Source organism: Hyperolius riggenbachi, chromosome 7, assembly GCF_040937935.1.
Source record: "Hyperolius riggenbachi isolate aHypRig1 chromosome 7, aHypRig1.pri, whole genome shotgun sequence".
In the NCBI taxonomy this organism is placed as follows: Eukaryota; Metazoa; Chordata; class Amphibia; order Anura; family Hyperoliidae; genus Hyperolius; species Hyperolius riggenbachi.
This window is the reverse complement of record NC_090652.1, coordinates 125,943,659-126,005,029: the sequence shown is the minus strand read 5'-3', so window position 1 is coordinate 126,005,029 and position 61,371 is coordinate 125,943,659. Positions and strand designations below refer to the sequence as shown.

The 61,371-nt window shown below is 57.3% G+C and overlaps 1 long non-coding RNA gene across 1 annotated transcript; it reads left to right on the top strand.

The window, feature by feature from the left end:
• Positions 1-21,779: 21,779 nt before the first annotated feature.
• Positions 21,780-28,150, top strand: LOC137524583 (uncharacterized). Its single transcript, XR_011022728.1, has 2 exons — positions 21,780-23,572; positions 27,724-28,150. It is a non-coding gene; the product is annotated as an uncharacterized lncRNA (long non-coding RNA).
• The last annotated feature ends 33,221 nt before the right edge of the window (positions 28,151-61,371 follow it).

Sequence of the window (61,371 nt, the reverse complement as noted above, 5' to 3'; positions counted from 1 at the left end):
CGGCTGTCCCTTCTTAAGCCCCCCTCCCGGGCGCCGGCTGTCCCTACTTAAACCCCCCTCCCGGTCGCCGGCTATCCCTACTTAAGCCCCCCTACGGGGCGCCGGCTGTACCTACTTAAGCCCCGCTACAGGGCGCCGGCTGTCCCTACTTAAGCCCCCCTACTGGGCGCCGGCTGTCCCTACTTAAGCCCCCCTCCCGGGCGCCGGCTGTCCCTACTTAAGCCCCCCTACAGGGCGCCGGCTGTCCCTACTTAAGCCCCCCTAATGGGCGCCGGCTGTCCCTACGTAAGCCCCCCTACCGGGCGTCGGCTGTCCCTACTTAAGCCCCCCTACCGGGCGCCGGCTGTCCCTACTTAAGCCCCCCTCCCGGGCGCCGGCTGTCCCTACTTAAGCCCCCCTACCGGGCGCCGGCTGTCCCTGCATAAGCCCCCCTACAGGGCGCCGGCTGTCCCTGCATAAGCCCCCCTACAGGGCGCGTTGGCTGTCCCTGCATAAGCCCCCTTACCGGGCGCCGGTTGTCCCTACTTAAGCCCCCCTACCGGGCGCCGGCTGTCCCTACTTAAGCCCCCCTACCGGGCGCCGGCTGTCTCTACTTAAGCCCCCCTACCGGGCGCCGGCTGTCCCTACTTGTGCCCCCATACCGGGCGCCGGCTGTCCCTACTTAAGCCCCCCTACCGGGCGCCGGCTGTCCCTACTTAAGCCCCCCCTCCCGGGCGCCGGCTGTCCCTACTTAAGCTCCCCTCCCGGGCGCCGGCTGTCCCTACTTAAGCTCCCCTCCCGGGCGCCGGCTGTCCCTACTTAAGCTCCCCTTCCGGGCGCCGGCTGTCCCTACATAAGCCCCCCTAAAGGGCGCCGGCTGTCCCTACTTAAGCCCCCCTCCCGGGCGCCGGCTGTCCCTACGTAAGCCCCCCTACCGGGCGCCGGCTGTCCCTACTTAAGCCCCCCTCCCGGGCGCCGGCTGTCCCTACTTAAGCTCCCCTCCCGGGCGCCGGCTGTCCCTACTTAAGCCCCCCTACCGGGCGCCGGCTGTCCCTACTTAAGCCCCCCTAATGGGCGCCGGCTGTCCCTACGTAAGCCTGCCTACCGGGCGCCGACTGTCCCTACTTAAGCCCCCCTACCGGGCGCCGGCTGTCCCTACTTAAGCCCCCCTCTCCGGGCGCCGGCTGTCCCTACTTAAGCTCCCGGGCGCCTGCTGTCCCTACTTAAGCCCCCCTTCCGGGCGCCGGCTGTCCTTCTTAAGCCCCCCCTACCGGGCGCCGGCTATCCCTACTTAAGCCCCCCTACCGGGCGCCGGCTGTCCCTACTTAAGCCCCCCTGCCGGGCGCCGGCTGTCCCTACTTAAGCCCCCCTCCCGGGCGCCGGCTGTCCCTACTTAAGCCCCCTACCGGGCGCCGGCTATCCCTACTTAAGCCCCCCTCCCGGGCGCCGGCTGTCCCTACTTAAGCCCCCTAATGGGCGCCGGCTGTCCCTACTTAAGCCCCCCTAATGGGCGCCGGCTGTCCCTACGTAAGCCCCCCTACCGGGCGCCGGCTGTCCCTACTTAAGCCCCCCTCCCGGGCGCCGGCTGTCCCTACTTAAGCTCCCCTCCGGGCGCCGGCTGTCCCTACTTAAGCCTCCCTTCCGGGCGCCGGCTGTCCCTACATAAGCCCCCTAAAGGGCGCCGGCTGTCCCTACTTAAGCCCCCCTCCCGGGCGCCGGCTGTCCCTACTTAAGCCCCCCTACCGGGCGCCGGCTGTCCCTACTTAAGCCCCCCTACCGGGCGCGCGCTGTCCCTACTTAAGCCCCCCTTCTGGGCGCCGGCTGTCCCTACTTAAGCCCCCCTCCCGGGCGCCGGCTGTCCCTATTTAAGCCCTCCTACCGGGCGCCGGCTGTCCCTACTTAAGCCCCCCTCCCGGGCGCCGGCTGTCCCTACTTAAGCCCCCCTACAGGGCGCCGGCTGTCCCTACTTAAGCCTCCTACCGGGCGCAGGCTGTCCCTACTTAAGCCCCCCTCCCGGGCGCCGGCTGTCCCTACTGTCTGTCCCTGCATAAGCCCCTACCGGGCGCCGGCTGTCCCTTCTTAAGCCCCCCCTACCGGGCGCCGGCTGTCCCTACTTAAGCCCCCCTACCGGGCGCCGGCTGTCCCTTCTTTAGCCCCCCCATTCCGGGCGCCGGCTGTCCCTACTTAAGCCCCCCTACCGGGCACCGGCTGTCCCTTCTTTAGCCCCCCATTCCGGGCGCCGGCTGTTGCTACTTAAGCCCCCCTACCGGGCGCCGGCTGTCCCTACTTAAGCCCCCTACCGGGGCGCCGGCTGTCCCTACTTAAGCCCCCCTACCGGGCGCCGGCTGTCCCTACTTAAGCCCCCCTACCGGGCGCCGGCTTTCCCTACTTAAGCCCCCTAAAGGGCGCCGGCTGTCCCTACTTAAGCCCCCCTCCCGGGCGCCGGCTGTCCCTTCTTAAGCCCCCCCTCCCGGGCGCCGGCTGTCCCTACTTAAGCCCCCCCTCCCCGGTCGCCGGCTTATCCCTACTTAAGCCCCCCTACGGGGCGCCGGCTGTACCTACTTAAGCCCCCGCTACAGGGCGCGGCTGTCCCTACTTAAGCCCCCCTACTGGGCGCCCGTCTGTCCCTACTTAAGCCCCCCCTCCCGGGCGCCGGCTGTCCCTACTTAAGCCCCCCCTCCCGGGCGCCGGCTGTCCCTACTTAAGCCCCCCCTAATGGGCGCGCGGCTGTCCCTACTTAAGCCCCCCCTAATGGGCGCCGGCTGTCCCTACGTAAGCCCCCCCTACCGGCGCCGGCTGTCCCTACTTAAGCCCCCCCTACCGGGCGCCGGCTGTCCCTACTTAAGCCCCCCTCCCGGGGCGCCGGCTGTCCCTACTTAAGCTCCCCTCCGGGCGCCTGCTGTCCCTACTTAAGCCCCCCTTCCGGGCGCCGGCTGTCCCTTCTTAAGCCCCCCCCTAACCGGGCGCCGCTGTCCCTACTTAAGCCCCCCCTACCGGGCGCCGGCTGTCCCTACTTAAGCCCCCCCCTACCGGGCGCCGGCTGTCCCTACTTAAGCCCCCCTGCCGGGCGCCGGCTGTCCCTACTTAAGCCCCCCTCCCGGGCGCCGGCTGTCCCTCGTTAAGCCCCCCTCCGGGCGCCGGCTGTCCCTACTTAAGCCCCTCTCCCGGGCGCCGGCTGTCCCTACTTAAGCCCCCCCTCCCGGGCGCCGGCTGTCCCTACTTAAGCCCACCTACCGGGCGCCGGCTGTCCCTATTTAAGCCTCCCTCCCGGGTCGCTGGCTGTCCCTACTTAAGCCTCCCTCCCGGGTCGCCGGCTGTCCCTACTTAAGCCTCCCTACCGGGCGCCGGCTATCCCTACTTGAGCCCCACTACCGGGCGCCGGCTGGTCCCTACTTGAGCCCCCCTACCCGGGCGCCGGCTGTCCCTACTTGAGCCCCACTACCGGGCGCCGCTGTCCCTACTTGAGCCCCCCCTACCGGGCGCCGGCTGTCCCTACTTGAGCCCCCCTACCGGGCGCCGGCTGTCCCTACTTGAGCCCCCCTACCGGGGCGCCGGCTGTCCCTACTTGAGCCCCCCTACCGGGCGCCCGGCTGTCCCTACTTGAGCCCCCCTACCCGGGCGCCCGGCTGTCCCTACTTGAGCCCCCCTACTGGGCGCCGGCTGTCCCTACTTGAGCCCCCCTACCGGGCGCCTGGCTATCCCTACTTGAGCCCCCCCTCCCGGGCGCCGGCTGTCCCTACTTGTGCCCCCCTCCCGGCGCGCCGGCTGTCCCTACTTGTGCCCCCCTCCCGGGCGCCGGCTGTCCCTACTTAAGCCCCCCCTACCGGGCGCCGGCTGTCCCTGCATAAGCCCCCTTACCGGGCACCGGCTGTCCCTACTTAAGCCCCCCCTACCGGGCGCCGGCTGTCCTTACTTAAGCCCCCTTACCGATCGCCGGCTGTTCCCTACTTAAGCCCCCCTACCGGGCGCCGGCTGTCCCTACTTAAGCCCCCCTACCGGGCGCCGGCTGTGCCTACTTAAGTCCCCCTACCGGGTGCCGGCTGTCCCTTCTTTAGCCCCCCATTCCGGGGCGCCGGCTGTCCCTACTTAAGCCCCCCTACAGGGCGCCGGCTGTCCCTTCTTAAGCCCCCCTAATGGGCGCCGGCTGTCCCTACGTAAGCCCCCCTACCGGGTGCCGGCTGTCCCTACTTAAGCCCCCCTAAATGGGCGCCGGCTGTCCCTACGTAAGCCCCCCTACCGGGCGCCGACTGTCCCTACTTAAGCCCCCCCTACCGGGCGCCGGCTGTCCCTACTTAAGACCCCCTCCCCCCGGGGCGCCGGCTGTCCCTACTTAAGCTCCCCTCCCGGGCGCCTGCTGTCCCTACTTAAGCCCCCCTCCGGGCGCCGGCTGTCCCTTCTTAAGCCCCCCCCTACCGGGCGCCGGCTATCCCTACTTAAGCTCCCCTACCGGCGCCGGCTGTCCCTACTTAAGCCCCCCTGCCGGGCGCCGGCTGTCCCTACTTAAGCCCCCCTCCCGGGCGCCGGCTGTCCCTACGTAAGCCCCCCCTACCGGGCGCCGGCTGTCCCTACTTAAGCCCCCCTACCGGGCGCCGGCTGTCCCTACTTAAGCCCCTCTCCCGGGCGCCGGCTGTCCCTACTTAAGCTCCCCTCCCGGGCGCCGGCTTGTCCCTACTTAAGCTCCCCTCCCGGGCGCCGGCTGTCCCTACTTAAGCCCCCCTTCCGGGCGCCGGCTGTCCCTACATAAGCCCCCCTAAAGGGCGCCGGCTGTCCCTACTTAAGCCCCCCTCCCGGGCGCCGGCTGTCCCTACTTAAGCCCCCCTACCGGGCGCCGGCTGTCCCTACTTAAGCCCCCCTACCGGGCGCCGGCTGTCCCTACTTAAGCCCCCCTTCTGGGCGCCGGCTGTCCCTACTTAAGCCCCCTCTCCCGGGCGCCGGCTGTCCCTATTTAAGCCCTCCTACCGGGCGCGCGGCTGTCCCTACTTAAGCCCCCCTCCCGGGCGCCGGCTGTCCCTACTTAAGCCCCCCTACAGGGCGCCGGCTGTCCCTACTTAAGCCTCCCTACCGGGCGCAGGCTGTCCTACTTAAGCCCCCCTCCCGGGCGCCGGCTGTCCCTACTTGAGCCCCCCTACCGGGCGCCGGCTGTCCCTACTTAAGCCCCCCTACAGGGCGCCGGCTGTCCCCTGCATAAGCCCCCTACCGGGCGCCGGCTGTCCCTTCTTAAGCCCCCCCTACCGGGCGCCGGCTGTCCCTACTTAAGCCCCCCTACCGGGCGCCGGCTGTCCCTTCTTTAGCCCCCCATTCCGGGCGCCGGCTGTCCCTACTTAAGCCCCCCTCCCGGGCGCCGGCTGTCCCTACTTGAGCCCCCCTACCGGCGCCGGCTGTCCCTACTTAAGCCCCCCTACAGGGCGCCGGCTGTCCCTGCATAAGCCCCCCTACCCGGGCGCCGGCTGTCCCTTCTTAAGCCCCCCCTACCGGGCGCCGGCTGTCCCTACTTAAGCCCCCCTACCGGGCGCCGGCTGTCCCTTCTTTAGCCCCCCATTCCGGGCGCCGGCTGTCCCTACTTAAGCCCCCCTACCGGGCACCGGCTGTCCCTTCTTTAGCCCCCCCATTCCGGGCGCCGGCTGTCGCTACTTAGGCCCCCCTACCGGGCGCCGGCTGTCCCTACTTAAGCCCCCCTACCGGGCGCCGGCTGTCCCTACTTAAGCCCCCCTACCGGGCCGCCGGCTGTCCCTACTTAAGCCCCCCCTACCGGGCGCCGGCTTTCCCTACTTAAGCCCCCCTAAAGGGCGCCGGCTGTCCCTACTTAAGCCCCCCTCCCGGGCGCCGGCTGTCCCTTCTTAAGCCCCCCTCCCGGGCGCCGGCTGTCCCTACTTAAGCCCCCCTACGGGGCGCCGGCTGTACCTACTTAAGCCCCGCTTCAGGGCGCCGGCTGTCCCCTACTTAAGCCCCCCTACTGGGCGCCGGCTGTCCCTGCATAAGCCCCCTACCGGGCGCCGGCTGTCCCTTCTTAAGCCCCCCCTACCGGGCGCCGGCTGTCCCTACTTAAGCCCCCCTACCGGGCGCCGGCTGTCCCTTCTTTAGCCCCCCATTCCGGGCGCCGGCTGTCCCTACTTAAGCCCCCCTACCGGGCACCGGCTGTCCCTTCTTTAGCCCCCCATTCCGGCGCCGGCTGTTGCTACTTAAGCCCCCCTACCGGGCGCCGGCTGTCCCTACTTAAGCCCCCCTACCGGGCGCCGGCTGTCCCTACTTAAGCCCCCCTACCGGGCGCCGGGCTTTCCCTACTTAAGCCCCCCTAAAGGGTGCCGGCTGTCCCTACTTAAGCCCCCCTCCCGGGCGCCGGCTGTCCCTTCTTAAGCCCCCCTCCCGGGCGCCGGCTGTCCCTACTTAAGCCCCCTACGGGGCGCCGGCTGTACCTACTTAAGCCCCCCTCCCGGGCGCCGGCTGTCCCTACTTAAGCCCCCCTAAAGGGCGCCGGCTGTCCCTACTTAAGCCCCCCCTCCCGGGCGCCGGCTGTCCCTACTTAAGCCCCCCTACCGGGCGCCGGCTGTCCCTGCATAAGCCCCCCTACAGGGCGCGTTGGCTGTCCCTGCATAAGCCCCCTTACCGGGCACCGGCTGTCCCTACTTAAGCCCCCCTACCGGGCGCCGCTGTCCTTACTTAAGCCCCCCTTACCGATCGCCGGCTGTCCTACTTAAGCCCCCTACCGATCGCCGGCTGTCCCCTACTTAAGCCCCCCTACCGGGCGCCGGCTGTCCCTACTTAAGCCCCCCTACCGGGCGCCGGCTGTCCCCTACTTAAGCCCCCCTACCGGGCGCCGGCTGTGCCTACTTAAGTCCCCCTACCGGGTGCCGCCTGTCCCTTCTTTAGCCCCCCATTCCGGGCGCCGGCTGTCCCTACTTAAGCCCCCCCTACCGGGCGCCGGCTGTCCCTACTTAAGCCCCCCTACCGGGCGCCGGCTTTCCCTACTTAAGCCCCCCTAAAGGGCGCCGGCTGTCCCTACTTAAGCCCCCCTCCCGGGCGCCGGCTGTCCCTTCTTAAGCCCCCTCCCGGGCGCCGGCTGTCCCTACTTAAGCCCCCTCCCGGGCGCCGGCTGTCCCTACTTAAGCCCCCCTACAGGGCGCCGGCTGTCCCTACTTAAGCCCCCCTAATGGGCGCCGGCTGTCCCTACGTAAGGCCCCCTACCGGGCGCCGGCTGTCCCTACTTAAGCCCCCCTACCGGGCGCCGGCTGTCCCTACTTAAGCCCCCCTCCCGGGCGCCGGCTGTCCCTACTTAAGCCCCCCCCTACCGGGCGCCGGCTGTCCCTGCATAAGCCCCCCTACAGGGCGCCGGCTGTCCCTGCATAAGCCCCCCTACAGGGCGCGTTGGCTGTCCCTGCATAAGCCCCCCTACAGGGCGCGTTGGCTGTCCCTGCATAAGCCCCCTTACCGGGCGCCGGCTGTCCCTACTTAAGCCCCCCTACCGGGCGCCGGCTGTCCTTACTTAAGCCCCCCTACCGATCGCCAGCTGTCCCTACTTAAGCCCCCCTACCGATCGCCGGCTGTGCCTACTTAAGTCCCCCTACCGGGTGCCGGCTGTCCCTTCTTTAGCCCCCCATTCCGGGCGCCGGCTGTCCCTACTTAAGCCCCCCTACCGGGCGCCGGCTGTCCCTACTTAAGCCCCCCTACCGGGCGCCGGCTGTGCCTACTTAAGCCCCCCCTCCCGGGCGCCGGCTGTCCCTACTTAAGCCCCCCTCCGGGCGCCGGCTGTCTCTACATAAGCCCCCCTACCGGGCGCCGGCTGTCTCTACTTAAGCCCCCCTAAAGGGCGCCGGCTTTCCCTACTTAATCCCCCCCTAAAGGGCGCCGGCTGTCCCTACTTAAGCCCCCCTCCCGGACGCCGGCTGTCCCTTCTTAAGCCCCCCTCCCGGGCGCCGGCTGTCCCTACTTAAGCCCCCCTCCCGGTCGCCGGCTATCCCTACTTAAGCCCCCCTACGGGGCGCCGGCTGTACCTACTTAAGCCCCGCTACAGGGCACCGGCTGTCCCTACTTAAGCCCCCCTACTGGGCGCCGGCTGTCCCTACTTAAGCCCCCCTCCCGGGCGCCGGCTGTCCCTACTTAAGCCCCCCTAATGGGCGCCGGCTGTCCCTACTTAAGCCCCCCTAATGGGCGCCGGCTGTCCCTACGTAAGCCCCCCTACCGGGCGCCGGCTGTCCCTACGTAAGCCCCCCTACCGGGCGCCGGCTGTCCCTACTTAAGCCCCCCTCCCGGGCGCCGGCTGTCCCTACTTAAGCTCCCCTCCCGGGCGCCTGCTGTCCCTACTTAAGCCCCCCTTCCGGGCGCCGGCTGTCCCTTCTTAAGCCCCCCCTACCGGGCGCCGGCTATCCCTACTTAAGCCCCCCTACCGGGCGCCGGCTGTCCCTACTTAAGCCCCCCCTACCGGGCGCCGGCTGTCCCTACTTAAGCCCCCCTGCCGGGCGCCGGCTGTCCCTACTTAAGCCCCCCTCCCGGGCGCCGGCTGTCCCTACTTAAGCCCCCCTCCCGGGCGCCGGCTGTCCCTACTTAAGCCCCTCTCCCCGGGCGCCGGCTGTCCCTACTTAAGCCCCCCTCCCGGGCGCCGGCTGTCCCTACTTAAGCCCACCTACCGGGCGCCGGCTGTCCCTATTTAAGCCTCCCTCCCGGGTCGCTGGCTGTCCCTACTTAAGCCTCCCTCCCGGGTCGCTGGCTGTCCCTACTTAAGCCTCCCTCCCGGGTCGCCGGCTGTCCCTACTTAAGCCTCCCTACCGGGCGCCGGCTATCCCTACTTGAGCCCCACTACCGGGCGCCGGCTGTCCCTACTTGAGCCCCCCTACCGGGCGCCGGCTATCCCTACTTGAGCCCCACTACCGGGCGCCGGCTGTCCCTACTTGAGCCCCCCTACCGGGCGCCGGCTGTCCCTACTTGAGCCCCCCTACCGGGCGCCGGCTGTCCCTACTTGAGCCCCCCTACCGGGCGCCGGCTGTCCCTACTTGAGCCCCCCTACCGGGCGCCGGCTGTCCCTACTTGAGCCCCCCTACCGGGCGCCGGCTGTCCCTACTTGAGCCCCCCTACTGGGCGCCGGCTGTCCCTACTTGAGCCCCCCTACCGGGCGCCGGCTATCCCTACTTGAGCCCCCCTACCGGGCGCCGGCTCTCCCTACTTGTGCCCCCCTCCCGGGCGCCGGCTGTCCCTACTTGTGCCCCCCTACCGGGCGCCGGCTGTCCCTACTTGTGCCCCCATACCGGGCGCCGGCTGTCCCTACTTAAGCCCCCCTACCGGGCGCCGGCTATCCCTACTTAAGCCCCCCTCTTGGGCGCCGGCTGTCCCTACTTAAGCTCCCCTCCCGGGCGCCGGCTGTCCCTACTTAAGCTCCCCTCCCGGGCGCCGGCTGTCCCTACTTAAGCCCCCCTTCCGGGCGCCGGCTGTCCCTACATAAGCCCCCCTAAAGGGCGCCGGCTGTCCCTACTTAAGCCCCCCTCCCGGGCGCCGGCTGTCCCTACGTAAGCCCCCCTACCGGGCGCCGGCTGTCCCTACGTAAGCCCCCCTACCGGGCGCCGGCTCTCCCTACTTAAGCCCCCCTACCGGGCGCCGGCTGTCCCTACTTAAGCCCCCCTCCCGGGCGCCGGCTGTCCCTACTTAAGCTCCCCTCCCGGGCGCCGGCTGTCCCTACTTAAGCTCCCCTCCCGGGCGCCGGCTGTCCCTACTTAAGCTCCCCTCCCGGGCGCCGGCTGTCCCTACTTAAGCTCCCCTCCCGGGCGCCGGCTGTCCCTACTTCAGCCCCCCTTCCGGGCGCCGGCTGTCCCTACATAAGCCCCCCTAAAGGGCGCCGGCTGTCCCTACTTAAGCCCCCCTCCCGGGCGCCAGCTGTCCCTACTTAAGCCCCCCTACCGGGCGCCGGCTGTCCCTACTTAAGCCCCCCTACCGGGCGCCGGCTGTCCCTACTTAAGCCCCCCTTCTGGGCGCCGGCTGTCCCTACTTAAGCCCCCCTCCCGGGCGCCGGCTGTCCCTATTTAAGCCCTCCTACCGGGCGCCGGCTGTCCCTATTTAAGCCCTCCTACCGGGCGCCGGCTGTCCCTACTTAAGCCCCCCTCCCGGGCGCCGGCTGTCCCTACTTAAGCCCCCCTACAGGGCGCCGGCTGTCCCTACTTAAGCCTCCCTACCGGGCGCAGGCTGTCCCTACTTAAGCCCCCCTCCCGGGCGCCGGCTGTCCCTACTTGAGCCCCCCTACCGGGCGCCGGCTGTCCCTGCATAAGCCCCCTACCGGGCGCCGGCTGTCCCTTCTTAAGCCCCCCCTACCGGGCGCCGGCTGTCCCTACTTAAGCCCCCCTACCGGGCGCCGGCTGTCCCTTCTTTAGCCCCCCATTCCGGGCGCCGGCTGTCCCTACTTAAGCCCCCCTACCGGGCACCGGCTGTCCCTTCTTTAGCCCCCCATTCCGGGCGCCGGCTGTCGCTACTTAAGCCCCCCTACCGGGCGCCGGCTGTCCCTACTTAAGCCCCCCTACCGGGCGCCGGCTGTCCCTACTTAAGCCCCCCTACCGGGTGCCGGCTGTCCCTACTTAAGCCCCCCTACCGGGCGCCGGCTTTCCCTACTTAAGCCCCCCTAAAGGGCGCCGGCTGTCCCTACTTAAGCCCCCCTCCCGGGCGCCGGCTGTCCCTTCTTAAGCCCCCCTCCCGGGCCCCGGCTGTCCCTACTTAAGCCCCCCTCCCGGTCGCCGGCTATCCCTACTTAAGCCCCCCTACGGGGCGCCGGCTGTACCTACTTAAGCCCCGCTACAGGGCGCCGGCTGTCCCTACTTAAGCCCCCATACTGGGCGCCGGCTGTCCCTACTTAAGCCCCCCTCCCCGGGCGCCGGCTGTCCCTACTTAAGCCCCCCTACAGGGCGCCGGCTGTCCCTACTTAAGCCCCCCTAATGGGCGCCGGCTGTCCCTACGTAAGCCCCCCTACCGGGCGCCGGCTGTCCCTACTTAAGCCCCCCTAATGGGCGCCGGCTGTCCCTACGTAAGCCCCCCTCCCGGGCGCCTGCTGTCCCTACTTAAGCCCCCCTTCCGGGCGCCGGCTGTCCCTTCTTAAGCCCCCCCTACCGGGCGCCGGCTATCCCTACTTAAGCCCCCCTACCGAGCGCCGGCTGTCCCTACTTAAGCCCCCCTGCCGGGCGCCGGCTGTCCCTACTTAAGCCCCCCTGCCGGGCGCCGGCTGTCCCTACTTAAGCCCCCCTCCCGGGCGCCGGCTGTCCCTACTTAAGCCCCCCTACCGGGCGCCGGCTGTCCCTACTTAAGCCCCCCTGCCGGGCGCCGGCTGTCCCTACTTAAGCCCCCCTCCCGGGCGCCGGCTGTCCCTACTTAAACCCCCCTCCCGGGCGCCGGCTGTCCCTACTTAAGCCCCCCTCCCGGGCGCCGGCTGTCCCTACTTAAGCCCCCCTCCCGGGCGCCGGCTGTCCCTACTTAAGCCCACCTACCGGGCGCCGGCTGTCCCTATTTAAGCCTCCCTCCCGGGTCGCTGGCTGTCCCTACTTAAGCCTCCCTCCCGGGTCGCCGGCTGTCCCTACTTAAGCCCCCCTCCCGGGCGCCGGCTGTCCCTACTTAAGCCCCCCTACGGGGCGCCGGCTGTACCTACTTAAGCCCCGCTACAGGGCGCCGGCTGTCCCTACTTAAGCCCCCCTCCCGGGCGCCGGCTGTCCCTACTTAAGCCCCCCTACAGGGCGCCGGCTGTCCCTACTTAAGCCCCCCTAATGGGCGCCGGCTGTCCCTACGTAAGCCCCCCTACCGGGCGCCGGCTGTCCCTACTTAAGCCCCCCTACCGGGCGCCGGCTGTCCCTACTTAAGCCCCCCTCCCGGGCGCCGGCTGTCCCTACTTAAGCCCCCCCTACCGGGCGCCGGCTGTCCCTGCATAAGCCCCCCTACAGGGCGCCGGCTGTCCCTGCATAAGCCCCCCTACAGGGCGCGTTGGCTGTCCCTGCATAAGCCCCCCTACAGGGCGCGTTGGCTGTCCCTGCATAAGCCCCCTTACCGGGCGCCGGCTGTCCCTACTTAAGCCCCCCTACCGGGCGCCGGCTGTCCTTACTTAAGCCCCCCTACCGATCGCCAGCTGTCCCTACTTAAGCCCCCCTACCGATCGCCGGCTGTGCCTACTTAAGTCCCCCTACCGGGTGCCGGCTGTCCCTTCTTTAGCCCCCCATTCCGGGCGCCGGCTGTCCCTACTTAAGCCCCCCTACCGGGCGCCGGCTGTCCCTACTTAAGCCCCCCTACCGGGCGCCGGCTGTGCCTACTTAAGCCCCCCTCCCGGGCGCCGGCTGTCCCTACTTAAGCCCCCCTCCCGGGCGCCGGCTGTCTCTACATAAGCCCCCCTACCGGGCGCCGGCTGTCTCTACTTAAGCCCCCCTAAAGGGCGCCGGCTTTCCCTACTTAATCCCCCCTAAAGGGCGCCGGCTGTCCCTACTTAAGCCCCCCTCCCGGACGCCGGCTGTCCCTTCTTAAGCCCCCCTCCCGGGCGCCGGCTGTCCCTACTTAAGCCCCCCTCCCGGGCGCCGGCTGTCCCTACTTAAGCCCCCCTAATGGGCGCCGGCTGTCCCTACGTAAGCCCCCCTACCGGGCGCCGGCTGTCCCTACGTAAGCCCCCCTACCGGGCGCCGGCTGTCCCTACTTAAGCCCCCCTCCCGGGCGCCGGCTGTCCCTACTTAAGCTCCCCTCCCGGGCGCCTGCTGTCCCTACTTAAGCCCCCCTTCCGGGCGCCGGCTGTCCCTTCTTAAGCCCCCCCTACCGGGCGCCGGCTGTCCCTTCTTAAGCCCCCCCTACCGGGCGCCGGCTATCCCTACTTAAGCCCCCCTACCGGGCGCCGGCTGTCCCTATTTAAGCCCCCCCTACCGGGCGCCGGCTGTCCCTACTTAAGCCCCCCTGCCGGGCGCCGGCTGTCCCTACTTAAGCCCCCCTCCCGGGCGCCGGCTGTCCCTACATAAGCCCCCCTAAAGGGCGCCGGCTGTCCCTACTTAAGCCCCCCTCCCGGGCGCCAGCTGTCCCTACTTAAGCCCCCCTACCGGGCGCCGGCTGTCCCTACTTAAGCCCCCCTACCGGGCGCCGGCTGTCCCTACTTAAGCCCCCCTTCTGGGCGCCGGCTGTCCCTACTTAAGCCCCCCTCCCGGGCGCCGGCTGTCCCTATTTAAGCCCTCCTACCGGGCGCCGGCTGTCCCTATTTAAGCCCCCCTCCCGGGCGCCGGCTGTCCCTACTTAAGCCCCCCTCCCGGGCGCCGGCTGTCCCTACTTAAGCCCCCCTACAGGGCGCCGGCTGTCCCTACTTAAGCCTCCCTACCGGGCGCAGGCTGTCCCTACTTAAGCCCCCCTCCCGGGCGCCGGCTGTCCCTACTTGAGCCCCCCTACCGGGCGCCGGCTGTCCCTGCATAAGCCCCCTACCGGGCGCCGGCTGTCCCTTCTTAAGCCCCCCCTACCGGGCGCCGGCTGTCCCTACTTAAGCCCCCCTACCGGGCACCGGCTGTCCCTTCTTTAGCCCCCCATTCCGGGCGCCGGCTGTCCCTACTTAAGCCCCCCTCCCGGGCGCCGGCTGTCCCTTCTTAAGCCCCCCTCCCGGGCGCCGGCTGTCCCTACTTAAGCCCCCCTCCCGGTCGCCGGCTATCCCTACTTAAGCCCCCCTACGGGGCGCCGGCTGTACCTACTTAAGCCCCGCTACAGGGCGCCGGCTGTCCCTACTTAAGCCCCCATACTGGGCGCCGGCTGTCCCTACTTAAGCCCCCCTCCCGGGCGCCGGCTGTCCCTACTTAAGCCCCCCTACAGGGCGCCGGCTGTCCCTACTTAAGCCCCCCTAATGGGCGCCGGCTGTCCCTACGTAAGCCCCCCTACCGGGCGCCGGCTGTCCCTACTTAAGCCCCCCTAATGGGCGCCGGCTGTCCCTACGTAAGCCCCCCTCCCGGGCGCCTGCTGTCCCTACTTAAGCCCCCCTTCCGGGCGCCGGCTGTCCCTTCTTAAGCCCCCCCTACCGGGCGCCGGCTATCCCTACTTAAGCCCCCCTACCGGGCGCCGGCTGTCCCTACTTAAGCCCCCCTGCCGGGCGCCAGCTGTCCCTACTTAAGCCCCCCTGCCGGGCGCCGGCTGTCCCTACTTAAGCCCCCCTCCCGGGCGCCGGCTGTCCCTACTTAAGCCCCCCTCCCGGGCGCCGGCTGTCCCTACTTAAGCCCCCCTGCCGGGCGCCGGCTGTCCCTACTTAAGCCCCCCTCCCGGGCGCCGGCTGTCCCTACTTAAGCCCCCCTCCCGGGCGCCGGCTGTCCCTACTTAAGCCCCTCTCCCGGGCGCCGGCTGTCCCTACTTAAGCCCCCCTCCCGGGCGCCGGCTGTCCCTACTTAAGCCCACCTACCGGGCGCCGGCTGTCCCTATTTAAGCCTCCCTCCCGGGTCGCTGGCTGTCCCTACTTAAGCCTCCCTCCCGGGTCGCCGGCTGTCCCTACTTAAGCCCCCCTCCCGGGCGCCGGCTGTCCCTACTTAAGCCCCCCTACCGGGCGCCGGCTGTCCCTGCATAAGCCCCCCTACAGGGCGCCGGCTGTCCCTACTTAAGCCCCCCTCCCGGGCGCCGGCTGTCCCTACTTAAGCCCCCCTACAGGGCGCCGGCTGTCCCTACTTAAGCCCCCCTAATGGGCGCCGGCTGTCCCTACGTAAGCCCCCCCTACCGGGCGCCGGCTGTCCCTACTTAAGCCCCCCTAATGGGCGCCGGCTGTCCCTAAGGAAGCCCCCCTACCGGGCGCCGGCTGTCCCTACTTAAGCCCCCCTACCGGGCGCCGGCTGTCCCTACTTAAGCCCCCCTCCCGGGCGCCGGCTGTCCCTACTTAAGCTCCCCTCCCGGGCGCCTGCTGTCCCTACTTAAGCCCCCCTTCCGGGCGCCGGCTGTCCCTTCTTAAGCCCCCCCTACCGGGCGCCGGCTATCCCTACTTAAGCCCCCCTACCGGGCGCCGGCTGTCCCTACTTAAGCCCCCCTGCCGGGCGCCGGCTGTCCCTACTTAAGCCCCCCTGCTGGGCGCCGGCTGTCCCTACTTAAGCCCCCCTCCCGGGCGCCGGCTGTCCCTACTTAAGCCCCCCTACCGGGCGCCGGCTGTCCCTACTTAAGCCCCCCTGCCGGGCGCCGGCTGTCCCTACTTAAGCCCCCCTCCCGGGCGCCGGCTGTCCCTACTTAAGCCCCCCTCCCGGGCGCCGGCTGTCCCTACTTAAGCCCCCCTCCCGGGCGCCGGCTGTCCCTACTTAAGCCCCTCTCCCGGGCGCCGGCTGTCCCTACTTAATCCCCCCTCCCGGGAGCCGGCTGTCCCTACTTAAGCCCACCTACCGGGCGCCGGCTGTCCCTATTTAAGCCTCCCTCCCGGGTCGCTGGCTGTCCCTACTTAAGCCTCCCTCCCGGGTCGCCGGCTGTCCCTACTTAAGCCCCCCTCCCGGGCGCCGGCTGTCCCTACTTAAGCCCCCCTACCGGGCGCCGGCTGTCCCTGCATAAGCCCCCCTACAGGGCGCCGGCTGTCCCTACTTAAGCCCCCCTCCCGGGCGCCGGCTGTCCCTACTTAAGCCCCCCTCCCGGGCGCCGGCTGTCCCTACTTAAGCCCCTCTCCCGGGTGCCGGCTGTCCCTACTTAAGCCCCCCTCCCGGGCGCCGGCTGTCCCTACTTAAGCCCACCTACCGGGCGCCGGCTGTCCCTATTTAAGCCCCCCTCCCGGGCGCCGGCTGTCCCTACTTAAGCCCCTCTCCCGGGCGCCGGCTGTCCCTACTTAAGCCCCCCTCCCGGGCGCCGGCTGTCCCTACTTAAGCCCTCCTACCGATCGCCGGCTGTCCCTACTTAAGCCCCCCTAAAGGGCGCCGGCTTTCCCTACTTAAGCCCCCCTAAAGGGCGCCGGCTGTCCCTACTTAAGCCCCCCTCCCAGCGCCGGCTGTCCCTTCTTAAGCCCCCCTCCCGGGCGCCGGCTGTCCCTACTTAAGCCCCCCTCCCGGTCGCCGGCTATCCCTACTTAAGCCCCCCTACGGGGCGCCGGGTGTACCTACTTAAGCCCCGCTACAGGGCGCCGGCTGTCCCTACTTAAGCCCCCCTCCCGGGCGCCGGCTGTCCCTACTTAAGCCCCCCTACAGGGCGCCGGCTGTCCCTACTTAAGCCCCCCTCCCGGGCGCCGGCTGTCCCTACTTAAGCCCCCCTACAGGGCGCCGGCTGTCCCTACTTAAGCCCCCCTAATGGGCGCCGGCTGTCCCTACGTAAGCCCCCCTACCGGGCGCCGGCTGTCCCTACTTAAGCCCCCCTACCGGGCGTCGGCTGTCCCTACTTAAGCCCCCCTCCCGGGCGCCGGCTGTCCCTACTTAAGCTCCCCCTCCTGGGCGCCGGCTGTCCCTACTTAAGCTCCCCTACCGGGCGCCGGCTGTCCCTACTTAAGCTCCCCTACCGGGCGCCGGCTGTCCCTACTTAAGCCCCCCTACCGGGCGCCGGCTGTCCCTAATTAAGCCCCCCTACCGGGCGCCGGCTGTCCCTACTTAAGCCCCCCTACCGGGCGCCGGCTGTCCCTTCTTAAGCCCCCTACCGGGCGCCGGCTGTGCCTACTTAAGCCCTCCTACCGATCGCCGGCTGTCCCTACTTAAGCCCCCCTACCGGGCGCCGGCTGTGCCTACTTATGCCCCCCTCCCGGGCGCCGGCTGTCCCTACTTATGCCCCCCTCCCGGGTGCCGGCTGTCCCTACTTAAGCCACCCTACCGGGCGCCGGCTGTCCCTACTTATGCCCCCCTCCCGGGTGCCGGCTGTCCCTACTTAAGCCCCCCTACCGGGCGTCGACTGTCCCTACTTAAGCCCCCCTACCGGGCGCCGGCTGTCCCTACTTAAGCCTCCCTACCGGGCGCCGCCTGTCCCTACTTAAGCCCCCCTACCGGGCGTCGGCTGTCCCTACTTAAGCCCCCCTACCGGGCGCCGGCTGTCCCTACTTAAGCCCCCCTACCGGCCGACGGATGTCCATACTTAAGCCCCCCTACCGGGCGCCGGCTGTCCCTACTTGAGCCCCCCTACCGGGCGCCGGCTGTCCCTACTTGAGCCCCCCTACCGTGTGCCAGCTGTCGCTACTTAAGCCCCCCTACCGGGTGCCGGCTGTCCCTATTTAAGCCCCCCTACCGGGCGCCGGCTGTCCCTACTTAAGCCCCCCTAACGGGCGCCGGCTCTCCCTACTTAAGCCCCCCTACCGGGCTCCGGCTGTCCCTACCTAAGCCCCCCTACCGGGCGCCGGCTGTCCCTACTTAAGCCCCCCTCCCGGGCGCCGGCTGTCCCTACTTAAGCCTCCCTACCGGGCGCCGGCTGTCCCTACTTATGCCCCCCTCCCGAGTGTCGGCTGTCCCTACTTACTCCCCCCTACTGGGAGCCGACTGTCCCTACTTACTCCCCCCTACTGGGCGCCAGCTGTCCCTTCTTAAGCCCCCCTACTGGGCGCCGGCTGTCCTTACTTACTCCCCCCTACTGGGAGCCGACTGTCCCTACTTACTCCCCCCTACTGGGCGCCGGCTGTCCCTACTTAAGCCCCCCTACAGGGCGCCGGCTGTCCCTACTTAAGCCCCCCTCCCGGGCGCCGGCTGTCCCTACTTAAGCCCCCCTACAGGGCGCCGGCTGTCCCTACTTAAGCCCCCCTAATGGGCGCCGGCTTTCCCTACGTAAGCCCCCCTACCGGGCGCCGGCTGTCCCTACTTAAGCCCCCCTACCGGGCGTCGGCTGTCCCTACTTAAGCCCCCCTCCCGGGCGCCGGCTGTCCCTACTTAAGCCCCCCTCCCGGGCGCCGGCTGTCCCTACTTAAGCTCCCCTCCTGGGCGCCGGCTGTCCCTACTTAAGCTCCCCTACCGGGCGCCGGCTGTCCCTACTTAAGCTCCCCTACCGGGCGCCGGCTGTCCCTACTTAAGCCCCCCTACCAGGCGCCGGCTGTCCCTACTTAAGCCCCCCTACCGGGCGCCGGCTGTCCCTACTTAAGCCCCCCTACCGATCGCCGGCTGTCCCTACTTAAGCCCCCCTACCGGGCGCCGGCTGTCCCTTCTTAAGCCCCCTACCGGGCGCCGGCTGTGCCTACTTAAGCCCCCCTACCGATCGCCGGCTGTCCCTACTTAAGCCCCCCTACCGGGCGCCGGCTGTGCCTACTTATGCCCCCCTCCCGGGCGCCGGCTGTCCCTACTTATGCCCCCCTCCCGGGTGCCGGCTGTCCCTACTTAAGCCACCCTACCGGGCGCCGGCTGTCCCTACTTATGCCCCCCTCCCGGGTGCCGGCTGTCCCTACTTAAGCCCCCCTACCGGGCGTCGACTGTCCCTACTTAAGCCCCCCTACCGGGCGCCGGCTGTCCCTACTTAAGCCCCCCTACCGGGCGCCGGCTGTCCCTACTTAAGCCCCCCTACCGGCCGACGGATGTCCATACTTAAGCCCCCCTACCGGGCGCCGGCTGTCCCTACTTGAGCCCCCCTACCGGGCGCCGGCTGTCCCTACTTGAGCCCCCCTACCGTGTGCCAGCTGTCGCTACTTAAGCCCCCCTACCGGGTGCCGGCTGTCCCTATTTAAGCCCCCCTACCGGGCGCCGGCTGTCCCTACTTAAGCCCCCCTACCGGGCGCCGGCTGTCCCTACTTAAGCCCCCCTAACGGGCGCCGGCTCTCCCTACTTAAGCCCCCCTACCGGGCTCCGGCTGTCCCTACCTAAGCCCCCCTACCGGGCGCCGGCTGTCCCTACTTAAGCCCCCCTCCCGGGCGCCGGCTGTCCCTACTTAAGCCTCCCTACCGGGCGCCGGCTGTCCCTACTTATGCCCCCCTCCCGAGTGTCGGCTGTCCCTACTTACTCCCCCCTACTGGGAGCCGACTGTCCCTACTTACTCCCCCCTACTGGGCGCCAGCTGTCCCTTCTTAAGCCCCCCTACTGGGCGCCGGCTGTCCTTACTTACTCCCCCCTACTGGGAGCCGACTGTCCCTACTTACTCCCCCCTACTGGGCGCCGGCTGTCCCTTCTTAAGCCCCCCTCCCGGGCGCCGGCTGTCCCTTCTTAAGCCCCCCTCCCGGGCGCCGGCTGTCCCTACTTAAGCCCCCCTCCCGGGCGCCGGCTGTCCCTACTTAAGCCCCCCTACCGGGCACCGGCTGTCCCTACTTAAGCCCCCCTAACGGGCGCCGGCTCTCCCTACTTAAGCCCCCCTACCGGGCTCCGGCTGTCCCTACCTAAGCCCCCCTACCGGGCGCCGGCTGTCCATACTTAAGCCCCCCTACCGGGCGTCGGCTGTCCCTTCTTAAGCCCCCCTTCTGGGCGCCGGCTGTCCCTACTTAAGTCCCCCTAACGGGCGCCGGCTCTCCCTACTTAAGCCCCCCTACCGGGCTCCGGCTGTCCCTACCTAAGCCCCCCTACCGGGCGCCGGCTGTCCCTACTTAAGCCCCCCTCCCGGGCGCCGGCTGTCCCTACTTAAGCCTCCCTACCGGGCGCCGGCTGTCCCTACTTAAGCCTCCCTACCGGGCGCCGGCTGTCCCTACTTATGCCCCCCTCCCGAGTGTCGGCTGTCCCTACTTACTCCCCCCTACTGGGAGCCGACTGTCCCTACTTACTCCCCCCTACTGGGCGCCAGCTGTCCCTTCTTAAGCCCCCCTACTGGGCGCCGGCTGTCCTTACTTACTCCCCCCTACTGGGAGCCGACTGTCCCTACTTACTCCCCCCTACTGGGCGCCAGCTGTCCCTTCTTAAGCCCCCCTCCCGGGCGCCGGCTGTCCCTTCTTAAGCCCCCCTCCCGGGCGCCGGCTGTCCCTACTTAAGCCCCCCTCCCGGGCGCCGGCTGTCCCTACTTAAGCCCCCCTACCGGGCACCGGCTGTCCCTACTTAAGCCCCCCTAACGGGCGCCGGCTCTCCCTACTTAAGCCCCCCTACCGGGCTCCGGCTGTCCCTACCTAAGCCCCCCTACCGGGCGCCGGCTGTCCATACTTAAGCCCCCCTACCGGGCGTCGGCTGTCCCTTCTTAAGCCCCCCTTCTGGGCGCCGGCTGTCCCTACTTAAGTCCCCCTAACGGGCGCCGGCTCTCCCTACTTAAGCCCTGCTACAGGGCGCCGGCTGTCCCTACCTAAACCCCCCTACCGGGCGCTGGCTGTCCCTACTTAAGCCCCCCTACTGGGCGCCGGCTGTCCCTACTTAAGCCACCCGCCCGGGCGCCGGCTGTCCCTACTTAAGCCCCCCTCCCGGGCGCCGGCTGTCCCTACTTAAGCCCCCCCTACTGGGCGCCGGCTGTCCCTTCTTAAGCCCCCCTCCCGGGCGCCGACTGTCCCTTCTTAAGCCCCCCTACCGGGCGCCGGCTGTCCCTACTGAAGCCCCCCTACCGGGCGCCGGCTGTCCCTACTTAAGCCCCCCTACCGGGCGCCGGCTGTCCCTACTTAAGCCCCCCTACCGGGCGCCGGCTGTCCCTACTTAAGCCCCCCTACCGATCGCCGGCTGTCCCTACTTAAGCCCCCCTACCGGGCGCCGGCTGTCCCTTCTTAAGCCCCCTACCGGGCGCCGGCTGTGCCTACTTAAGCCCCCCTACCGATCGCCGGCTGTCCCTACTTAAGCCCCCCTACCGGGCGCCGGCTGTGCCTACTTATGCCCCCCTCCCGGGCGCCGGCTGTGCCTACTTATGCCCCCCTCCCGGGCGCCGGCTGTCCCTACTTATGCCCCCCTCCCGGGTGCCGGCTGTCCCTACTTAAGCCCCCCTACCGGGCGTCGACTGTCCCTACTTAAGCCCCCCTACCGGGCGCCGGCTGTCCCTACTTAAGCCTCCCTACCGGGCGCCGCCTGTCCCTACTTAAGCCCCCCTCCCGGGCGTCGGCTGTCCCTACTTAAGCCCCCCTACCGGGCGTCGGCTGTTGTGGAAAGAATTTTATAATTAAATCTGTTGATCTTTATGTATACCCTGTATATCATGTATATCCTGTGTAACCTATGTGACTATACAGACCACATGCACAAGATTAGATTATTGTGTTAGAATGACACTTTAAGTTAACCGAGGAGTTATCACGATATCACTGAATATATATTCTGCATATGTTTTGAACCATTTACTGTGTACAGTTTTTTCCATATTCCTTCACAGTAAGCCAGAACAACCTTCAACCCCCCTTCAGTGTCATTCTGTACCAAGCACAGAGCCAGCAGGTTGAGAGGACCAGTTTTAACCAGTTCTCTGAAAGTATGGGTGATTCTGAAGGACATGAGACAAGAAACTGATGTCAGAAGATTTCTCTTTCATGTTCACTTTCATTTATTCATGAGGGACACAGAGGAAGAACAACCCCACCTAAAAGGAGGAACTGGACATGCTGATTGGACTTTTAACAGAAAGAACTGCCCAAAGGGAGGAATATTTTATTATATTCATTAGGTTTAAAAGCCTCTGCGCACAGGAAGAGCTTGCTTTTTCTTTGCTTAGCAGGATTTGTGTAGCTACAATCCATACTCATGCTGACTGAGAAAACGCCCTTGTACAAGAAATAAAGACTTCTATGATTTTGGCAAATGAATGAAGAGTGTCTCATAAGTGAGTTTATTTACTTTTAACATCTGGTTCATCGAACCGGAAAACCTATAGTCACAAAAACGTGAGGCCCAGGAGCGCGTTTGCGACTGGCGAATCTGATAACAAGCTGGTGAAAGCCCACCGGGACGACGTTTCCTTCAAAAGCAGGTGGCCAAACGCAACTGGAGCTCACCTCTTTTGTGACGTACGGTTTATTTCGAACCGTGAGACTTCTTCAGCCAAGGTCGGTGAAATCGCCTACTTAGGATTCTAAAACAAACTTCTCGGGTGTCCTGAAAGCTTCTTAAATTGTAAGTACTACCTTTTTATTTCTGTAACTTCTCATACGCAGGGCTGCGCAAAATTAGAGTGTAAGTTGTTGATGTGTTGTTATGATGTTTGAAGTATGTTTAAAGGTTTAACTCCCTAAGTCCTAAGTCCCAAGTAACGGTTTATTACACTGAGCATTGTCAGGTCTCTGCTGCAGCCCCCGAGGTGCCTTAGCAGGAAAGTTTTTATCTTAATGCAGGCACTCTGCCTCAGCGGGAATTGTAAGATCTTTGCACTGTAAATACATCTTTGTGCATAAAGGGCAGTACGCTTTCCGGGAGGGGACCCACGGAACATTGTGAAGAGGTGTGTAAACAAGGGGGGGGGCGAGTTAAACAGTAAAAGAATTGTTCGATTGTTGTGAGAGAATGGGCCAAAATACAGGAAAGATCAAGGCTACTGATGATGAATGTGTTATGCGCAAGAAAAATAAAAACTGGGTAAAATATTGCAGCCTGTGGAAAAATAAATATGATTTTTCAGGACATTTGCATTTTGAGGAGTGCAGAAATCTTGTTTCTCGAATTAAATGTGATGCTCAGGGAAATGTGGTTTTAGAGAAGCAATATGGTTTACCAGAAGCTCAAAGATGGCTACTAGAAGCATGTACAAGGAGGGGCCAAGTCTTAGCACATTGGTTAGGGATAGAGAACAAAGACTTGGAGGAGGTACCATCTACTGTATGCCAAGTTCCCCGGGACTTTCCCCAAAACCAAACTCAGCCCCTCCCACAAAAGGTGGATGGGACCTCCCAGACATATGAGGCGGAATATAGTATTAATGCATCAGATATAGATGAGCTATTGGATACAGTGATGAAGGTTTTTAGTAAATATAGAGGTATAGCTCCCCCTGCTGTTGAAACGACAGATTCCCCTTATGAACGGTGTAGGATTGCTATACGTGAGGTTTTGACTGAAGGATTGTGCAAGTGTGTCACACAATATATTGTGGATCATAGAGTCTGCAGACCGAGTGATTTTCTAGAAAGCACCCGGCACCCTGTATGTGTGAAAGGGAAGAAAGTTGCTACATATGTTTCTGATGGCAACAAGGAAAGTAATTGTTATGAGAATGGTGGTAACAGCCACACACGCCCACAAAAGCGCAGATTTAAGGACTATGAAGGTCGCAAACAACGCAGAGAATGTTTTGAATGTGGGTTGAAAGATCACCAGGCCCGGAATTGCCCCCAGAGGGCCAGAGGGGCCACAGTGACAGAGTGTAGTTTAGGGTACTAATTTGTGCCCTAAGTTGAAGGTAAATGTGTAAGTGTATTACTGAAAAGCGAATGTCAAGATGGAATGTTACGTTGTGGTGTGTAAGATGTGAAGCTGGGAATTCTGAGCTCTGAAATCTAAATCACCAGAGCTCCCTAGGGAGTGTGCAGCAGAGGGGGAGAAGGGGGGCCTATAGGAGAAATCCACAAGTTATGAGCTGCTGTTTGTCTGTTCGTTGTTTGTGTAGTTTGTACAGTATATAAATGTCTGTACAAGTATTATACTCTGTCTGTTTGATGTTTGTCTGAAGATTGAAAATTTAAAAGTGATTCTTACTGTTTGTCTGTAAATGTCGGTTATTTGAAATGTGTTTGTACTGTTGAATTCTGTGAAATTTGAGTGGAGTTTCTGTCTGGAATCTGTGAGAAGGTATGAGTTACACCCACATTTCTGAGGAGGGGGCAAGAGGCTTTATGGACTATTAGTCCCAGCCTAGATGTGTGTATGTGTATTGGAGCAGAACGGAGTGATTTGAGAAAATGCATGCAGCAAGATGAAAGGTTTGTTTGCAAGAAATTAATGTATATATTTTGTGAAACCCAAAGTGCGGGATAAATAAAAAAAAAGAGAGAGAGAAACCCCGCAAATATTATTTTCAATTATAAGAGTAAAAAAAAAAAAAAAAAAATGATGATTTTTGTTTTTTGTTTCTGGGAACAATTGATTGCTGTATTGCTGTAGTATGTGGGTCATTGTCATCGACTGATTGACTGTTTTGATTGACATCTGATTAAATTTTTATAAATTGTGGGTATGTTAGAAGAAGTTCAGTAAAATGACTTTGATAGAGATATTTTGACCACAATGCCTTGTCAAATGGCGGACTGCAGAGAGGGATGCATGATTGTAGTTCTCTGCCAAGAGCCCAACCCCACCCCCACCAGCCCCACCCCCCCCCCCCCCCCCCTGCCCCCACCCGCACCCCCACCAGCCCAATCCCACCAGCTCCATCCATCCATTCCCCCACCACCCCCCCCCCCCCCCCCGCCTATGCTGCACAGCCAGTTTGCTTGGGCATTTACGTCTTCATTGTCCAAAAAGGCTGCACCACCCTAGCCCCTGTACTTTTGTTTTCTGTGTTGTTTATTGACCAGAGGATGTTTTTCCCGTCCGCATCTGCGCGCAGTGACTTGTCCGCAAGGCAATTAACAAATCTTTGTGGATCAGTTCTATGTGCATAGGAGGGAATACACCAATGATTGTCCTGGTCTTACAGTAGTGAGCTGAAGAACATCGTGGAATAGATAAGCTTCTTTCTGCGTCTCTGCTCAAGCTGTGTGTTTATTACTTACCCTGTTATATGGGATTCCGTCCCCCACTGTTTTCACTACCAGCCTGTATGCTTTCCCATCATGCATATGTTTGCGGCTTAGTGGTGTCCACAGGGTTAGGTGCCAGCAACTGACGAGCCCACCTGTCCTCCGTACCATGGATGTTATGTGGGTTCCCGCAGCACTGGCCATCCACTTGTGTGCAACTTCCCCGTCCCCTCATCTCCCGTGGCAAAGAAATGGCAGTTCTAACGTCTACAACTACAGCTCCCTCTGCAGCTTTGCTGTCTCAGGCTTCAGGTCACCCTTTTAGGTCACCCTGTATACTGCTGACCTACTAATTTTTTTTATTGACTGATGTGATGTTCACACTGACTTGCAGTAATGACACATGGTTTTCTTTTTTTTTGCACATGTGTCAACAGGAGGGATGGTGCGGTAACTAAGGGTGTGGTAACTAAACTAGAAAAACACCACATGGAAAAATTGTGATGCTTTGAGATGTTGTCCGCAGTTGTGAAACAAACAGGTGTCCTCTTTTTCAATACACAGGAATAGCTCCAGAGGAGGGGTGACTGACAGATAACCTGAGACATACCCGCAAGCACCAAACATTTACCCAGGCCCAATACCCACAGAAAAGGACAGGACAAGGTAACAAAGAAGGAGCATTGTCCTTTACCAGGGTGGGAGGGCCCTTACCAAGTTCCTGAAGCCTGGGTCCATCTGGTTCACTATAAAAGGGTGCCCCCTACCTGTCTCCAGGGAAGGAACATTTGCCTGAACTGGTCAAGAGGGGCCGAGGGTGAGAAATATATTAGCAGGTTGCTTCTCACCTATACGGCTGTTCTTGTTTAAAGCAGGATGAAGGAGGTAGAGGAGGGAAAGAGGGCACCCCCGCATATGAGTATAATGGATGTGGGTTTCTTTAAAACTCCAGTGGGAAAAGGAACCATAGTTGCTATGGTAACATTGGCCCTGATTGTGATCATAGTTGAAGGAATCACCTGGTTACAACTCCCTACCGACGAGACTTTAACTAGACAAGTTAGAAAATTAATCACACAAAGAACGTCCAAATATACAAACCACGGGTATGGGACAGGGGTGATCGACTTGAATGCAACCATCTCACCTGGTATGGACAATGTAGTGTTTAGACTAAAGCCCGCTGAAATATTTGTGGATAAGTATGGAACTAACTACAACTTTTACTTGGGAGCAAGGGACAGGCTACCCATATTGAGCTGGAAAGATGTGTGGAAGACTACTGATCCATCTGGGTGGGAGACATCGAGTACAAAGTTAGATCCCAAAGATATAAACCTGTACGACAGAATAAGTATCCAGAAAGTCGCAAATGAAGTTTGGATAATATTAAAAAGACCTGAGGCGACAGATACTGGCACATACGTGCTTGGGGTTACGATCCCAGGGACAGATCCCTATGTTATTATGACAATGACAATAACTGTTCGACCCGAACAAACCACTGAACGACCTCCATTGAACAGAAATGGCAGGCCAGACAAAAAGACTACTGACCCATCCCCATTGAACAGTGTTAACAGGATGGATGTGACTAGTAACAAGGTTTTAGTAAAGGGAGAGCAGCTACCCCCTAAGCTACTCCATCTATTAAACGAGGTAGAATACAGGGGGAATCTTTGGACCACTTTGGCAACTTTTACTGCAAATCAAATGAATGTGTCTGACTGTATTGTGTGTGCAGCGGCTAGACCGCAGATTGCTCTGGTACCAGTAGTGGCGAGTGGGTCTGAATTAGAATGTATGATACAAAGTATGATAAGTGTGAATCAACCACGGAACTGTACTACAGAGAGAGTCCGTATGAAGGTACCAGGCACGCCGCAGCGTGCATTTGCTACAGCCAGCAATCTTACGTGCTATAATAGATCTGCCCCCAGTAACCATCCAATGATCAAGTATTGTGGAGAAATAGTGGAGATAACCAATGATAAAGGGTTGAGCCTAGGAACAAAATGGCAGTTAGAAGATACTTGGTGGACTTGTGAACCCAACAAAGCAGAATCATCATTGCCACCAGAATGGAAAGGGTTGTGTGCCCCTGTCTGGATGATAGAACATGTCACTATATTGCCCTATGAGTCCTTTAAAATTTTGGTGGATAAAAAGGTACACCGGAGTAAAAGGGAGGCACCAAAAGGGAGTTTGGACCCATATGTATATATTGATGCAATAGGGGTCCCCAGAGGGGTGCCAGACGAGTTCAAGGCTAGGAACCAAATTGCTGCAGGGTTTGAGTCCATTTTCCTATGGCCAACAGTTAACAAAAATGTAGATTGGATTAATTACATTTATTACAATCAGCAAAGATTTGTTAATTATACTAGAGATGCTATCGAAGGTTTGGCAGAGCAACTGAAAGCAACATCATTAACAGCACTGCAGAATAGAATTGCATTAGATATGCTGTTGGCAGAGAAAGGGGGTGTATGTGAATTTTTTGGGGAACAATGTTGTACCTACATTCCAGATAATACATCCCCTGATGGAAAAGTGACAGTGGCTCTTCAGCAGTTAAAAGACCTATCCGAAGAGCTGAAACGAAACTCAGGTGTTTCAAACCCAATAACAGACTGGTTACAGAACTGGTTTGGAAGCTGGACTTCATTTTTTCAGAGTTTTGGTATCGCATTCCTAACTGTTCTTATGGTTCTGTTCCTACTAGCCTGCTGTATTTTTCCAATGCTGAGGACATTTTTTGCAAGGTTGATAGATAAGCATATGAGTACTACTATGTATGCAGCCTTAGCACAGCATGATGAAGAAGCATACGGTGATTTGGGAGGAGATTATGATGGTATGCTGGAGGGAGATGGCCAGGCCAACGTGTGAGGCAGTAATTCCAGCTCACGGCCAGAGCCTGATTTTTGTTTTTGATCATTTCACTTCTATGCCCTGACTTGCTGTAGTGCATACCCATTTGCAGCAAAGGGGAGTAGAAGGCTGTGTTTGCTTGAATCTCTAACCCCTGTAGTGGAGACACATTTGCAGATACCTGAGGTTTAAGTAAACATAAGCACAGAAATGTGAATGTAAATATTCCTTTTATACACATATGTAATCAAGCCACAACCCACAGTATTAATTATAAACAGGAGGGAAATGTGGAAAGAATTTTATAATTAAATCTGTTGATCTTTATGTATACCCTGTATATCATGTATATCCTGTGTAACCTATGTGACTATACAGACCACATGCACAAGATTAGATTATTGTGTTAGAATGACACTTTAAGTTAACCGAGGAGTTATCACGATATCACTGAATATATATTCTGCATATGTTTTGAACCATTTACTGTGTACAGTTTTTTCCATATTCCTTCACAGTAAGCCAGAACAACCTTCAACCCCCCTTCAGTGTCATTCTGTACCAAGCACAGAGCCAGCAGGTTGAGAGGACCAGTTTTAACCAGTTCTCTGAAAGTATGGGTGATTCTGAAGGACATGAGACAAGAAACTGATGTCAGAAGATTTCTCTTTCATGTTCACTTTCATTTATTCATGAGGGACACAGAGGAAGAACAACCCCACCTAAAAGGAGGAACTGGACATGCTGATTGGACTTTTAACAGAAAGAACTGCCCAAAGGGAGGAATATTTTATTATATTCATTAGGTTTAAAAGCCTCTGCGCACAGGAAGAGCTTGCTTTTTCTTTGCTTAGCAGGATTTGTGTAGCTACAATCCATACTCATGCTGACTGAGAAAACGCCCTTGTACAAGAAATAAAGACTTCTATGATTTTGGCAAATGAATGAAGAGTGTCTCATAAGTGAGTTTATTTACTTTTAACACTGTCCCTACTTAAGCCCCCCTACCGGCCGACGGATGTCCATACTTAAGCCCCCCTACCGGGCGCCGGCTGTCCCTACTTGAGCCCCCCTACCGGGCGCCGGCTGTCCCTACTTGAGCCCCCCTACCGTGTGCCAGCTGTCGCTACTTAAGCCCCCCTACCGGGTGCCGGCTGTCCCTATTTAAGCCCCCCTACCGGGCGCCGGCTGTCCCTACTTAAGCCCCCCTACCGGGCGCCGGCTGTCCCTACTTAAGCCCCCCTCCCGGGTGTCGGCTGTCCCTACTTAAGCCCCCCTACTGGGCGCCGGCTGTCCCTACTTAAGCCCCCCTCCCGGGCGCCGGTTGTCCCTACTTAAGCCCCCCTCCCGGGCGCCGGCTGTCCCTACTTATGCCCCGCTCCCGAGTGTCGGCTGTCCCTACTTACTACCCCCTACTGGGAGCCGACTGTCCCTACTTACTCCCCCCTACTGGGCGCCGGCTGTCCCTACTTAAGCTCCTCTACCGGGCGCCGGCTGTCCCTACTAAAGCCCCCCTACCGGGTGCGGGCTGTCCCTACATATGCCCCCCTACCGGGCGCCGGCTGTCCCTACTTAAGCCCCCCTCCCGGGCGCCGGCTGTCCCTACTTAAGCCCCCCTAACGGGCACCGGCTGTCCCTACTTAAGCCCCCTAACGGGCGCCGGCTCTCCCTACTTAAGCCCCACTACCGGGCGCCGGCTGTCCCTACCTAAACCCCCCTACCGGGCGCCGGCTGTCCCTACCTAAGCCACCCTACCGGGCGCCGGCTGTCCCTACCTAAGCCCCCCTACCGGGCGTCGGCTGTCCCTTCTTAAGCCCCCCTACCGGGCGCCGGCTGTCCCTACTTAAGCCCCTCTACCGGGCGCCGGCTGTCCCTACTTAAGCCCCCCTCCCGGGTGTCGGCTGTCCCTACTTAAGCCCCCCTACTGGGCGCCGGCTGTCCCTACTTAAGCCCCCCTCCCGGGCGCCGGTTGTCCCTACTTAAGCCCCCCTCCCGGGCGCCGGCTGTCCCTACTTATGCCCCCCTCCCGAGTGTCGGCTGTCCCTACTTACTACCCCCTACTGGGAGCCGACTGTCCCTACTTACTCCCCCCTACTGGGCGCCGGCTGTCCCTACTTAAGCCCCCCTACTGGGCGCCGGCTGTCCCTACTTAAGCCCCCCTCCCGGGCGCCGGTTGTCCCTACTTAAGCCCCCCCCCCCGGGCACCGGCTGTCCCTACTTATGCCCCCCTCCCGGGCGCCGGCTCTCCCTACTTATGCCCCCCTCCCGGGTGCCGGCTGTCCCTACTTACTCCCCCCTACTGGGTGCCAGCTGTCCCTACTTACTCCCCCCTACTGGGCACCGGCTGTCCCTACTTAAGCCCCTCTACTGGGCGCCGGCTGTCCCTACTTAAGCCCCCCTCCCGGCGTCGGCTGTCCCTACTTAAGCCCCCCTACTTGGCGCCGGCTGTCCCTACTTAAGCCTCCCTCCCGGGCGTTGGCTGTCCCTACTTAAGCCCCCCTCCCGGGCGTCGGCTGTCCCTACTTAAGCCCCCCTAACGGGCGCCGGCTGTCCCTACTTAAGCCCCCCTCCAGGGCTCCGGCTGTCCCTACTTAAGCCCCCCTACCGGGCGTCGGCTGTCCCTACTTAAGCCCCCCTACTGGGCGCCGGCTGTCCCTTCTTAAGCCCCCCTACTGGGCGCCAGCTGTCCCTACTTAAGCACCCCTACCGGGCACCGGCTGTCCCTTCATAAGCCCACCTACCGGGCCCCGGCTATCCCTACTTATGCCCCCCTCCCGGGCGCCGGCTGTCCCTACTTATGCCCCCCTCCCGGGTGCCGGCTGTCCCTACTTAAGCCCCCCTACCGGGCGTCGACTGTCCCTACTTAAGCCCCCCTACCGGGCACCGGCTGTCCCTACTTAAGCCCCCCTCCCGGGCGCCGGCTGTCCCTACTTATGCCCCGCTCCCGAGTGTCGGCTGTCCCTACTTACTACCCCCTACTGGGAGCCGACTGTCCCTACTTACTCCCCCCTACTGGGCGCCGGCTGTCCCTACTTAAGCTCCTCTACCGGGCGCCGGCTGTCCCTACTAAAGCCCCCCTACCGGGTGCGGGCTGTCCCTACATATGCCCCCCTCCCGGGCGCCGGCTGTCCCTACTTAAGCCCCCCTCCCTGGCGCCGGCTGTCCCTACTTAAGCCCCCTAACGGGCGCCGGCTCTCCCTACTTAAGCCCCACTACCGGGCGCCGGCTGTCCCTACCTAAACCCCCCTACCGGGCGCCGGCTGTCCCTACCTAAGCCCCCCTACCGGGCGCCGGCTGTCCCTACCTAAGCCCCCCTACCGGGCGCCGGCTGTCCATACTTAAGCCCCCCTACCGGGCGTCGGCTGTCCCTTCTTAAGCCCCCCTACCGGGCGCCGGCTGTCCCTACTTAAGCCCCACTACCGGGCGCCGGCTGTCCCTACTTAAGCCTCCCTACCGGGCGCCGGGTGTCCCAACTTAAGCCCCCCTACTGGGCGCCGGCTGTCCCTACTTAAGCCCCCCTACTGGGCGCCGGCTGTCCCTACTTAAGCCCCCCTACTGGGCGCTGGCTGTCCCTACTTAAGCCCCCCTATTGGGCGCCGGCTGTCTCTACTTAAGCCCCCCTACAGGGCACCGGCTGTCCCTACTTAAGACCACCTACCGGGCGCCGGCTGTCCCTTATTACGCCCCCCTACAGGGCGCCGGCTGTCACTACATAAGCCCCCCTACCGGGCGCCGGCTGTCCCTACATAAGCTCCAGTAGCAGGCGCCGGCTGTCCCTACTTAAGCCCCCCCTACCGGGCGCCAGCTGTCCCTACTTAAGCCCTCCTACCGGGCGCTGACTGTCCCTTTTTAAGCCCCCCTCATGGGCGCCGGCTGTCCCTACTTAAGCCCCTCTCCCGGACGCCGGCAGTCCCTACTTAAGCCCCCCTCGCGGGCGCCGGCTGTCCTTACTTAAGCCCCCCTCATGGGCGCCGGCTGTCCCTACTTAAGCCCCCCTCCCGGGCGCCGGCTGTCCCTACTTAAGCCCCCCTCGCGGGCGCCGGCTGTCCCTACTTAAGCCCCCCTCGCGGGCGCTGGCTGTCTCTACTTAAGCCCACCTCCTGGGAGCCGGCTGTCCCTACTTAAGCCCCCCTCCCGGGCGCCGACTTTCCCTACTTAAGCCCCCCTCCCGGGCGCCGGCTGTCCCTATTTAAGCCCCCCTCCTGGGCGCCGGCTGTCCCTACTTAAGCCCCGCTCCCGGGCGCCGGCTGTCCCTACCTAAACCCCCCTACCGGGCGCTGGCTGTCCCTACTTAAGCCCCCCTACTGGGCGCCGGCTGTCCCTACTTAAGCCACCCGCCCGGGCGCCGGCTGTCCCTACTTAAGCCCCCCTCCCGGGCGCCGGCTGTCCCTACTTAAGCCCCCCCTACTGGGCGCCGGCTGTCCCTTCTTAAGCCCCCCTCCCGGGCGCCGACTGTCCCTTCTTAAGCCCCCCTACCGGGCGCCGGCTGTCCCTACTGAAGCCCCCCTACCGGGCGCCGGCTGTCCCTACTTAAGCCCCCCTACCGGGCGCCGGCTGTCCCTTCTTAAGCCCCCCCTACCGGGCGCCGGCTGTCCCTTCTTAAGCCCCCCCCTGCCGGGCGCCGGCTGTCCCTTCTTAAGCCCCCATACCGGGCGCCGGCTGTCCCTGCTTAAGCCCCCATACCGGGTGCCGGCTGTCCCTACTTAAGCCCCCATTCCGGGCGCCGCCTGTCCCTACTTAAGCCCCCATTCCGGGCGCCGCCTGTCCCTACTTAAGCCCCCATTCCGGGCGCCGGCTGTCCCTACTTAAGCCCCCATTCCGGGCGCCGGCTGTCCCTACTTAAGCCCCCATACCGGGCGCCGGCTGTCCCTACTTAAGCCCGCCTACCGGGCGCCAGCTATCCCTACTTAAGCCCCCCTACCGGGCGCCGGCTGTCCCTACATAAGCCCTCTACTGGGCGCCAGCAGTCCCTACATAAGCCCTCTACCGGGCGCCAGCTGTCCCTACATAAGCCCTCGACCGGGCGCCGGCTGTCCCTACTTAAGCCCCCCCTACCGGGTGCCGGCTGTCCCTACTTAAGCCCCCCTACTGGGCGCCGGGTGTCCCTACTTAAGCCCTCTACTGGGCGCCGGCTGTCCCTACTTAAGCCCCCCTACTGGGCGCCGGCTTCCCTACTTAAGCCCCCCTATTGGGCGCAGGCTGTCCCTATTTAAGCCCCCCTCCCGGGCACCGGCTGTCCCTTCTTAAGCCCCCCTACCGGGCGCCGGCTGTCCCTACATAAGCCCTCTACCGGGCGCCAGCTGTCCCTACATAAGCCCTCTACCGGGCGCCAGCTGTCCCTACATAAGCCCTCGACCGGGCGCCGGCTGTCCCTACTTAAGCCCCACTACCGGGCGCCGGCTATCCCTACTTAAGCCCCACTACCGGGCGCCGGCTGTCCCTACTTAAGCCCCCCTACTGGGCGCCGGCTGTCCCTACTTAAGCCCCCCTACTGGGCGCCGGCTGTCCCTACTTAAGCCCCCCTATTGGGCGCCGGCTGTCCCTACTTAAGCCCCCCTACAGGGCACCGGCTGTCCCTACTTAAGCCAACCTACCGGGCGCCGGCTGTCCCTAATTACGCCCCCCTACAGGGCGCCGGCTGTCCCTTCTTAAGCCCCCCTACAGGGCGTCGGCTGTCACTACATAAGCCCCCCTACCGGGCGCCGGCTGTCCCTACATAAGCTCCAGTACCATTCGCCGGCTGTCCCTACTTAAGCCCTCCTACCGGTCGCTGGCTGTCCCTTCTTAAGCCCCCCTCATGGGCGCCGGCTGTCCCTACTTAAGCCCCCCTCATGGGCGCCGGCTGTCCCTACTTAAGCCCCCCTCGCGGGCGCCGGCTGTCCCTACTTAAGCCCCCCTCGCGGGCGCCGGCTGTCCCTACTTAAGCCCCCCTCGCGGGCGCTGGCTGTCTTTACTTAAGCCCACCTCCTGGGAGCCGGCTGTCCCTACTTAAGCCCCCCTCCCGGGTGCCGGCTGTCCCTACTTAAGCCCCTCTCCCAGGCGCCGGCTGTCCCCATTTCAGCCCCCCTCCCGGGCGCCGGCTGTCCCCATTTAAGCCCCCCTCATGGGTGCCGGCTGTCCCCATTTAAGCCCCCCTCATGGGCGCCGGCTGTCCCTATTTAAGCCCCCCTCCTAGGCGCCGGCTTTCCCTACTTAAGCCCCCCTCCTGGGCGCCGGCTGTCCCTACTTAAGCCCCGCTCCCGGGCGTCGGCTATCTCTACATAAGCCCCCCTACAGGGCGCCGGCTGTCCCTACTTAAGCCCCCCTACTGGGCGCCGGCTGTCCCTACTTAAGCCCCCCTACTGGGCGCCGGCTGTCCCTACTTAAGCCCCCCTACTGGGCGCCGGCTGTCCCTACTTAAGCCCCCCTACTGGGCGCCGGCTGTCCCTACTTAAGCCCCCCTACCAGGCGCCGGCTGTCCCTACTTAAGCCTCTCTCCCGGGCGCCGGCTGTCCCTATTTAAGCCCCCCTCATGGGCGCCGGCTGTCCCTACTTAAGCCCCCCTCCTGGGAGCCGGCTGTCCCTACTTAAGTCCCCCTCCCGGGCGCCGACTGTCTCTACTTAAGCCACCCTCCTGGGTGCCGGCTGTCCCTACTTAATCCCCCCTCTCCGGCGCCGGCTGTCCCTACTTAAGCCCCCCTCCTGGGCGCCGGCTGTCCCTACTTAAGCCCCCCTCATTGGCGCCGGCTGTCCCTACTTAAGCCCCCCTCATGGGCGCTGGCTGTCCCAATTTAAGCCCCCCTCATTGGCGCCGGCTATCCCTATTTAAGCCTCCTTCATGGGCGCCGGTTGTCCCTTCTTAAGCCCCCCTCCTGGGCACCGGCTGTCCCTACTTAAGCCCCCTCCTTGTCGCCGGCTGTCCCTACTTAAGCCACCCTCCCAGGCACCGGCTGTCCCTCCTTAAGCCCCCCTCCCGGGCGCCGGCTGTCCCTCCTTAAGCCCCCCTCCCGGGCGCCGGCTGTCCCTACTTAAGCCCCCCTCCCGGGCACCGGCTGTCCCTACTTAAGCCACCCCTACCGGGCGCCGGCTGTCCCTACTTAAGCCTTCCTCATGGGTGCCGGCTGTCCCTACTTAAGCCCCCCTCCCGGGCGCTGGCTGTCCTTACTTAAGCCCCCCTCAAGGGCGCCAGCTATCCCTACTTAAGCCCCCCTCCTGGGCGCCGGCTGTCCCTACTTAAGCCCCCCTCCTGGGCGCCGGCTGTCCCTATTTAAGCCCCCCTCCTGGGCGCCGGCTGTCCCTATGTAAGCCCCCCTCCCGGGCGCCAGCTGTCCCTACTTAAGCCCCCCTCAAGGGCGCCAGCTGTCCCTACTTAAGCCCCCCTCCCGGGCGCCGGCTGTCCATACTTAAGCCCCCCTCAAGGGCGCCAGCTGTCCCTACTTAAGCCTCCCTCCCGGGCGCCGGCTGTCCCTACTTAAGCCCCCCTCATGGGCACCGGCTGTCCCTACTTAAGCCCCCCTAATGGGCGCTGGCTGTCCCTATTTAAGCCCCCCTCATGGGCGCCGGCTGTCCCTATTTAAGCCCCCCTCATGGGTGCCAGCTGTCCCGACTTAAGCCCCCCTCCCGGGCGCAATCTGTCCCTACTTAAGCCCCCCTCCCGGGCGCCAGCTGTCCCTACGTAAGCCCCCCTCCCGGGCGCCGGCTGTCCTTACTTAAGCCCCCCTCATGGGCGCCGGCTGTCCCTATTTAAGCCGAACTCATGGGCGCCAGCTATCCCTTCTTAAGCCCCCCTACTGGGTGCCGGCTGTCCCTACTTAAGCCCCCCTCCTGGGCGCCGGCTGTCCCTATTGAAGCCCCCCTCCTGGGCGCCATCTGTCCCTATTTAAGCCCCCCTCCTGGGCGCCGGCTGTCCCTATTTAAGCCCCCCTCCTGGGCGCCGACTGTCCCTAGTTAAGCCCCCGTCCCGGGCGCCGGGTGTCCCTACTTAAGCCCCCCTCAAGGGTGCCGGCTGTTGCTATTTAAGCCCCTCTCCCGGGCGCCTGCTGTCCCCATTTAAGCCCCCCTCATGGGCGCCTATTTAAGCCCCCTTCATGGGCTCCGGCTGTCTCTATTTAAGCCCCCCTTATGGGCACCGGCTGTCCCTACTTAAGCCCCCATCCTGGGAGCCGGCTGTCGCTACTTAAGCCCCTCTCCCGGGCGCCGGCTGTCCCTACTTAAGCCCCCCTCCCGGGCGCCGGCTGTCCCTATTTAAGCCCCCCTCATGGGCGCTGGCTGTCCCTACTTAAGCCCCCCTCATGGGCGCCGGCTGTCCCTACTTAAGCCCCCCTCATGGGCGCCGGCTGTCCCTACTTAAGCCCCCCTCATGGGCGCCGGCTGTCCCTATTTAAGCCCCCCTCATGGGCGCCGGCTGTCCCTATTTAAACCCCCCTCATGGGCGCCGGCTGTCCCTATTTAAGCTCCCCTTATAGGCGCCGGCTGTCCCTACTTAAACTCCCCTCCCGGATGCCGGCTGTCCCTACTTAAGCCCCCCTCCCGGATGCCGGCTGTCCCTACTTAAGCCCCTCTTCCGGGCGCCGGCTGTCCCTATTTAAGCCCCCCTCATAAGCGCCGGCTGTCCCTATTTAAGCCCCCTTCATGGGCGCCGGCTGTCCCTACTTAAGCCCACCTCATGGGTGCCGGCTGTCCCTATTTAAGCCCCCCTCATGGGCGCCGGCTGTCACTACTTAAGCCCCCCTCCCGGGCGCCAGCTGTCCCTACGTAAGCCCCCCTCCCAGGCGCAGGCTGTCCCTACTTAAGCCCACCTCATGGGCTCTGGCTGTCCCTATTTAAGCCCCCCTCATGGGCGCCGGCTGTCCCTACTTGAGCCCCCCTCCTGGGCGCCGGCTGTCCCTACTTGAGCCCCCCTCCTGGGCGCCGGCTGTCCCTACTTGAGCCCCCCTCCTGGGCGCCGGCTGTCCCTACTTAAGCACCTCTCCTGGGCGCCGGCTGTCCCTATTTATGCCCCCCTCATGGGCGCCGGCTGTCCCTACTTAAGCCCCCCTCCCGGACGCCAGCTGTCCCTACTTAAGCCCCTCTCCCGGGCGCCGGCTGTCCCTACTTAAGCCCCTCTCCAGGCGCCGGCTGTCCCTACTTAAGCCCCCAACCTGGGCGCCGGCTGTCCCTACTTAAGCCCCCAACCTCCATCATATGCCTCCCCACCACCTAATTGTGAATATGGGCCCTGCTGCCGCCACCTGCATCAGCGCAAACCCGGCGGTAGCTATTCCTCCTCTTCCCCCTAGCATATGCCTCCTTACCTCTTGATTGTTAATATGGGCCCTGCTGCCACCACCTGCATCAGTGCTAACCCGGTGGCAGCTACTCTTCCTATCTCCTCCATCATATGCCTCCCCACCACCTTAATGTGAATATGGGCCCTGCTGCCGCCACCTGCATCAGCGCAAACATGGCGGCAACTATTCCTCCTCGTCCCCCTAGCATATGCCTCCTTACTTCTTGATTGTGAATATGGGCCCTGCTGCCGCTACCTGCATCAGCGCAAACCCGGCGGCAGCTATTCCTCCTATTCCCCCAAGCATGTGCCTCCTTACTTCTTGATTGTGAATATGGGCCCAGCTGCCACCACCTGCATCAGCGCAAACTCGGTGGCAGCTATTCCCCCTAGCATATGCCTCCTTACCTCTTGATTGTTAATATGGGCCCTACTGCCACCACCTGCATCAGCACAAACCCGGTGGCAGCTACTCTTCCTATCCCCTCCAGCATATGCCTCCCCACCACCTAAATGTTAATATGGGTCCTGCTGCCACCACCTGCATCAGTGCAAATCGGGCGGCAGCTATTCCTCCTATTCCCCCTAGCATATGCCTCGTTACCTCTTGAATGTTAATATGGGCCCTGCTGCCACCACCTGCATCAGTGCAAACCGGGCGGCAGCTATTCCTCCTATTCCACCTAGCATAAGCCTCCTTATTATTATTATTATTTATTGTATTTATAAAGCGCCAACATATTACGCAGCACTGCACAATAGATAAAAGGGTTAACATACAAGTTAGGACATACAGGAAACTCACAACAAAACAAGATCATGAAAATGATTTGATAACAATACGTCATAGGTCAAATAGAGATTGTTCTAGTCCACAAAAGGGGCGATTGTCAGTAAGATTACATAATCAAGCTGGAAACACTAGGGAGGAGGGCCCTGCCAGAGGCTTACAATCTAAAGGGTGGGGGTGGAGACAATAGGTGCATCTGTTGAGAAGGTGTCTAACAGAACATATTATGGTGCTGGTGTAGGGGGGTATGCGAGCATGAAAGGGTAAGTCTTGAGAGCTTGTGTGAAAGTATTGAAGGTGGGGGCGAGTCTGGTGGCTGGAGGGAGCGAGTTCCAGAGAGCAGCTTATTGCGGGTGGACCTGACATTCCAGAGGCCACAGGAAACAGGGAGCGAATGCCTAGGGGTAGGATGGATAGGAATAAGGTTATGCCGAGGGGGTGTGTGGGTAGATTGTGGGGGGGAGGGATTGTGCATGGGGGTTGAGGGCTAAAAGGGAGTCTAAGGACAGAAGGGGAGAGGGTGCCGGGAAACAGAAGGGGTACATGGTGTAGAAGGAGGTGGAGGTACTGCATGCAGAGGGCCCAACTGCCCCGATCTGGTCGGGACTGTCACGATTTGGGGGGGCTCTCCCGCTGTCACAGTATGAGCCCCCCAAGTCCCGGGCGGCAGTGGGCAGTGAGTAAAAAGCAAATTATCGAGGCGCCAGCCGCGCCTAAGTGATATGCGGGATGCGGCCATATCATTACTACCTCCCTCCCTCCTTCCCTTGAGATCTGCCCCCGTGTCCCCCGTTAGCAGAGTGCGCAGCGAGCGGAGCGGGCTGTTATCTTACCTGCGTCCATGCACGAGTACCGATGTCCGGCTTCACTCTGCTTCCTGTGACGTCACAGGAAGCTGGATGAAGAAATGGTACTCGTGCATGGACACAGGTAAGATGACAGCCCGCTCCGCTCGCTGCGCACTCTGCTAACAGGGGACACGGGGGCAGATCTCAAGGGAAGGAGGGAGGGAGGTGGTAATGATATGGCCGCATCCCGCATACCACTTAGGCACGGCTGGCGCCTTGATCATTTTTTTTTGTGCAGTGGCACCCATCCTCCCCACCCACGGGCACCCTTACCCTCCTCCCCACCCACGGGCAGGGTGTATGAGGGCAGGGGCGTCTCACCCACCAGGCAAGTATAGGCGGTTGCCTGGGGCGCCATGAGGTGGTGAGGCGCCATGAGGTGGTGAGACGCCATGAGGTGGTGAGGCGCATTCCCCCGCCGCTGCTACTATGACCATGTTTTTTTTTATATATATTATATTACCTCCCAACTCAGTCCCCGGTGCTCGGCACGCTACCATGTGCTCAGCAGTGCCTCCACCTCCACTTCTCCCCAGCCAATAGAGCAATCAATACTGCTCTTCTCTGCCAGGCTCCTTCTTTAAAGCCGTGCCCCTTCTTCTCAGTAGCCACACAGGTAAAGTGTTTATCCCGTGTGGCCCAGCCTTTAACTCCGCCCCACGCCAGTCAAACCAGGAGCCAGCGGCCAGCCAGCTTATGCCCCCGACAGTCTGACCCCCCACCTGTGTCACTGGCTGCACACAGACACTGGAGCGAGACAGCCAGGGGACAGATGCAGTCACAGAGAGAAGAATGTGATGTGTCCGTGTTGGAGCCCCGCCCCCGCACAAGACAGCAACACAGCCCGGGAGAAGGGAAGTTTCTGCTCCAGAGTAGTGATGAGAATTCCGGCTCTTTTCAGAGAATCGGCTCTTCTGAATCGGCTCCCATTAAAGAGCCGGCTCTTATGGCTCTGAATCGGCTCTTCATTAAATATCACTAAACACCACTCAGAATCGGAGTAAAAGCCCCGCCCCCGTCTCCATGACAATTCCAGACTGCTTCTCTGACTGGGGCAATCCCTCCTGCTACTGCTCTGCTCCGCCCCATACACTCCTACAAGCTGCAAGAGGAGGACTACATCTCCCAACATGCCTCAGCGCCCTTTATTGCAGAGCAAAGCAGAGCTCTGTGGGGCGGCTGAGGCATCGGCTCTTTCAAAACTGAGAACCGGCTCTTGTCGTTCGCAGCAAAGATCGCAAAAGAGCAAAAATCACTACTCCAGAGATGATAAGCTGCATGCACAGGCAGAAGAGAAGGTATGCAGGCAGGCTGCTAAAAACACTTCCTGTCCTGTGTGCAGACTCCCAGTACTGTTATAACTGCTAGAATGTGCCCTGCTCTTTTGATACTAGAGTTTTCTTTGAAAGCTGGTTAGGCTGTAGGCTGGTAAAGCTGTAAACCTGTGCTTTAGTGCTGTGCTGTCTCTCCCTCTCCCCTCTCTGTTCCTCTGCCCCCTCTTCCATCTTATGCTGTCTCTACCCCTCTCTGTTCCTCTGCACTCTCTTCCATCTTATGCTGTCTCTCCCCTCTGTCTGTTTCTCTGCACCCTCTTCCATCTTATGCTGTCTATCCCTCCCCCTCTCTATTACTCTACCCAGCTCTTACTGTGATGATCCGCTCAGCTGGCTGCACAGGCAGACAGCTGTTTGTCCATTCCTCTAGTCTGTGGGCTGCAGGTCTCTGGAACAGAGACCTGTCTTTCCATTGCAAGTTTCTGGTCTGTTCTCTTGCTGGGGAATTTGCATACATTCGTTATGCAAATACCCTACCTGCCTTCTTTGATGACTGGCACTATAAGAGCTTTATGTTTCCCAGAAGGCTTTGCTGGTCATTTCCTTTCCATGGTCTGTTCCTGATGGACACTGCTGGAGTGTCAGCCATTGCTATCTAGTATAGTTAATTCCTGGGGGTTGCTTTAGGCTCCCCTTCTAGCCCAGTCAGGTTGTATTATCTGTATTGCCTGTTCTGTCTTGTCTTGCCTGTTGCCATTGTCCTGTCCCAAAGGTGGTCGACAGGAAATGGTTCTGATCTCTGTTCTTGGAGTATAGCTGATGCAGCGGTTGCTACCAGCTATCTCTTCTGTTCTGTCTCCTGGGATCGCGCTAGCTACTTTTCGCTCGCGCTGGGGATCCTTCTGTTCTGTCTTCTGGGATCGCGCTAGCTACTTTTCGCTAGCGCTGGGGATCCTTCTGTTCTGTCTTCTGGGATCGCGCTAGCTACTTTTCGCTAGTGCTGTGGATCCTATCTCTCGCTTGTCCCTGTTTTCGTGTGTCTGTCTTGTCTGCTACGCTTGCTGGAGGCTCGGTGAGGTAACCGTTAAGCAAGCGCTTGCGTCCTCTGTTTCATGTTTGTCTGTCGATGGTTAGTTAGGCGTGCTTGTCTCTATTGTGCTTATCACGTGGAGACCGCGCATAACCGCGTGCACTGTTGCGAATGAATGCGGTGTTCGCGGTTAGCTAGCGTTTGTTATTGTCCGTATCTCCTTATTGTATTATTTGCTGTGCCTTTGCTACCCTCGTATTCTATTCAGATCTGCCTTGTTTCACGTCTGGCGATCGCACCTCTCGCGATCGCGTTCCTATTTCATATCTGCTGTTGTGTGTGCGTGGTCGCGGGGTGGCGACTGGATTGGCGCACACACATACAACCTGTCCCTTTGCTCAATCTCATTCGCAATCGCCTCTCTTGCGATTGCGTTCTGCGCTTCGTACAATTCCTGTCTGGCACTTGTGGAGGTACAGAGGATTGGTTCCTCTGCACTCCCCAGCGCCATCTGCCGACAGGAATTTCCCTCTACAGGTGCGTAGCACCTTTTGCTGGGTGCCTGCAAATATACGCTTGTGGAGGATTTCCGCCGTGTCAGCGCACGCGTTGTGCGCTGATCACGGAGAAAGTTCCACAATCGTTACACTTACATCTTATGCTGCCTCTCCCTCTCTACTCTTTCCCTCTGCACGGATTACGTGTATTTTCTGGTGAAACGCTTCCACATTACGATTATTTTCTGACAACGCTGCCCCATTACGATTATTTTCTGCTGAAACGCTGCTGCCCTATGATTAATTTCTGGTGAAATGCTGCTGCAATAAGTGTATTTTCTGGTGAAACGCTGCCACCTTACGAATATTTTCCGGTGAACTGCTGCTGCAATAAGTGTATTTTCTGGTGAAACACTGCCACATTACGATTATTTTCTGGTGAATTACGATTCTGAATTACGATAATTACTATTCTTTTCTGATGAAACACTGCCGCATTATGATTATTTTCTGGTGAAACGATGCTGCATTATGATTATTTTCCTGGGGGGGAGGGGCTTGGGGGGAGGGGGCGCCACAGGTTTTCTCGTCTGGAGTGACAAAATGACTAGAGGCACCCCTGTATGAGGGTATATTTATTAAAACAAAATAACTAAGGGCATAAATATTATTTTTTTAAAAATCTTCAAAAAACGATGGTAGGCGTGTGGTAGGGGGGTGTGGTAGGGGGGTGTGGTAGGGGTGTGTGGTTGGGGGTGTGGTTAGGGGTGTGGCCAGTGTCCTGGTTTCTTAGTTTAAAATGTTGGGAGGTATGAGCATGGGGTGATGGGGAAGAGCGAGATGGGGAGGGAAATAGCTGGGAAATGGTGGAGGGGTCAGGGAGTGAATAGGAGGGAAGGGGTACATTTTTTACTGAAGGGAAAAGGTAGGATAGGGTGTGGAGAGTGGAAGCATAAACAGGGGGACAGCAGTTAGACCAAGATGAGATAAATGTCACGTCTTCATTGTTAATATTATAAGGTGGATAGGACTGCGCTGCTTTGAGACCTTTCTACCTTTGATACAGATTAGTAGATATCTCTATTGAATGGACAGAGAGTCAAAGTTTAATTCAATTCACTTTATTGTCATTGTGTAACACAACGAAATTACTTTTCATGACAACCCCATGGTGCATATAGGGAACATAGTGATATTAACAAGGAAGAGAAGAAATTATACAAGTATGCCAGGTATTACTGATGTTTAAACAATTTGTACGCAGTGTTAGTTATTTCAGAGAGGATTCAGAGTTCATCAAGGTTATGGCGGATGGGAAAAAGCTGTCTTTCAGTCTGTTTGTGTGTGTGCGGATTGATCTAAAATGTTTACCTGATGGAAGGAGCTCAAACAAGGCATTTCCAGGGTGAGTGTTGTCCTTGATAATGTTTTTGGCCCTTCTCACGCTGTGAGTATTATACAAAAGTTCCAGTGATGGTAGTTCAGTGCCAATAATGGCTTCTGCTGTTTTAACAACTCGCTGCAGGGCTTCTCTAGTAGCCTTCGTGCAGCTGTTGTACCAGGCCATCATGCAATTGGTCAGAACGCTTTCTATAGTGCATCTGTAGAAATTAACCAGCAGCTTCTGTGGGAGGTTAGCGCTCTTTAGTTTTCTCAGAAAGTAGAGGCGGCGTTGTGCTTTGCCAGTTAGAGCTAAAGCATCGTCAGCCCAGGAAAGGTTCTCTGCGATGGTGACTCTCAAAAATTTGAAGCTGGAAACTCTCTCCACAGCCTCTGCATTGATCATTAGCGGTAGGTGAGTGGTCTTTTTGGTGGTCCTAAAGTCCAGAATAATTTCTTTGTATTTAATAACAGGTTGTTAATGTCGCACCATGCAGTCAGGTTCCTAACTTGTTCTCTGTATGCAGCTTCCTCATTGTCTGATATAAGCCCAATGACAGTCGTATCATCTGCAAACTTAACAATTATGTTTGAGGTATGGATAGGCTGGCAGTCATGGGTGAAAAGTGCATAGAGGAGAGGGCTTAATATACAGCCCTGTGGCACGCCAGTGCTCAGGGTAAGGGTGGAGGATGTCTGTTTTCCTAGTCTGACAGTTTGAGGGCGATTAGTAAGGAAGTCCAATAACCAAGTACATATGGAGGGAGCAAGACCTAGTGCATGGAGTTTGTTGGTCAGCTGGCTAGGTACAATGGTGTTAAATGCTGAGCTGTAGTCTACAAAGAGCATCTTAACATAGGAGTTGGGCTTTTCCAGGTGTGAGAGGGCAGCATGGAGAGCTACGCAGATGGCATCCTCAGTCGATCTATTTGCTTGGTAAGCAAACTGGTGTTGATCTAGATTTGCTGGGATGGAGGCCTTGATGTGTGTGGCTACCAGTCGTTCAAAGCACTTGGCGATGACAGGGGTTAGAGCAACTGGTCGATAATCATTAAGACAGATTATCCTAGGATTTTTTGGGACTGGCACAATGGTTGTAGATTTAACCTCTTGACGACCAGCTAACGCCGATTGGCGTAAACTGGTCGTCTGCGGGTTACCATGGAAACGGCCGCTCGATCGAGCGGCCTTTCTATGTCAGTTCACGGAGGGTGTCTCCGTGAACAGCCGGAGAGCCGCCGATAGCGGCTCGCCGGCAAAATGTAAACAGGCGGGGAAGAAATCCCCGCTGTTTACATCATACGGCGCTGCTGCGCAGCAGCGCCGTAAGTCAGATCGGCGATCCCCGGCCTCTGATTGGCCAGGGATCGCCGCCATATGATAGGCTTAAGCCTATCCCACAATGCGCAGGATGGATAACCGTCCTGCGCAGCCCAGCAAGGGAGAGGGAGGTAAGGGGAGGGAGGGAGCGCACAAAACGCTGCGGAGGGGGGCTTTGAGGAGCCCCCCCCCCGCTACCCACTAATGGCCGGCGGCGATCAGACCCCCCCAGCAGGACATCCCCCTAGTGGGGAAAAAAGGGGGGTAGTCTGATCGCCCTGCTGCACTGCTGATCGGTGCTGCGGGCTGTAGAGCCCACGCAGCACCGATCAGTGAAAATTCCCCTGGTCGGCAAGTGGTTAAGGCATGAGGGGACTACACCCAAGAACAGAGAGAGGTTGAATATTTGTATAAAAACCTCCGCTAGTTGACCAGCACAGGCCTGGAGCACACGTCCTTGCACACCATCAGGACCTGCAGCTTTCCTGGTGTTGATATTTGTGAGGCACTATAAAAGTCCATCAAATTGCTTAATATTAGGCGGAAAAGTCACTTCCAGTAAATCACAGTTTTTTTTTGTCAGACCTTACTGCAGACAAATAAAGTTAATGTAAGCCGTGGGATCGCTGTTTCACTGTTCCAGAAAAAGGCCTATATCAAGCTGCTGAACTGCGCTCTCCACTTCCCTATAAAGTACAAAACAAATTGCACATAGCATACCTCCGTAAAAATACATACATACACCCATGTCTCAGTGTAGAAGTGCACCACTCGTGAATCCTCTACCAATTTAGAATGCGCTCACCGGATTTCAGCCACCTCAGATGGACAACAGGTGGATCTAGCGTTTGATTCAAATACTCCCACTGGCACTTTAAATCTTCAGTATTTCTTTAATATCAGAGTAAAATGGCTCCAGAGCATATAAAACATAAAATATAAAACCATCATAGTGTAAACTGAATAAGTATAAAAAATCACCCGCGCAGTGATTGGGCACTCACATAGGATGACTTGTCAGATTGAACATAAGACTAGCAGCGGGGTCTGTCCTGGCATCTGGGATGAGGTTAACCGGCGTCCCGTCCCACTCCTGGCTCCCGTGCACCCAGTCCTCTCTACCAATGTTCCCTCTGCGGTGTGCTAGTACCGATACTCCTGCATCAGCGCAAACTCGGCGGCAGCTATTCCTCCTATTCCCCTCTCCTGCTGCCTGATGAGTGCTGCTACACCATGATCCTCTTCTTCATGTCCATTTATTATAGTTACTACTTAAAAAATAAATGTTAAAGCCCTTTATTTTTACAAACCCGGCGGCAGTTACTCTTCATATCACCTCCAGCATATGCCTCCCCACCACCTAATTGTGAATATGGGCCCTGCTGCCGCCACTAGCATCGGCGCAAACCCGGTGGCAGCTACTCTTCCTATCCCCTCCAGCATATACCTCACTACCTCTTGATTGTGACTATGGGCCCTGCTGCCGCCCAGGGCCGGCCCGCTCATGAGGCATGGTGAAACTTTTGCCTCAGGCGGCACATTTCTAGGGGCGGCATCCGCCCGTCGGGTGCGGGGAGCCGGCCGCCGAGCTGGAGGGGTAGCGGGCAGGACGGGGGTATTGGGCCTAGCGGCGCGGAGGGGGGTCGGGTCCCCACCCTCCCTCGCCTGGGTCCCCCAATTTGCGCTCCCCTCCACCCTTAAATAGATCAGAAGCAGCCGCTACTCGTAAGAGGCACGGGCGGGGAGGACTCACCTCTTCCTCGATCCAGCGTGCGCTCCACTGACGTCACTTCCTGCAACGCCGCCCACTGTATTGTAAGTGGACGGCGTTGCAGGAAGTGACGTCAGTGGAGCGCACGCTGGATCGAGCGAGGAAGAGGTGAGTCCTCCCCGCCCGTGCCTCTTATGAGTAGCGGCTGCTTCTGATCTATTTAAGGCTTTTTAAAATTTGCCTCAGGCGGCAAAAAATCTAGGGCGGCCCTGCTGCCGCCACCTGCATCAGCCTAGACCTGGCAGCAGCTTCTCTTCCTATCCCCTCCAGCACATGCCTCCCCACCAAACCTGATTGTCAATATGGTCCCTGCTGCCTTCACCTGCATCAGCGCAAACTTGGCGGCAGCTACTCTTCCTATCCCCTCCAGCATATGCCTTCATACCGCCTGATGGTGAATTTTTGGCTGCATCAGCGCAATCCCGGTAGCGACTACTCTTCCTATTCCCTCCAGTATGTATCCCCACCACCTAATTGTGAATATGGGCCCGGCTGCCGCCACCACCTGCATCAGCGCAAACCCGGCGGCAGCCATTTTCGTATCTCCTCCAGCATATGCCTTCCTACCTCTTGATTGTAAGCCTGGGCCCTGCTGCTGCCACCTGCATCTGCGCAAATCCGGCAGCAGCTACTGTCAGAATTCTAGTGGTTTTATTTATGTAGGAAAAACTGTCATATGTGTATGCATATATAAATATTAATAATCAATACAGTCCTTCTAAAGAAAGAAATGGTTATTGTTAAACCTTAAATAAAACAATGTATTACTTTGAATTACGTGTAAACTGGGTTTTGCCAGTGATAGAGGCAGTGAAACTCATAACTGGATTATTCTAGTTACAAAAAGCCAGAACATTCTTGTTTATGTTAGTGCGTGGCCTTGACATTTAAAAGATACTTTGTACAATAAACAAAGAAGGTGTTTTTCCAATTAGTTGAAAAGAAAATAATGCCATGTTTTGACTATGATTGTCCTTTGGAATATCAATAATAAGTTCCAAGGTTTTTGTATTGTCCCATATTTAGGACAAATGATGCCACCTGGCGGTTTCATAGTCTTATAAATTATTAATACTGTTTATTTGTTATGAAAGGCTGACCTCTGCCGGTTGAAGTTATTATATTTATATAGAAAAGGATTTTATATTATTAAGATTTAATGTGCAATTATTTCTTATATGATTAATTGTTTTAAGAAGAATTATATAATAAGCTTTATATTTAACCACTTGATGACCCAGCCTTTACCCCCCCCCTTAACCACTTCCCGACCGCCTAACGCACAGAGGCGGCCGGAAAGTGGAGCCCGCAAGGACCAGCTCATGCCCAAAGGCGGCGGTCCTTGTAGGGGCATTGGCGGAGAGATCGCGTCATCCGTGACGCGATCCTCCGCCGGGGATCGATGACCGGGCATTTAGCCTCTGCTCGCCGGCCACTTAGCAGCGCCGGCGAGCGGAGGAATATCGGAAACCGGCCAATCACGGAGTATAAGGCACTTTGTTAGGTAAACAAAGTGTCTTATACATGCTTCCTCCTCGCCTCGTGGTCTTATTGTTCCAGAGACCACCAGCGAGGAGGAAGCCATTGTAAGTCTTCACACCACTTTGCTTTTTTTTGTGCCTAGCCCCCCTGATCTCCCACCCCAGCCTTCATACCCCCCCCCCTGATCACCCCAGCAGACCCCTGCCAGCACCCTTGCACCCCCATAAAACCCCCACCCCTTCACCTGCCACTAACTATTGATGCTATCCCTTAGTTTAGGTCCCTAACTGCCTCCTAGTCGCCCCTGATCCCCCCCCCTACCTTTAGATCACCCCCAGACCCCATCCCAGACTACCCCCCTGTATACTGTATACATCTGTATACAGCTACCTTACCCCCTGATCCCCCTCTGATCTCCCTCTGATCTCCTGTCTATCACCTGTCCATCACCCCTCAGCACCCCCACCCATCAGAGCAGACCCTAACTGCCCCGCGGGGGCAACCGATCACCTGCCCAGACCCTCGATTGCCCTCATACCCCCCTCCTGATTACATCCCCTGCGCATTGTTTATATCTGTCCTCCCCAGCAATCACTAACTGATCTGTGATCAGTAATCCCCTGTGTCTGCCACTCATCAGATCAGGACTCAGTCTGCCCCGTGCGGGATCCTGATCAACCCCCCACCCCCTCAAATCGCCCTCAGACCCCCCCCCTAATCACCGTCCGAGTGCATTGTATTTGACTGTGCTGTGATTGTATTCGATTGTGCTGTGATTGTATTTGATTGTTCCGTGATCTGCTTCGATTGTCCCGTGATTGTTTGATTGCCTCTGAGACCCCACTTCCTGCCAAACCCAACCCCCCCACCCTCCAACCACCACCACCTTCCGAGTGCATCAGATTTGCTTGTGCTGTGATTGGAGTCGATTGTGCTGTAATTGTATTTGATTGTCCCGTGATTGTTTGATTGCCTCTGAGACCCCACTTCCCACCAACCCCAATACCTCTCAAATACTCCCTGTTGCTAGGTAGGTGCTCTTTTTTTCTGGGTAGTCTCGGAGGAAAACCCCATAAATTTAGCAATCCACAATGGCAAGAAGGGGATTTCCGATGAGGAGGTATACAGGTACATGGACCAGTCGGATGAGAGCTTATGGGAAGACTCATCCGACGAATCATCCGGGTCTGAATTTGAACCTGTGGAAAGCAGTGGTTCTCTGACCGAAAGTGATGACGAGGCTTTGGTCCCGGCTAGAGCCAGGCATACCAGACCCCATGTCGTTAGACCGCAGGTGGCGCAGGATCCGCCTCAAGGGCAGCAGAATGGTGCTAGCGCTGATGATAGTTTTCTTGGTGAGGCAGGCACCAGCAGCGCAGCATCTCCTGGACTTAGTACCAGTACTTCTGTAGACCCTGGTGAAGTGGTGAGCGCCAGCATGGAAGTAGAAACTGGTATGGTGGCAAGTGCAGTAGTACCCCCGTCGCAACCACCAAGAAGAAGACGGGCCCGTAGTACCCATAGACTCCCAGAGGTGCTGGCACATCCAGATTGGCAATCCCCTGATTCCGCCGCACCCGTAGTGCCCACTTTCACCGCCTAGTCTGGAGTCCAGGTGGCGACAGCTCATCTAGGAACGGCCCTAGACTTTTTGCAGCTGTTCATCACCCAGGTTCTCTTGGACTTTATTGTGGTTGAGACCAACCGTAAAGCCACACAATTCATCGCCGAGCACCCGGAGAGCAGCTATGCCCAGCCTTTCCAGTGGAAACCAGTCCAAGTTTCCGACATTAAAATCTTTTTGGCCCTTATCCTTCACTTGGGACTAATGAAACAGAATGTATTGCGGTCGTATTGGTCTACGAACCCAGTACATCATGTTCCCTTGTACCCTGCTGCCATGTCCAGGACACGATTTGAGTCGATCCTGCGCTTCCTGCATTTCAACGACGACAAAACCTGTCATGAAAAGGGCCACCCTGCTTATGACCGGCTCCACAAAATTCGGTCCCTCATAGACCACCTGTCATCAACATTTGCAGATGCTTATACCCCTGAATAGAACATCTGCATAGACGAGTCCCTCTTACGCTTTACCGGGCACCTTGGCATCAAACAGTACATCCCAAGCAAGCGCGCCCGGTATGGAGTTAAACTGTATAAGCTCTGTGAAAGGGCCACAGGCTATACATGTCGTTTTAGGGTCTATGAGGGAAAAGACTCAAAATTGGAGCCGGTCGGATGCCCTGACTACCTGGGGAGCAGTGGAAAGGTTGTGTGGGACTTGGTGTCACCCTTGTTCCAGAAGGGGTACCATCTTTATGTGGACAACTATTACACAAGTGTGGCCCTCTATCAGCGCTTAAAGTTAGAAGGAATCCGATGCTGTGGCACTTCACGGCCTAGTCGCCAGGGCTTCCCCCAACGGCTCGTTACCACCAGACTTGAACAGGGACAGAGGGCCGCCTTGCGTACTGAAGACCTGCTCGCGGTGAAATGGAGGGACAAGAGGGACGTTTACTTTCTGTCCACCATTCACACAGACACGACAGTCCAAATTCAACGGGCAACTGAGGTCATTGAAAAGCCCCTTGTCGTCCACGAATATAATGTCAACATGAGAGGGGTGGACTTCAATGACCAGAGGTTAGCGCCCTATTTAGTTTCCCGGAAAACAAGACGCTGGTATAAGAAAGTGTCTTTTTATCTGATTCAATTGGCAGTTTACAACAGCTTTGTTCTCTACAGTAAGGCTGGGAGAACTGGATCTTTCCTTCAATTTCAGGAACAGATCATTCTAGACATCCTGTATCCAGGAGGAGCCAGCCCCCCCCCCCCCCCCCCCAGATGCAACTAGCCGACTGCATGGAAGGCATTACGCCTATCAGATTCCGAGTACCCCAGGTCAACGCATCCGAAGAAAACGTTGTCGTGTCTGCAGCAGTGCTAGAAGAAGGACTGACACCGTTTTATATTGTCCCAAATGTCCTGACCAGCCTGGCCTATGCATAGGGGAGTGCTTTGAGAGGTACCACGAGCAGGTACACTATTAGAACCTAGGGAACTCCAGAAACAGGAGTAGGCACACACTCAGTGGTCTTTTGCACATTGTCCCAGGGGGAGGAGAGGTAAGCTTGAAAACCAAAAAAACAGGTAAGCATAAAAGTCGGAAGAAGGATCGGTTTCCATGCTTGATATTGCTGATCTGTCCTGGGTTGGCGATATAAGATGGCATGTTTGAATTTCCCTTGAGTGTGGACACCCCCGGTTTATATGTGATTTACTTTGGGCCTATGATGATGCTTTAATGCCACACAGAGTCATCTCTATTGGCAGGCATATTGCTGTATACTACAGGCATAATGCTGTATACTAAAGTTCTGAGCCCCAGTCATATAAGTTGGTGGCTCACCCTGAGTGCAGGGTGGCACGGGGTGTCTCTCTCCTGAGGTTATCACTGCCATTGATGTGGAGGAAGATCTGCCATTGATGTGAAGCAAGGTATGTTTGCCGTTCATTTTTCCTTTCAGCCCAGAGTGCATTACTTGTATACCCAATATAAGGAGTATAGCAGAAACTCCTAATACTGGCCATACATGTAATGATTGCAGACACCCTAAAATGCCAGGACAGACTCCACAAATGACCCCATTTTGGAAAGAGGACACCCTAAAGAATTCTCTGAGGTGCATGGTGAGTTCATAGAAGATTTTAGTTTTTGTCACAAGTTAGCAGAATTTCTTTTTTATTTTTTTTTACAAAGTGTCATTTTCCGTTAACTTGTGACAAAAAATAAAATTTTCAATGACCTCACCATTCCCCTCATGGAATACCTTGTTGTGTATTTTTTCCAAAATGAGGTCATTTGTGGGGTTTAACTGTCCTGGCAAGTGGGTGGGGTGCTAAATTTTGAGCACCCCTGTAAAGCCTAAAGGTACTCATTGGACTCTGGGCCCCTTAGCGCAGTTAGGGTGCAAAAAAGTGCCACACATGTGGTATCGCCGTACTCGGGAGAAGTGGTATAATGTGTTTTGATTTGTATTTTTACATATACCCATGCTGGGTGGGAGAAATACCTCTGTAAATGACAATCTTTTGATTTTTTTTTACACACAATTGTCCATTTACAGAGATATTTCTCCCACCCTAACTGCGCTAAGGGGCCCAAAGTCCAATGAGTACCTTTAGGATTTCACAGGTCATTTTGCGGCATTTGATTTCCAGACTACTCCTCACGGTTTAGGGCCCCTAAAATGCCAGGGCAGTATAGGAACCCCACAAATGACCCCATTTTAGAAAGAAGACACCCCAAGGTATTCTGTTAGGAGTATGGTGAGTTCATAGAAGATTTTATTTTTTGTCACAAGTTAGCGGAAATTGATTTTTATTGTTTTTTTTCACAAAGTGTCATTTTCCGCTAACTTGTGACAAAAAATAAAATCTTCTATGAACTCACCATACTCCTAACGGAATACCTTGGGGTGTCTTCTTTCTAAAATTGGGTCATTTGTGGGGTTCCTATACTGTCCTGGCATTTTAGGGGCCCTAAACCGTGAGGAGTAGTCTTGAAACGAAATGTCGCAAAATGACCTGTGAAATCCTAAAGGTACTCATTGGACTTTGGGCCCCTTAGCGCAGTTCGGGTGCAAAAAAGTGCCACACGTGGTATCGCCGTACTCAGGAGAAGTAGTATAATGTGTTTTGGGGTGTATTTTTACACATACCCATGCTGAGTGGGAGAAATCTCTCTGTAAATGGACAATTGTGTGTAAAAAAAAATGAAAAAATTGTCATTTAGAGAGATATTTCTCCTACCCAGCATCGGTATGTGTAAAAATACACCCCAAAACACATTATACTACTACTACTGAGTATGGCAATACCACATGCTAAGGGGTCCAAAGTCCAATGAGCACCTTTAGGCTTTACAGGGGTGCTTACAATTTAGCACCCCCCAAAATGTCAGAACAGTAAACACCCCACAAATGACCCCATTTTGGAAAGTAGACATTTTCATTTTCCGCTTACTTGTGACAAAAAAATAATATCTTCTATGAACTCACTATGCCTCTCAGGGAATACTTTGGGATGTCTTCTTTCCAAAATGGGGTCATTTGGGGGGTATTTATACTATCCTGGAATTCTAGCCCCTCATGAAACATGACAGGGGGTCAGAAAAGTCATAGATGCTTGAAAATGGGAAAATTCACTTTTTGCACCATAGTTTGTAAACGCTATAACTTTTACCCAAACCAATAAATATAGGCTGAATGTTTTTTTTTTATCAAAAACATGTTTGTCCACATTTTTCGCGCTGCATGTATACAGAAATTTTACTTTATTTGAAAAATGTCAGCACAGAAAGTAAAAAAAAATCATTTTTTTTGCCAAAATTCATGTCTTTTTTGATGAATATAATAAAAAGTAAAAATCGCAGCAGCAATCAAATAGCACCAAAAGAAAGCTTTATTAGTGACAAGAAAAGGAGCCAAAATTTATTTAGGTGGTAGGTTGTATGAGCGAGCAATAAACCGTGAAAGCTGCAGTGGTCTGAATGGAAAAAAAGTGCCTGGTCCTTAAGGGGGGGGTAAAGCCCACGGTCTTCAAGTGGTTAAGGACCAGCGCTGCTTTTGCTGATCTGTGCTGGGTGGGCTCTACAGCCCCCAGCACAGATCAAACACCAGGCAGAGTGACCAGATCGCCCCCATTTTTTCCCCACTAGGGGCTGATGTGCTGGGGGGGGGGGGTCTGATCGCTCCTGCCTGCGTGTGGCTGGCGCAGGGCACCTCAAAGCCCCCTCCACCGCAGGATTCCCCCTCTCCTCCCTCCCTTCCCCGGAGATCGGAGGCTGCACAGGAACGGATATATAACGGGGAAGGGGGACAGGAAAAAGAGGAACGTAATAATGTGTTTTTGCATCACCTTTCTGTGTAGAGATAAGGTCCTGAACCGTATTGCATAGCAAAATTATGAAAACAAAGGCTTCTGAGGACACACCGGTGTATGCAAAAATGAAAAATCTTTATTGGTTACACATGAAAACGAGATCAATTGCATCAAACAATGGAGCTAAAAGAGCAACAGCGCTGTTGTCATTAAAACCAAGGCTCACCACCAATCACACTGACACACCTCCCCATACACACTAGTCAGGCTTTGGAGTACCCCATATGGATCACAAAACACAGTCCACCCGCGGAGGGCTAAGCACAAGGGGGAAGCAGCATAGAAAGGGCAATTGCTAAGCAAGCATGTCCAGCAGCAATCGAACAGACGTAATTAAGTCTCATTCAAGAAGACTGGCATGTCCAATATCATGGCATTTACCACATGAGTGCTTATACTCACGACCTCCAACAGTCCGCCGAGAGAAATGCACTTCAGCTTCACCTGGCTATATTATGCCAGCCGCCCAGGTAGGCTGCAGATGCTGTATTCCAGAGGGGGCCCCCGCCTTGGGATGTGGTCTGTCGTGAGATCTAATGGCACTGGCAGTGTAAACTTCTCCTGCTATGGAGCCGGTAGTGTGCGTATGCATACAGGCATCTGGGCAACGGATCTGTCCTGTGCAGCCTCTAACAGGCTCCTGCCTGTCATGTGACAGCGATCCCCGGCCGCTGATTTGCAGGGGATCGCTGATCTAGTACAACGCAGCGTTGTACAAATGTAAACAAAGCGGATTATTTCCGCTTGTGTTTACATTTAGCCTGCGAGCCGCGATCGGCGGCCCGCAGGCTATTCACGGAGCCCCCCGCCGTGAATTGACAGGAAGCAGCCGCTCGCACGAGCGGCTGTTTCCTGATTAATTAGCCTGCAGCCGGCGACGCAGATCTGCTTCGCTGGTCCTGCAGCTGCCACTTTGCCGACGCGCGTTATGAGTACGCGGTCGGCAAGTGGTTAAATAAGTATATTAGAAGCCCTGTATGATTCAATAAGTCTTAAATTGCTGAAGACTCTCACAGGTCTGGTTACAGTGTCAACCTGACCAATCTTATGTCTGAGAAAGTACAGATACATTCCAAAAACTAATTAACAGAGAACACTTTATCAGAAATGCGTCATGAATAACATTGTTTAGTCTTAATGTCTGGGGCAGCCAGCAGATAAGATGGCTGGTGACGTCCATTTTTAATTAACTGCATCAAATATGACCTTTTTATCAGATGTCAAAATGTCAGATGACATTAATTCCTACAAGATAAGGTAATTAAGAATTTATAAACAATAATATTGTGATTGTTATTCAAAACATAGATAGCGTGTTGACACACGAAAGCTTTAGCCAATCAGAGTCTGGGATTCAGGGAAATTCCAGATTAGGCAGCCATATTGCTTCCTACCCCTATAAAAGTAGGACCTGAAAGCTCATAGTTTGCAGAAGCCCAACAATCTCCTGAGAAGACACATGAGGCAGAAGCTACCTTCCCACAAGTGGTCCTAGATGCTGAAGAGATGACAGAGAAGGGGTAATATGCTTAATATTCTGGTGATTTACTTTATTAATTTTTCAGCATTATGTTCTGTTAAGATGTTAGCAAGAAGTTTTTTAGAAGCTATTTTTTATGCTATTTCTTTAAGAAGATTACTACAAGTTTTACACAGCTACTAGATACACAGCTATTGATACAGATGAGACTACTTATGATCTTATTCTACATAACACAAGTGTTACATTCTTTTTTGAATGTAATTAGAAGATTGATAATTGCTTGGCTCTAAAGCCTTGATAAGATGGAATACTGTTATAAGGAAACACTACTTGGAACTGTTCATATTTTGTATATATGCTGTATGATAAGCAAATACAATTTTTTATATAAAATCATATACTGAGTGCTCTGATTCATTTCAAGGTATACCGTCAATCTATAATTACTGTTATAAAGGGTTCAGACCCCACTATGCCGGATTTATATGATCGCAACGCTTTAAGGGCTGGTCCTTTACTTAGTTAGCAATCATGAAAAAGGCAAGAACCGCTCAGGTTTTTGACACTACTGTTCTTATCCCCTCCAGCATATGCCTCCCTACCTCTTGATTGTGAACATGGGCCCTGCTGCCGCAACCACCTGCATCAGCGCAAACCCGGTGGTAGCTACTCTTCCTATCCCCTCCAGCATATGTCTTCCTTCCTCTTGATTAATATGGGCCCTGCTGCAGGCACCTGCATTTGCGCAAACCTGGCGGCAGCTATTCCTCCTCTTCCCCCTAGCATATGCCTCCTTACCTCTTGATTGTTAATATGGGCCTTGCTGCCACCACCTGCATCAGCGCAAACCCGGCGGCAGCTATTCCTCCTCTCCCCCCTAGCATATGCCTCCTTACCTCTTGACTGTTAATATGGGCCTTGCTGCCACCACCTGCATCAGCGCAAACCCGGCGGCAGCTATTCCTCCTCTCCCCCCTAGCATATGCCTCCTTACCTCTTGATTGTGAATATGGGCCCTGCTGCCGCCACGTGCATCAGCGCAAACCCTGTGGCAGCTACTCTTCCTATCCTCTCCAGCTTATGCTTCCCCACCACCTAATTGTGAACCTGGGTCCTGCTGCCGCCACCTGCCTCAGCGCTAACCCAGCGGCAGTTACTTTTCCTATCCCCTCCAGCAAATGCCTCGCTACTTGACTGTGAATATGGGCCCTGCTGCCGCCACCACCTGCATCAGCGCAAACCCGGCGGCAGCCATTTTCGTATCTCCTCCAGCATATGCCTTCCTACCTCTTAATTGTAAACCTGGGCCCTGCTGCTGCCACCTGCATCTGCACAAATCCGGCAGCAGCTACTGTTCTTAACCCCTCCAGCATATGCCTCCCTACCTCTTGATTATTAATATGGGCCCTGCTGCCGTCACCTGCATCAGCGCAAATTCAGCGGCAGCTACCCTTACTTGCCCCCTCAGCATATGTCTCCTTTCCTCTTGAATGTGAATATGGGCCCTGCAGCTGCCACCTGCATCAGCGCAAACCCGGTGGCAGCTATTCTTTCTATCCCTTCCAGCATATACCTTACTACCTCTTGATTGTGAGTATGGGCCCTGCTGCTGCCACCTGCATCAGCCTAGACCTGGCAGCAGCTTCTCTTCCTATCCCCTCCAGCACATGCCTCCCCACCAACCTGATTGTCAATATGGTCCCTGCTGCCTTCACCTGCATAAGTGCAAACTTGGCGGCAGCTACTCTTCCTATCCCCTCCAGCATATGCCTCCCTATCTCTCTATTTTGAATATAGTGCCAGGGAGAGTTGATCTAAGGATTTATCTGAGTGCCATAAGGAATAAGAAAGGAATTTTTCCCTTTGAAGGCTAATTGGTCAAGGCCTTGTAAGGTTTTTCTCCTTCCTCTGGGAAATGTGCAGGTTTGTCCTTTAATAAGAAAGTTGGAAGTGTCTTTCTTTTTTCTTCATCCCTAATTTAAACTATTAATATCTGACTATGGCGGAAAAGCACTAAGCGTTGGTGATGGGCACTCCTGCCTGGCAGGATGGGGTTCAAATCCCTGCAATGTTTGCATGCTTGTTCTTCCTCCACCATGTGTCATATACACCACTAACACAATAATGTAAATATTTCTTTGTGCTTGCTGTCATTTTTGTGCATAGCTACCATGAGGGGAAGGGTGGTTTGGGTAGGATAAATTCATAAGATTCATCTATACAACACCAGGCAAAGTCTGCAGAATGTGTAACATGCATATGACTAATAAGTAGGGATGAGCTTCTCCCTTCATGTTCCAAGTTTCCTATGAAACTGAGGTTTTACATTTGTAGGCTATAGCATGGTGGTTAACTCACCTTTTGCACCCCATATCAGAAGAATGGGAGAACATATGGAACCTTACCACAAAACTCTCTACCAATGTAATGTTGACAGAAACATCCCTTTGTGTTACACTGTACATATTTAACCTCCCTGGCGGTAATCCAGAGTGTAGCTCAGGCTAGCCGCCGGGAGCTCAATGCAGAGTTTAGTGCACAGCAGACGCTTTTATTCACTACCTGGGGGATCCAGATATCGGTAGCCGTTTTCCTTCCTGTCCTCTGAGGCTCTGAATCACTCTGGGGAGATCAGTCAGTGATCTCACTACAGAGTAACAGTGCCACACAAAGGATGGAGGTAAAATTGCAGCCTTGGAGCCCAGGGAGGTGAGTGAGTGCAGGGGCTGCTGTAGAGACTCTGGCAACATGATCTTTTCCTGATTTTACAGTTTGAAAGGTTTTAAATACCTAAAATCTGGAAATAATCATACTGCCAGGCAGGTTAACAACCATACAGGTACACATTATCTGACAGATGAGGATCCAAATTGTTTCAGAAGCCGTGTCACTATAGGTAGCGTTAAGCATATATGGTGAGTTTTCTCACGGGTTAGAAAGATATGGGACGCCGTGTATAAGTGAGTTTGGTCCCACACAAGGATATAATGCCAGATTTATCAAATGCCTTACTCAACCTTCCTTCACCTGCCCTCACCAGAAACAAAAGGACTCTCTCAAACCAGGGGCGTAACTAGAAATCACTGGGCCCCCCTGCGAATATTTGGATGGGGCCCCCCCCATAGGTGCCAAATAATCGTAATGGGGCAGCGTTTCACTGTAAATTAATTGTAAAGTGGGCAGCATTTTACCAGACAATCGTAATGTGGGCCAGAAAATCGTAATGTGGGCAGAGTTCACCAGAAAATCGTAATGTGGGCCTTTAGAAAATCATAATGTGGGCAGAGTTCACCAGAAAATCGTAATGTGGGCACCAGTCACCAGAAAATAGTAACGTGAGCAGCAGTCACCAGAAAATTGTAACGTGGGCAGCATTTACCAGACAATCGTAATGTGGGCAGCGTTCACCAGAATATCGTAATGTGGGACAGAAAATCGTAATGTGGGCAGAGTTCACCAGAAAATTGTAACATGGACAGCATTCACCAGACAATCGTAACTTGGGCAGTGTTCACCAGAAAATCGTAATGTGGGCCAGAAAATCGTAATGTGGGCAGCGTTCACCAGAAAATCGTAACGTGGACAGCATTCACCAGACAATCGTAACGTGGGCAGTGTTCACCAGAAAATCGTAATGTGGGCCAGAAAATCGCAATGTGGGCAGCAGTCACCAGAAAATCGCCATCTGGGCAGCAGTCACCAGAAAATTGCAATGTGGGCATCAGTCACCAGAAAATCCTAATGTGGGCAGCAGTCACCAGAATATCGTAATGTGGGCAGCAGTCACCAGAAAATCCTAATGTGGGCAGCAGTCAGTCACCAGAATGTCGTAATGTGGGCAGCAGACACCAGAAAATCCTAATGTGGGCAGCAGTCACCAGAAAATCGCAATGTGGGCAGCAGTCACCAGAAAATCGCAATGTGGGCAGCAGTCACCAGAAAATCGCAATGTGGGCAGCAGTCACCAGAAAATCCTAATGTGGGCAGCATACACCAGAAAATCGTAATGTGGGCAGCAGACACCAGAAAATCGCAATGTGGGCAGCAGACACCTGAAAATCGCAATGTGGGCAGCAGACACCTGAAAATCGCAATGTGGGCAGCAGACACCTGAAAATCGTAATGTGGGCAGCAGACACCTGAAAATCGTAATGAGGGCAGCAGACACCTGAAAATCGTAATGAGGGCAGCAGACACCTGAAAATCGTAATGTGGGCAGCAGACACCTGAAAATCGTAATGTGGGCAGCAGACACCAGAAAATCATAATGAGGGCAGCAGACACCAGAAAATCGTAATGAGGGCAGCAGACACCAGAAAATCGTAATGTGGGCAGCAGACACCTGAAAATCACAATGTGGGCAGCAGACACCTGAAAATCGTAATGAGGGCAGCAGACACCTGAAAATCGTAATGAGGGCAGCAGACACCTGAAAATCGTAATGTGGGCAGCAGACACCTGAAAATCGTAATGTGGGCAGCAGACACCAGAAAATCGTAATGAGGGCAGCAGACACCAGAAAATCGTAATGAGGGCAGCAGACACCAGAAAATCGTAATGAGGGCAGCAGACACCAGAAAATCGTAATGTGGGCAGCAGACACCTGAAAATCACAATGTGGGCAGCAGACACCTGAAAATCGTAATGAGGGCAGCAGACACCTGAAAATCGTAATGAGGGCAGCAGACACCTGAAAATCGTAATGTGGGCAGCAGACACCTGAAAATCGTAATGTGGGCAGCAGACACCAGAAAATCGTAATGAGGGCAGCAGACACCAGAAAATCGTAATGAGGGCAGCAGACACCAGAAAATCGTAATGTGGGCAGCAGACACCTGAAAATCACAATGTGGGCAGCAGACACCTGAAAATCGTAATGAGGGCAGCAGACACCTGAAAATCGCAATGTGGGCAGCAGACACCTGAAAATCGTAATGTGGGCAGCAGACACCTGAAAATCGTAATGAGGGCAGCAGACACCTGAAAATCGTAATGTGGGCAGCAGACACCAGAAAATCGTAATGAGGGCAGCAGACACCAGAAAATCGTAATGAGGGCAGCAGACACCAGAAAATCGTAATGTGGGCAGCAGACACCTGAAAATCACAATGTGGGCAGCAGACACCTGAAAATCGTAATGAGGGCAGCAGACACCTGAAAATCGTAATGAGGGCAGCAGACACCTGAAAATCGCAATGTGGGCAGCAGACACCTGAAAATCGTAATGAGGGCAGCAGACACCTGAAAATCGTAATGTGGGCAGCAGACACCTGAAAATCGTAATGAGGGCAGCAGACACCTGAAAATCGTAATGAGGGCAGCAGTAATGTGGGGCTGTGGTGGGCAGCGAGCGGCGGGCAGATACATACCTGCTTCCGTGCGTTCCATTGGAGACTTCTCCCTCTAGCGGCTGACGTCACTTCCGGAAGTGACGTCAGCCGCTAGAGGGAGAAGTCTCCGATGGAACGCACGGAAGCAGGTATGTATCTGCCCGCCGCTCGCTGCCCACCACAGCCCCACAGACACTTACGAGCTGGAGGGGAGCACAGAGGGGAGAGCCCCGAGGTGAGGGAGAGGGGGGAACTACCCCTCTCCCCGCCGACTGTGGGCAAGGCTTTCCCCTCATGCTGCCACCCCTCCAGCACCCACAAAACGGCCCCAAGCGGGCCCCAGGGGGGGGCCGGGCCCCCCCGCGGGCGCAGGGGCTGCAGGGCCTATTCCTACGCCCCTGTCTCAAACATTTATAAAGTGCTGGATGCAACCCTCCACAGGGTCCTCCCACGATTCTGTGACAGTTGGGAAAAATGTGAAGGAATTAAAATGAATGGAGAATTATGGGCTAGAGTTTAAAAAAAAAAATCTGGAGTATATCGGACACCTATATTCAGCTTGCCCAATATAAATTAATAGCCAGATGGTACCTGTCGCCACTTCGTATGTTCTGATACGGCTTAGCTGTCGATGAAACCTGCTGGAACTGCGGACGGGATTCAGATACCTTCTTGCATATGATGTGGAGCTGCCCTGTGGTGGAGGGCTTCTGGAAAGGGGTGGAGGAATTTTGCTCCAGGTACTTAACCCCTGGGGTTACATTAGATGTAAACTGGGCAATTTTTGGGATTAAAGATACAAAAGAAGCAGAAGGTGGTCCTGAGCAAAAACTATTGGTAGATTTGGGGGTAAGCTTAGCTAGAAAGCTTATTATTAAAAAATGGAAACATCTGGAACCACTCTCCTTTGGAGAATGGAAAAAGGATATTATAGCATTTCTAAATAATAGAGTTTGGATAGGAGAAGATGATGTGACTGAAAGGTCTAATGCTACTTGTTGGGTTGTTATGAAACGGATTTGGAAGAAGAGTGTTGTCTGACTTCCGTATACCTTTTTGTTTTTGTAAGGAGGAGGAGAGGACCTAGAAGTGTCCGAGTTTTTTGGGGGGAAGTATATGGAGGATGTATGAGGTATATATGGGGTGTGGAAGGTGGGATGTCTGAGTGAACAGTAATCTGTCATTACGTTGTATTGTTTTACTATATTTCTAATATTTTTCTAATTCAAATAAGATTACTAAATAAAAGATATGGCAAACCATGATGCAACTATTTACCCAACAAGGGAAGGTGCTGATGAATCCAATTTCTGGTTGGGATATGGCGTATTATCGCTGTTGAGAGTTTGCAAAAAAAAATAAAAAAATAAAAACAAAAATACACTACCAACTAAAATCTGCACCGCTACAAAGCAAGTAATAGCAGCTCAGTGGCGCAAACAAGATCTTTAATTGAACTGTTGTCCAGAAAACAAGCACTCAAGGATGGTATTTAAACAGTCTTTAAAACGAGAGCACGCTTGTCTTTCTTAAAGCGCACTTGAACTCAGAACTTCCTCTCTGCTCTGAAAGATACACAACAGCAAAATAACCTTTACACAAAAACATTTCATTGTTACAGCTGATAGAAATCCTGCAATAAATCACTGTTTAGCTCCTGATTCATGGATGCACACAAATTGTTAACATCCTGTGCTTTCAAATGAGCTTATCTGCCATGTCTGCTGTGGGAGTCATGAGACACGGGAGAGATCAAATTACAACTTGT